This window comes from Schistocerca nitens, chromosome 2, assembly GCF_023898315.1.
Source record: "Schistocerca nitens isolate TAMUIC-IGC-003100 chromosome 2, iqSchNite1.1, whole genome shotgun sequence".
NCBI lineage: Eukaryota > Metazoa > Arthropoda > Insecta > Orthoptera > Acrididae > Schistocerca > Schistocerca nitens.
In genome coordinates, this window is record NC_064615.1 from 638304676 (window position 1) to 638365623 (window position 60948).

General features: G+C 41.4%; 1 protein-coding gene and 1 pseudogene across 1 annotated transcript; one reads left to right on the forward strand and one right to left on the reverse strand.

The window, feature by feature from the left end:
* The first annotated feature begins 3916 nt into the window (after nt 1-3916).
* On the forward strand, nt 3917-45289 carry LOC126234531 (brachyurin-like). The gene is made up of 7 exons (XM_049943227.1): nt 3917-4067; nt 9693-9789; nt 14023-14212; nt 21376-21545; nt 29400-29498; nt 40531-40670; nt 44629-45289. The coding sequence occupies exons 1-7, from the start codon at nt 4011-4013 to the stop codon at nt 44800-44802; spliced, it is 927 nt and encodes a 308-aa protein (XP_049799184.1). The 5' UTR covers nt 3917-4010; the 3' UTR covers nt 44803-45289.
* Nucleotides 45290-49010: 3721 nt separating this feature from the next.
* LOC126237571 (5S ribosomal RNA) lies at nt 49011-49128 on the reverse strand (annotated as a pseudogene).
* Nucleotides 49129-60948: the final 11820 nt, after the last annotated feature.

Genomic DNA, 60948 nt, shown 5'->3' on the forward strand with positions numbered 1-60948 from the left:
TGAAGTTATGGGTTTCGAAAAAAAATCAGATATCACATAGATGTTACCGGTTTAAAATCAGTGAAGGACGTAATTTGCTCACGTAAAAATTGCATTGGATATCGTCTATACTTTGACTCCGTTGCACCTACTGAAGTTAATAAGAGAACTTACAAAAAGGCAGCGGGGTAAATTGGCTATGCAGAACGAAGCGCCCCTATTTAAGTGGACCATTGAGCCCCATGACCACAATGGAAATATTTATTTCTTTTATGAAAACGTTTAATCATTTACGCTGCATACAATGCCAAAAACATCCGTAATATATAGACTTTAATGGTGATACTTACTTGTTTACTATCAAAGTTGTTTTAGAGTACACAACAAAATATCTTGAGCAAGCAAAAATTACTTTTAGTAACATGAAAACATAAAATATCTGCCCTTCCTCGCTTGACAATTGCTGCCATCAATCCCCTTGGTCACTGGCGTATCCTAGCGAAAGTTAAACAAAATAATACCAGTTGACCATAGTGCCCCTATGGCCGCTGTGCCCTTGTCTCCCCTAATGAAAGTTTGGGACACGGTGGTGAATAATTCACGTAATGCGCCACTGTCGAGTACCATTTCTCATATTGTAGTGCTCCCTCACTTTTTTTTAAGAAATTTTTGTTGTTATCTTAAAACTAACACAATTAATTCAACATTATAAATTGGAAAAGATGTGTGACATGACAAAGAAATCATAAAAGACTTACAAGAAGTTTTTTGGTTGTCATATGCATCCGTGATCTTGGGATTGACGGCAGGGTAGCTCAGCGTGTTCGGTCAGAGGGCCGATTGTCCTCTGTAATAAAAAAAACTGAGTGAAAGAATCAACGATCAACTTGAACAGATGTCATGTGACGCCCGCCCAGCTATTCCTTATTGCTGTATGTATAGCCTTAGAGAACTTCAAGCGTATATCGTCATTCCTTAGTACTTCCGTATCCCACTTCTTTGCGTGTTGATTCTTCCAGACTAATGTCTTAAACTTCAGTACACTCTTCATCACTATTATACTGTGATCTGAGTCTATATCTGCTTCTGGGTACGCCTTACAATCCAATATCTGATTTCGGAATGTCTGCCTGACCATGATGTAACCTAACTGAAATCTTCCCGTATCACCCGGCCTTTTCCAATTATACCTACTCCTCTTGTGATTCTTGAACAGGGTATTCGGTGTTACTAGCTGAAAATTGTTACAGAATTCAATCAGTCTTTCTCTCTCATTCCTTGTCCCAAGCCCATAATCCCCTGTACCCTTTTCTTATACGCCCTCCACTACAACTGCCTTCCAGTCCCCCATGACTGTTGGATTTTCATCCACCTTTACATACTGTATTACCCTTTCAATATCTTCATACACTTTCTCTCTGTCTTCATCTTCAGCTTGCGACGTATGCATGTATACCTGAACTATCGTTGTCCGTGTTGGTTTACTGTCGATTCTGATAACAACAACCTTGTCACCGAACTGTTTACAATAACACACTCTCTGCCCTACCTTCCTATTCATAACGAATCCTACTTCTGTTATACCATTTTCTGCTGCTGTTGATGTTACCCTATACTCATCTGACCAGAAAGCGTTGTCTTCTTTCCACTTCACTTCATTGACCACTACTATATCGCCGGCCGAAGTGGCCGTGCGGTTAAAGGCGCTGCAGTCTGGAACCGCAAGACCGCTACGGTCGCAGGTTCGAATCCTGCCTCGGGCATGGATGTTTGTGATGTCCTTAGGTTAGTTAGGTTTAACTAGTTCTAAGTTCTAGGGGACTAATGACCTCAGCAGTTGAGTCCCATAGTGCTCAGAGCCATTTGAACCACTACTATATCTAGAATGAGCCTTTCCCTTCTCAGATTTTCTAGTTTCCCTACCACGTTCAAGTTTCTGACATTCCACGCTTCGACCTGTAGAACACCCTTCCGTTGATTATTCAATCTTTTTCTCATGGTAACCTCGTCCTTGGTAGTGCCCTCCCGGAGATCCGAATGAGAGACTATTCTGTAATCTTTTTCCAAAGGAGAGATCATCATGATACTTCTTCAATTACAGACCACATGTCCAGTGGGTACACGTTACGTGTCTTTAAAGCAATGGTTTCCATTGCCTTCAGCATTCTCATGCCGTTGATCATTGTTGATTCTTCCGCATTTAGGGGCAGTTTTCCACCCCTAGGACAGGAAAGTGCCTTGAAACTCTGTTCACTCCTCCGCCCTCTTTGACAAGGCAGTTGGCAGAATGAGGGTGACTTCTTATGCCAGAAGGCTTCGGCCGCCAGCGATGATTATTAATCAAAATGTCTGGTTGACCTCTGCTTAAGATAGTATTACTACTCAAAATGGCTGAAATGGCTCTGAGCACTATGGGACTTAACTTCTGAATTTATGTCTCCTAGAACTTAGAACTACTTGAACCTAACTAACCTAAGGACATCACACACATCCATGCCCGAGGCAGGATTCGAACCTGCAACCGTAGCGGTCGCGCGGTTCCAGACTGTAGCGCCTAGTATATTACGACTCAGGGCACATATTGGATGAAAGCACCGATGATGGCTGTTAATCAGTTGAAATCGATTTGCAAAAGTGAATAAATAAAACATGATTTTGCGACTGGTAGCTGTATATTTGGTTATTTTATGGTTTACGGTCGCTGCACGGCTTGGAAACCACATGGAGCCCGCCATTCACGCACAGTTTTACCAGGGCTTCTTGTGAGTGCGCCCTTTCCCCTCCCCGGTATACATTAATTAATTACAGTAACACTTGCTGTTGGTGGAACAGGAGCACGAGACCGAGCGTGTCGCGGTTGGCTATGTATGTGGACACTACAGGCACCAGTCAACAGCAGTTATCATAGTGATTGTACTCTTATAGGGTGTTTCGTCTTATTTCTGCCACGCCGCTTGCGGAGCATAGCTGGCAGAGCACGTATACAGAACACCCCCGTTTACAGTCGTGTCGTTCGGCCTGGAATCTAGTTTACTGGAGTAGAATTGTTACAGTCTTGAGTCCGGCTTCGAACTGAGCCCCTATAGCTAGTGAAGTCGTGTCTGGTGACGTCTCGGACAGACGTGGGATACCAGCCTGACTTTCGCTGTCATGCGGCCCAACAACCAAGAGTGATCGCTTGGAGTGCCATTTCTTTTTGTAGTAGGACCCCTGTGATTTCTATGTGCATCATCCTTACAGCACAGCGCTACATCGACAATATTCTAAGTCCCGTTTTGTTGCCCTTCATGGCAAGCCACCTTGGGCTTACATTTTACCAAGATAATGCCAGCCTGAAGACGGAGAGAGTTTCTACTGCTTGTCTTCATAGTTGCCAGCTGCTTCTCTAGCAAGTAGGGTCACCGGATCACTCCCCAGCTGAGAAAGTATGGAACATTATGGGCAGGACCCTCCAACTACATGGCAATCCAACGCGTCAATTGGACATAATATCTCTCAGGAGGGCACCAACAACTTTGCCGATCAATTCCAAGTCAAAAAACTAAGTGCTTGAGGTGGAACAACGTGTTACTGAATTGCTCAATTTGTGAAGCTCTTTCTGTAGAATAAATCACCCAGTTTTTCTGAAATTTTTTTTTCTTCTTCTTAGGCTGTATTTCCATTACAGCTTGACAAGTATGCCACGTCAAACCAGTCGCATATTTGGTGTGCTTTGTCTGAGATTGAGAGACAGACTAGATTCCGTATGCGTACTGTGCACTCTGAGTTACATCTACAGGTACATCTACGTCCATTGTTCCGATGCGACGTCCATTGAAGTGGCGCAATCGTATTTTCATTCAGCAAGCGGCGATAACGCTTTCCATGCAATGCACTGGGAGATTGCGAAAGCCTTTATAAGGCCTCGTTGATATCAGCTGCCGACGACTACCGACTGGCGCCATCGGCGGGCAGTTATCTGTCTGATCTAGATCGTCGCCAGAGTTCCCCAGCGGCTGTTGTGGCGGACGCAGCTGTCAGATACCGGCACAATGAGGTTCCACTTCCTGCTGTCGGCGCTGCTCGCTTTGACTGTGACTACAAGCGCGGTGAGTCTGGAAACCATTGGTGTCGAAACAGCTATGTCACATACATCAAGCCTGTTAACAGCCTATGGGGGACACTAGTTTACAGTCAAGCAGACATCAAAATTCAGACACACATATTTATAATGTTTCCTTTAGACATAATGTTACTGGTCCAACAAAATTAGTTGCAATACAGTGGCTTCGGAAATTTGCTGTGCACGAGGCTATGATCGACGAATTTGGAATACGTTGGAATTGGAATTTCAAATAAAATTGGCTGAAAAATAGTTGGCAGAACTCTTTTTTTCACAGATACGCGATTGTGTTCTTGATTAGTCCTATTGTTGCGTAACAGTTGTTTGGTTCAATTGACGAAAGCTACTGAATGCGTTGTGTAGTGTTTAGATCTCCGTAGGAAGAGAGGACCTTGGTACAGTATGAACTCCTTCCAGACGCAGACGAGGTTTACTTTACGAATATTTATTCAAAAGAGCCACTTTCGTATGTCTCCATTGAACAATCTCTCAGAACGCACTGTGTCTCCAGTCTTACAGTTCAAGATTCTCCACTCTCCCATGTAGAAATTGTATCCCCACATGTTTAATCTGCTTTTGAATAACGGTGCTTTCAACAGAGGGACGTATTTTTCTTGTTGAACATGTGTTTCGACAACGCGATAACTACTCAGATTTAGTGCAGGAGCCAAATGCTGAAAAATTCCAGGACACAGCTGTACATCATCGTAAGGTGGTTCGTTGACTTGCTGAGAAATTTCTAGAGGCTCAGTGTTAGAAGCCAAGCGAGCTGGAAGACTCGAAGTTGTTGCCTTGGTACAAGAAAGCCTTGGCACAAGAAAGATACCTGGCTTGCAACGGCGCATAAGGCGATTTGGCAAACATCGAAGTTGATCCCGTGTAAGATGACGGCAGTGCAAGAATTGGAAGAAACGAATCACGAAAAGGGAATCCGTCTTTTATTGAGATAAATACCATCAATATTCTTGCAGTCACCTTCTATACAGACGAGGCGTGGTTCTACCTCTCTGGTCATTTCGGCACACAAAACACACGATTATGGTCAAAGGACAATCCTCGTCCTGTGATGGAAATGCCACTGCATGATCAGAAAATTCGAAGGTGGGCAGCAATACGCAGATGGTGCATAACAGGGCTTTTATCTTTTGAATGCACCTTGATCAGTGAAAGATATTAATGATCCTCGAGTTCATTAAGCCATATAAAGGAAGACAAAACTAACTGTGAGAGGTGTCAACTAGATGACACTACTGCACACATAGCTAATACTACCAAGCGTCTTCTGAAGAAGTTTTTTCGGGGTACGTTTCATCTCAAAAAAACTTGTGTCCCCTCGGTCGACGGACCGTACTCAATCAGCCGTTTTTCTTCAGGGAGCAGTAAAATCTGGTGTAAATCGCAACTGCCCAAGCACGCTTTGTAACTTAAAAGCTGAAGTGTTGCGTACGAGAGAAGCCTACAACAATCAGATTTGCATAGCCGACCGTAGACTTCATTTCCATCATATGCTGTAACTCCACAGCAACTTTCCGAAGACGGTGTATAAAATATTCTGGAATCAACGTAATTTACGCCAGCCATCTGAATATTTGTATTCCCTCAGTGACGCAGACCTTCACATAGATGTGCACAAATACTCAGTACGCAAATATATATCTTCATTTTATTTTTTACCATGTGCACTCGGGACCGGTTCTTTTTTTAGCGCTTTACTGATGTTTTTCAAAGGAGCCGTTCTTTTTAAGGCTGTCGGTAAAAGCAGCTTTAATGGTTGTTTATTGGATCTACCACTGGCTGCTACATCGTTCGTCCTATTCCACATCAACACAGAATATACAAATAAGCTCACCAGACAAAAAATTACTCACCCGAAGAGAAATCATAACAATCATCACTTAATGCCGTGTAATTCCGCCCCTGGACTTGAAAACCACTTGGATTCACCAGTTTGTGAGTCCAAAGGGTTGTGCAGGTAAGTTGCATCCAGATTCAGCCACTCGCTGAGGATTTTATCGCGCAGTTGCACCAAACTGTACGGATCCTGATGTTGGGAGTGTTAAGAAAACGAGTAACATAGTCTTGTAGCCCGATGAACTATGCAATTGTCTTCTTGTGCCTGTGTGGACAATTGCCTCATGCAAAGTGCCCGACTTCAGATGTTTGTTGGATGCAATTTCCGTCGCAATGTTCTCTTCCCAACAGGTTGGGATGGATCATCATTCACCAGTTGCAGAAAGTGCTGTCGCGTTTGGGCAGGATCTTTTACCGATCACAATTGTGACTTCGTGTATAGTGTCCACGTGTGTTACGCCTCTGTTTGTAGATAAACTGAACACTCCTCCGTGAAACACCAACAAATCGAGCAACTTCACTTTCCTTGTGGCTATGGGTGCGGCCAAACACGACGGTCATGTCCATGCATTTACCCATGTTTACGTACAGAGTCCGTTTGGAACATAAATGTCTCACTGATCGCTACTGCCTTATGCACACGTAGAGGCAGTGCGTGCGCAGTTGAAAACGTGACTCGATCGCTGCATCATTTGTAAAGGCTTAACGATTCATCTGTGAGAGCGCACTGGATTGACAAATTTTTCGTCCAGTGAACTTAACCTCTGTCCTAAGGGCAAGTAATGAGGTCACTAGAAATAAACGGAATTTATTAACGCTTCTTGAGTAGATTAAAAAAAAAAATTCTTTATCCATTCAATGTTTATAAGTCCAATATTACTTCCCAAACTGGCTCTTAAATTCTCAAGCTCATATTACACAAGCATCCTAAATATACATACACGGAAAAAAATCGTAACACCAAAAAATCGTTAATGTAGAGTAGTTAAATTTCTGAAATACATGTTTAAGTGCTTAACACTGCAAGATCATAGGTCAAAGTAAGCGCGAGATAAGCTGTTGCAAATATGAAATGGTACATTAATAATGTCTGAGCACTTACTGACGAAATATTTCTAGCGCCACCGGCACGGGTAGCGCGGTACGACCACTCACTGACACGTCACACCAAGAACCCCTCAGGCCCAGTTGCAGGCAAACCCAACTCCATATTGGTGCCAAATTGTAGTCATAATCCTAGGTATAACAGTAGGCGTCAGCCGTTAATGAAATCCCCAGAACCAGAGACAGCGAAATTACCGAAAGAGCAAAGATTCCGAATACGTAGATCATGCGGAACCCAATTCACTATTTACTCACGTGACCTCCTGAAAACCATGGATCAAGGCGTATAGGTGCCGCATTTTCTGTCTTCCAAAAAGCATTTAATACAATACCGCACCCACGTCTATTGACAAAAAGAGATCACATTGGGTTGTTGTGGATTTCATTTCGAAGACTGGTTTGATGTAGCTCTCCATGCTACTCTGTCCTGTGCAAGCCTCTTCATCTTCTAATAACTACTGCAACCATACTTCCCCACAATACTTCCCTCCAATACTAAACTGGTGATCCCTTGATGTCTCGAAATGTGTCCAGCCAACGGATGCCTTCTTCTAGTCAGGTTGCGCCACAAATTTGTTTTCTCCCCAGTTCTGTTGAGCGTCTTCTCATTAGTTACGTGATTTACCCATATAAACTTCAGCATCCTTCTGCAGTACCAAATTTCAAAATCTTTTATTCTCTCCTTGTCTAAACTGTTATCGTCCATGTTTCACTTCCATGCATAGCTATACTCCATACAAATACTTTCAGAAACGACTTCCTGACACTTGAATCCATATTCGATGTGAAGGAATTCCTATTATTCAAAAACGCTGTTCTTGCCATTGCCAGTCTACATTTTATATCCGCTCCAGTTCAGCCATCATCGATTGTTTTGCTGTCCAACTAACAAAGCTCATCTACTTCTTTAAGTTTCTTGTCTCCTAATCTAATTCCGTCAATATCACCTGCTTCAATTCGAGTACATTCTGTTACCCTTGTTTTGATTTTCACGATGTTCATCTCATATCCTCCTTCCATTGCATTCCGATCAACTGCTCTTCTATGTTCTTTGCTACCTCCACAGAATTGCAATCTCAGAGGCAAACCTCGAAGTTTTTATTTCGTCTCCACCACATTGAGTATCAAATGAAGTTTGTAACTGGACTGAGAGTTTCTGGATAGGGTCGATGCAGCATCGATGCAGTATTTTATCTGAGTTGGAGAAGCATCGGCAGATGTAGAACTACGTTCATGTGCTCCCAGGGAAGTGCCCAGGGATGTGACCCTTGCTGTTCATATAGAATATTAGTGACTTGGTGGATAATGTTAATGTCCACAGACTTTTTTGCAGATCTGTAACAGTTGTCTATAATGAAGTAAGTCTGGAACAGTTCCGCAGATATTCAGTAAGAGAGTAATATGCTTACGAAGTGTTGCAACTTGGTTTAAATGTTTAGAAATACAAAATCCCACACTGACAAATTCAAAACCGTACTGTCCTATGCCTATATTCTCACTAAGTCACAACAGGAATCAGTGAACCTACATATAAATATCTGACTGCAGAAAGTTCAATCGATATGAAATGAAATGTTAACATAGGTTCAGTCGGAGGTAGATCACACCCACATACGCCCAGTCGGAAGTAAAGGAGGTGGCAGACTGTTTCATTGGTTGAATACTTGGAAAATGCATTTTGCATACAAAGGAGATTGCTTACAAAGCGCTCCTGCGACTCATCCAGGTAGTCCTGTGGGATGCATACTAAAGGGGATTCTGGGTGTATACAAAGAAGGACAGGCCTTCCTGTGCTGTTTCCAGTGTCTGCTCTGTTTCTTCTAAATTCTAGAATATGAAGCTACCTTATATACGAATTTTCGCCGTAATGCATTGGGCTCCAGGCTTCTTAACTCTGCTCCAGGACTAATGAAGTATCATATGAAGTTACTCTTAGTGGCAGTGTATGCACTACATGAAAGTAAAACTTATATGCACGATGGCCTGACTGTAGACGATCAACGAAAGAGAAACTGGACTCAAGCAAAAAGTAGGAGAAACATGGGGTCCATAGGAATTATAAGAATCATTTCTGTTGTGTACCACCAAAGGTGCCTATGAAAATTATGTGAAACATGATTGTTTAGGAAAAAATTAGTTGCAGAAGACATCAGTTTTCTTACCTTCGCAAATGCAAGACTGAACCAGCAGCTAAAGAAAGGTAACTCCAAATATTAACAACATAGGTACTAATACTGACTTCTAAAATTGTAAAGCTAAAGCTGAAATTGTAGCAATGATCACGAATCTTAACTGTCATCTAAACTCAAAGATTTCAACCTCATTGAATAGTTGCGGCATCCCACGAAACGACGCATCAGACCTCTGGGATAGCAACCATATCACGTGATAACTATTTTCATAAGTTGCACGACCTTACAATTGGCTGGACACAATGATGTCTCCTACAACTATCACATTACTGACTGTCGCAATGATCACTATCATTTTACAGTCGCTTAGTGGGGATAACTACTGCAAGGATGAAATTTGTTCTCGTCAGTAGCTCCTGTGGTAACTGAGAGAGTTATAAGAAGGGACAAGGAAGATATTTTCTGAACGATGAACTGTGTTGAAGTTTAACTTCCATTACTTTGTTTCCCCTTTCCTGTTTCAGGATGACGAGCTACAAGTTAGGCGACTGCGGGCTGCTGTGACTAATCACCACGAGGGCGATGTGGCTGGACGCAGCAGCAACTCCCGTCTCATGCCAGGTAGTATAGCCCTTGGGATAGGGGCCTTTGTATTCCAACAGAAGGATCCCACAGTACAAGATCAAAGTAATAATATACACACTTCTTCTTGCTTAAGCAAATGGAGCAAATCGTTTCGTTCTTTTTGCACTTGAAGTGGTCTACGGTGGGCCTTAAGTGGTTTATGGAGGCACCATTAGTTTAGGGGCGTTTCCTTAGAAAACTGCCAAAAATAGTTTTTGTACCATTTTTTGTGCCAGAAACGGGCCGCGGATTCCGATGCAGCCATGCACAGAAAATGGCTGAAATTTTTAAGATATATTCCTAAGAACCACATCTCGAACAGCTTCGAAAATTTTCTTGATATCTTCATCCATTTACGAACACAAAGATTCAAAGTTATCCTACTTCTACATGTAAAATACGCACATAAATTCCGGTATGAGATGAAATCTGAATGATAAATAACTGCAGAAAATTGCTTAAATTTTAACAGTATATTCTCTAGACATTTATCTAGGGGTTCCATCTTCCCGTTCTTTATTGTTAGATCATGGTCGGTTGCTTAGAAAATCGTACAAAAAGCGTTTTTTCGGCCTTTTCCGTACCAAAACAGAGCCGCGGATTCCTACACGACTATCAGTAAGAAACAGCTGAAATTTTTACGACATATTCCTAAGACCGTGATCTCAAACAACCTTGAAATTCTTTTAGATTTTTATCTGTTTATGCAGTGGTTCAAAGTTATTAGCACGTGGACTGTTCCTTAGAGAACCCTAAAAACAGCGTTAACTTATCATTTTTGGAACCAAATCCATGCCGCTGATTCCAAAACGGCTATGTATAGCAAGTTGCTGTAATTTTTAATGTGTATTCGTAAGATTCCGATGCAGAACAACCTTGAAAAATTTCTTGATATCTTTATCCGTTTCCGAGGTACAGAAGTTTAAAGTTACCTTACATGTAATAGCAAAATATGCGGTTAAATTCAGGTGAGACGAAATTTAAACAATAAAAAACAGCTCTAAATAGCTCAAATTTTAAAATTATATTTTCTATGAACTTCTCTAGACGTTCCATCTTCCCGTTTTCAAAAATCATAATGGGTTATCGATAAACACCCAAGTGCTTCCTTCACTTCTACATCTTCATGATGAGTACTCTGTGGACACTCCCGTCTTCCAAGATGACAACGGCCACATTGACAGGGATATGCCCACACGTTCGTGGTCTGAGTAATACTCAGATATCCTATCGCATCTCGCCCGGTCCACTCACCGTAACAAATTTCTGAGACTATTTGAAACAGTGGGTGAAACGCAGCAGTCAACAAACTGTGGCAACCGTTTGCTACCTCCGTGGAATCTTGTCATCAAGTAGTGGCTTCAGCTGGATATGGAATATCTTAATAAACTTGTGGGCTCTCTCCGTCGCCTATATTAGCCCACCGTCAAGGATAGAGGCGGCTTTACTCCGTATGACGTCATGTCTTTATTGTCCAGTGTGTTTACCTCCGCTGTCTTCTTCTTATTTCGAATGGGCCTACTTTGGATCACGCTCGTTCAAATGTTGGGCTGTGATCTTTGCCCTGTACTGTCGCATCCTCTGCCGATGTAACTCCTTTCTTTCTTCTGTCCTGGAGGTACGTTTACTTCGGGGCTTCTCCTGAAATCCTCGGATTTCCTTGATGGTACGTCTCTCAGACTGTTTGTTCTGTAGATCAGTTATTCCCAGTTCTTTAAAGTACTTTTCAGTTTCTGTCAGCCAAGAGGTGCGAACCTCCTTGCTTTGCCAGAAAGTCAACAGACGGTTGGTCAATCATTTTGGAGGCAATCTTGCAACATTGCTATAGAAAGCTACCCTTCTTTCTCTTGCACAGTCAAAGAGCCCCTCAATATGTTCGTAGAACTCCGAGGTATGTCACCTTCTAAATTCCCCATCTTCTTCTACCGGGTCTAGGCTCTTGGTGAAGGTTCTACTCTCTCTGACTTCCAATTTCTCCATCGGACCTCTCCGGTTCATGAAAAGACATTTCGTGGCATACAGGGCTTCTAGTCATATGACTGATGAGTAGTGCTTAAGTTTTAGGTTGCGTGTCAGACATTTTTTGTTGTAGGTGTTCATAGTCAGTCGATAGGCTAGTTCCAACTTGTTGACTCTAATGGATAATGACGTTTTTTTCTGATAAGTTAGGTTCAATCCATTCGCCGAGATCGTTTAACTTCTCAGTCCTTTTGATGTTTCCCTGGTCTAATAACATCTCTCTGTTAGCTTCTTTGACGTTGGTGTAGAACTCTGTTTTGTCCAGCGACACTTTACCACTTTCAACACTCAAACTGGTCAGTTCATTGCGTCATTCTCTCACAAACTTTTCGAGAACACAGTTGAAGAGAAACGGGGAGAGTCCATCCCCTTGTCTCACTCCAGTTTTTATCTCGAAGCTTTTTGAGATTTCACCTCTAAAGTGGACCTTGAAATTGATGCTGGTCAAGGTTTCTAGAATGAGTATGCAGTTTTTGTTGTCTAGTCCTAGTCCCTGGAGTACTGGCCATTAAAATTGCTACACCACGAAGATAAAGAGCTACAGACGCGAAATTTAACCGACAGGAAGAAGATGCTGTGATATGCAAATGATTAGCTTTTCAGAGCATTCACACAAGGTTGACGCCGGTGGCGACACCTAAACGTGCTGACATGAGGAAAGTTTCCAACCTATTTCTCATACACAAACAGCAGTTGACCGGAGTTGCCTGGTGAAACGTTGTTGTGATGCCTCGTGTAAGGAGGAGAAATGCGTAGCTTCACGTTTCCGACTTTGATAAAGGTCGAGTTGTAGCATATTGCGATTGGGGTTTATCGTATCGCGACATTGCTGCTCGCGTTGGTCGAGATCCAATGACTGTTAGCAGAATATGGAATCGGTGGGTTCCGGAGGGTAATACGGAACGCCGTGCTGGATCCCAACGGCCTCGTTTCACTAGCAGTCGGGATGGCAGGCATCTTATCCGCATGGTTGTAATGGATCGTGCAGCCACGTCTCGATCCCTGAGTCAACAGATGGGGACGTTCGCAAGACAACAACCATCTGCACGAACAGTTCGACGACGTTTGGAGCAGCATGGACTATCAGCTCGGAGACCATGGTTGCGGTTACCCTTGACGCTGCGTCACAGACAGGAGCGCCTGCGATGGTGTAATCAACGACGAACCTGGGTGCACGAATGGCAAAACGTCATTTTTTCGGATGTATCCAGGTTCTGTTTACAGCATCATGATGGTCGCGTCCGTGTTTTGGTTACATTGCGTTGAACGCACATTATATTCGTCATCGCCATACTGGCGTATCACCCGGCGTGATGGTATGGGGTGCCATTGGTTACACGCGTTGGTCACCTCTTGTTCGCATTGACGGCACTTTGAACAGTGGAAGTTACATTTCAGATGTGTTACGACCCGTGGCTCTACCCTTCATTCGATCCCTGCGAAACCCTACATTTCAGCAGGATAATGCACGACCGCATGTTACAGGTCCTGTAGGGGCGTTTCTGGATACAGAAAATGTTCGACTGCTGCCCTGGCCAGCACATTCTCCAGATCTCTCACCAATTGAAAACGTCTGGTCAATAGTGGCTGAGCAACTGGCTCGTTACAGTACGCCGGTCACTACTCTTGATGAACTGTGGTATCGTGTTGAAGCTGCATGGGCAGCTGGACCTGTACACGCCATCCAAGCTCAATGCCCAGGCGTATCAAGGCCGTTATTACGGCTAGAGGTGGTTGTTCTGGGTACTGATTTCTCAGGATCTATGCACCCAAATTGCGTGAAAATAATTCACATCTCAGTTGTAGTATAATATATTTGTCCAATGAATACCCGTTTATTATCTGCATTTCTTCTTTGTGTAATAATTTTAATGGCCAGTAGTGTATTTTGTTAAGTGTTTCTCTATTAGGGGGGTCGTAGACCTTCCTGAGATCAACAAAGGTGACAACCAGATTGCAGTTTCTCATCATGGAATATCCCAGTACAGTTTTAAGATGGAGTACCTGTTCAGCACAGGACCGAGTCTTCCTGAAGCCTTCGTGATATTCTCTCAGTAGTGTTACCTCCGCTGTGTTATATGTCTTGTGATTACCTATAAATGACCGGATATAGTTGGATCGTGTAGGATGTGGTTAGTTATACTGGAGTAGCTATTATAAGGTCTGGAGAGTGTGCAAAGCGTGCAGTGACCGGCTCGTGTCTGACGGCAGGTGGGGCAGGTGCGGCGTGGTCGCTTTCGCGGTCGCGCAGGCGATCCGGCGGTCGCATCATCAGCGGAGCCGACGCCACGGACGGGCAGTTCCCGTGGCAGGCGGCCATCCGGCTGGACCGCTTCGGCTTCTGCGGCGGATCTCTCATCTCGGACAGCGCCGTCCTCACAGCGGCGCACTGCGTCGACGGGTGAGTCTGACACAGGGGTTCCCAACCTCTCTGACGCCACTACCCACGAGTGTCATCAGATATTCGCTACGAACTTCCTCTCAACCCACCATCACCGACAGTAGCAACTAACTGAGCTTTAGAATAATACTGCAATGACGTCTTGAGGCGTGCCGACCTGGTGCAAGTCTTTCGACTGGGCGCCACTTCGTCACCTTGCCTGTCCCTGGCCTAACTCACATAGGAGTTTTTGCACTCTAAAACCGGTCAAAAGTCGAAATCGCCAGGCTACTTTAAAATCCTTTCAAAGGTGTTAATCTTCAAGGTCAATAAACTGTCTTTCGGCAGCCAGAACCTTCCACGAGGCGCACGCTGACTGTTACAATGTCAATCGTAAACCAGATATAGTGGGAAATACAAGTGCTCCTCCGTGAGCTCTTGTTTGTTACCTTTATTTCCCCATTTTTTGTGGTTATTCTTAGATAAAAACACTTTTACTCATTATTGAAATGAAAGGTATGTACTTTATCTTATATCGTACCTTTATTATTTTATTGTTTAAATTTTACGTTCGTAGACAGTATTTCTACAGATATTTTTGTTACCTCCCAATACTTGAGATTGCCGGCTGGAGTGGCCGAGTGGTTCTAGGCGCTACAGTCTGGAACCGCGCGACCGCTACGCTCGCAGGTTCGAATCCTGCCTCGGGTATGGATGTGTGTGATGTTCTTAGGTTAGTTAGGTTTATGTAGTTCTAAGTTCTAAGGGACTGATGACCTCAGAAGTTAAGTCCCATAGTGCTCAGAGCCAATTCTTGAGATTTTAATGTTTCCATTTTCGTGTCGGGTCTTGTCCAGTTATCTTTCTTTTACAGTCATCAAATTTAGACCGATGATAATCGTTTAACACATCTGCCACTTTGTTTTTATTAATTCAAAGTGAGATGTTAAATCAGTTAAACTATTGCAACATAGCACTTTTTCGTTGTATGTGGGAATACAGATGAGGCAACACACGCGGTAGACTTTTTTCTCTTAGCGAATCACTGGCCTCAATGCTGATTTAGTGATGAAACGATTCAAAGTAATCTCGGAAGTGATGTCGAGTGGCAACACAATTGATACTGAGAAATTTGATGCTTTTGCTCGAAAAACTGGAAAAATGTACACAAATTCGTATGGCTGGTATGCTACGCCACCAACTCTTCACAAAGTTTTAATGGATGGTACCGAAGTCGCATCTAAAGTAATTCTACCTATAGGCCAATAATTGTCGCAGGAAGCAACTAAGGCTTGCAATAAGCACATACTGCAATAAATGATAAATTTTCACGTGTGGGTTGTAACAGAGGAGTACTACACAGATTGTTACTAAATTCAGATCCCATCTAAGTTGTATCAGGGCAAGGTATCATTTCAAAAGCGGCCCATTTTCGGAAGAGGCAATCAGTCTAATCGTCGCGAGTATACCATCTTTACCTCCAGACGAAAATGATACCGACGAAAGAACAAAGCAAGGCAAAGATGACGAAGAGGACGATGGCCAACAGTCTGGTACTGAATAAAGGTATACTGCTATCAAATGGTGTGGGTAAGGCGTCTTTCATTAACTGCCTTGCTTCTTCCAATGAACATTTAGATCCTATTTTCTCTACAACATGACAAGTTTGTACATTTTGTAAATAAACAAATAATTAAGGTCAAATAATGTATTTCATTTGATTCCATTGCGAAAAAAACCATAAAATAATTTTGAGCAGTTTTTAAGTGCAAACACTCCTACGTGCAACCGCCTGTCCCAGACAGCCATCCATCCAAATACTAACTAGACCCGACGTTGTTTCACTTCGGTGATCAGCCGAGAACTAGCGCTTTCAATGTGACAAAACCACTGAAAAAGAATTTTATTTGAACACTTTTATTTTAAAATGACCAAAGATGAACGATATTTATGTTTTGTGAGTATTTTATTAAATTACGAACTAACGAGTAACTGAGACAACTGCTACTATTTATATCTAAGAAACCTTTACATAGAATGATAAGCCATTCTCAGTGCATATCGAGTACTACCTACAATTCCTCTTCAGGAAAGAAAGCTAATTTCCACACTGAGCGTAGACATCCGCACCAGTCTTCCCCCTAGCGACACTTCTTTGACCCACACCCTAGACCCCATTTAAACTGAAACAAGTTACAATATCTGCATCATTCTTACTGTTTGTAAATTACTTCATTGTTTTCTTCCGAACTTACAGAAACTGGAAGACTACTGGCTGCCAAAGCTTTGTGTCTATTATCACTAATACTAACAATAATGATAATAATAATAGTACTGTGTAGTCCCTATAGCAACGTAGTAGCCATTACATACTCACTGTTGTGTTGTCAATTAGTTCCCTTACCTCTTGCGAAAAGAATAATGAAGCAATTTCTGATCCATTGTGTGAACCACCTACAATTCAGCTAAAGCGCTTGCATGAGGGATTTAAGCATATGTGAGGTATATGTACCACTTTTCCTGATGTAGATACATGGTTCAAAGTAAGAAGATGCATGTATTGGATGGACTAACTGAGGAAAATGTTGATACATTCGCTTCACAAGCTGTAGCCTCCACCACATTGTGTCATATGTTAACCCTAATATCGAAAGAAATGTGATTATTGGTAACTTATGTAATCTTTTGAATTCTTTACAGACGAATGGAAAAACTGGTGGAAGCTGACCTGGGGAATATCAGTTTGGATAACGTAGAAATATTAGAACACGTGAGGCAATACTGACCCTACGACTTATCTTAGAAGAAAGATTAAGGAAAGGCAAACCTACGTTTCTAGCATTTGTAGACTTAGACAAAGCTTTTGACAATGTTGACTGGAATACCCTCTTTCAAATTCTGAAGGTGGCAGTGGTCAAATACAGGGAGCGAAAGGCTATTTACAATTTGTACAGAAACCAGATGGCAGTTATAAGAGTCGAGGGCCATGAAAAGGAAGCAGTGGTTGGGAAGGGAGTGAGACAGGGTTGTAGCCTCTCCCCGATGCTATTCAATCTGTATATTAAGCAAGCAGTAAAGGAAACAAAAGAAAAATTCGGAGTAAGTATTAAAATTCATGGAGAAGAAGTAAAAACTTTGAGGTTCGTCGATGACATTGTAATTCTGTCAGAGACAGCAAAGGACTTGGAAGAGCAGTTGAACAGAATGGACAGCGTCTTGAAACGAGAATATAAGATGAACATCAACAAAAGCAAAACGAGGATAATGGAATGTAGTCGAATTAAGTCGGGTGATGCTGAGGGAATTAGATTAGGAAATGAAACACTTAAAGTAGAAAAGGAGTTTTGCTATTTGGGGAATAAAATAATTGATGATGGTCGAAGTAGAGAAGATATAAAATGTAGACTGGCAATGGCAAGGAAAGCGTTTCTGAAGAAGAGAAATTTATTGACATCGAGTATAGGTTTAAGTGTCTGCAACTCGTTTCTGAAAGTATTTGTATGGAGTGTAGCCATGAATGGAAGTGAAACATGGACGATAAATAGTTTGGACAAGAAGAGAATAGAAGCTTTTGAAATGTGGTGCTACAGAAGAATGCTGAAGATTAGACGGGTAGATCACATAACTAATGAGGAGGTATTGAATAGAATTGGGGAGAAGAGGAGTTTGTGGCACAACTTGACAAGAAGGGACCGGTTGGTAGGACATGTTCTGAGGCATCAAGGGATCACAAATGTAGCATTGGAGGACAGCATGGGGGGTAAAAATCGTAGAGGGAGACCAAGAGATGAATACAGTTAACAGATACAGAAGGATGTAAGTTGCAGTAGGTACTGGGAGTTGAAGAAGCTAGCACAGGATAGAGTAGCATGAAGAGGTGCTTCAAACCAGTCTCTGGACTGAAGACCACAACAACAACAACAACATGTAATCAGCGTTACAGTCTCATGAAATAGCAATAAACATCTTTTTTAAAATCACACAAGCGAAACCTTTCTTTCATTCCCCTTAGAACTTTTCTTTCCACCACTTAGGAGGTAATTCCTGGATGGGGACCACTGGTCTACCATCATTGCATCCCGTCGCTTAAACCCACAGCCATCGACGCGGACCTCTACATGAACGCTACTGAAAATTAGTTTCAATAGGGAACTACAATGGGTCTGTCTTCGTTGCACTAATAGCTTGCTTTGTTTTAATACAACTTAGTACCTTGTAAAAATAAGAACTCTGAACAAGTGGAACAGACGTGACTTTGCGGAAGTGCATGTTGATGCTCTACCAAGTAGGTAGCCCAAAAATATGATGAATAAGGATTGATCGGAAGAACTAGAAGATAATATAATACAGTCACTGAAGCCAGCAGGAATTCAATAGTTTAATGAAGCGAGAGCCCACAGCATTCAAAAATATTTCGTAAATGATATTTCCGACGAAAAGGAAGCATCATATCTGAAATCTGTGATTATATTGCTTCGTTTAGCAGTTGTAATGTGCCACCTTCAAATGGCATTGGGCCCATTTTATTCACCTCTAATATTTCTAATTTGCGCTACAGCACTCAATGTATATGTTTGATTATGGCAAACAGTGGAAACTGCAATCAGTACTAATAAACATATTAACAGCCATAAGTGCCATTTATCATGTTAAGCATGAATCGATGTGATATCTTCAGGATTCCAAAAAAGTATGGGAAGTCCATCGGCTAAGAGATTAGTGGATCTGGTATCCAAAACCTATGAAACAGAAGACGCATTACATAATTTTCAGAAACGCTTTATCTTTACACTACTAAACACACAACTTACTGACACTAACAATCAGCATAATATGTCGAACCTTTGACTTTTTGAGTGGAAGAATATAGAAGTAATTAAACATTACAAAGGTACTGCGCAAAGATCAGTTTGGTATAAGAAGACATGAAGGTATCAGAATAGCAATTATGAATTTCCACTTAATAATGAAATGAACAAACAGGAGAAACCTAAACGCTTTCATAGCACCTGTAGGCCTAGAGGAAACCTTAAGGCACCTCAAATTAACAACAGCCAAGGAAGGGGAATGTATTGAGGACAGTGTGTTGTGTTTATATGTCTCAGATTTGATATGGAATGGTTTAAGAGTGGCAAGAGAAACGTAAATAAGAGTGGCAGGATTATATAAACAATGCTGCAGGTTCTTTACAGGAAAACTGTATCTCAGTACATGACATACAATCAGATTTGTGTTATACCATGAAGAAGATCTTAAGTACTTATACATGAGCAGCTTTGTCTAATATTACATTGTTTTAGTGTATTACTTTTTCGTAGTGCAGTTAAGTTGACCAAACTTATCATCGCAGGAAACAGCAGTTTTCCAGAAGAGAAAACTTCAACCTGTGCCTGTAAACTTCATGTTTGTCACGAATAATCTTCATCTGTTATGGATGCCTAAGCAGAATATACCAATCAGTGTGCTTCACGTAGTAATTAAAGACACGTTCACAAAATATAAATTTTTCTTTCGTCTTCACTGTATGAACGCCATTGTGTCCTATAAAAAAGTTCTCGTTATCACCACCAAATCTCAAAAGGAATAAATGTACTGCAATGTTAGTGTCAGACTACCCAGCTCGTTAAGTACACGTGTGTACGAAAACTACTACCCTCTACCAAAAATGTGTCCCCCCAAAAATTGTCTTATATACAGAGTGGTCAGAAACAGTCTGTAAATCTTGTAAGGGTATTGCAGACTATGTTGTGCTGAGAAGTATTTGTGAAGAAAAAATTCAATACGTTGCGCCGTTTCTAAGTTAGTTAACACTGAAGCTAGTCAGAACGTTGCACGCGCGAATTCAAGCGGCCCGCTAGAGACGATGTCCCCACACGAGTATTTGTTTAGTTTCATAAAGCCGAACAAGAGGGTGATACAGAAACTGGACATGGGACGCTAGTAAAGATCGACCCCGAGCCACAAGTTGTTGTTTTACCTCGGGCGCTGTTGTCTTCGCAATGAGATGAACTGACACAACTGTATCTGTCAGGCCGGTTGCATTTGTATGAGCTACGGCCTGATTGGCTAACTTCAATACTAATTAACTCGGTAACAGCGCAGGGTATCGAATTTCTTTTCACAGCAATTGTTTCTCAGCACAACATTCTTACAAGCTTTTCGCTCTGTTCCTGACAACCTTTTATAAAGAATCATTTTCTAGGTATGTGACGACTGTGGACAATATTCGTCCTGGAACTATTTGTCCACCACACATTTTTTCCCAAGTGCATTCGTCCAGTAAGGTACGCAGGTGATTTTCTGTGAATTTTGAAAATTAGGAAAGCGATATTTGCAGGACTGGAGCGCTGACCACCAGCAGGTTTTAAAACAACGCACACTCCACTGCAAAATGAAACATTCACTCTGTAGTATTCTAATTGCAAAGAAAACGACATTCGGCTTCTTCAAGTGGTTCTGAGTGTACACCTACCTCAAATATTCGCCATTCTATCTCCATCTCATATTTCGTTAATCTTGGCACATAATAAATTTCATGTTATTGCTCCCAGAATTTTTCGTAATATCCTGGACATAATAGCTTCTATAGAAATTATGAGTTAATCTATTAACCGAGAACCACGAGTTGACTGTGTCCAGAGTACAATTTGTCATGTTATTCAGTAACTGACATGAATTTCTTACATTGTCAATCGATTCATATGGAGAAAATCTATTCATTACACCGATCGTTTTTCTTTGTTTGACACGTCATCAGCATAGGTATGGATCTACTTACCACTTGGTGATGAATTCTGAACATTGTGGAGTGAGTCGTATGCTCAGCCTTCTTCTTTGTGTAGAAAATGGCGCGGAATTTACTGTTTGCTCGTTGGGTTAAAAAAAAAAAACAATATCAGTGAGATTCATGACGTAATTGTCATGGAGTACTAGTTTGGCAGTGGTGCTGAAAAGCTCATTGTCGACCTCGACAGACACACAGTAACATAACCTTTTTTATTGACTATAGCCTTTGAAAATGTATAAGTTAGCCTCTTTGACAGAAATACTACAAACGGCTCACGCAAAGTGATGGTCCCAATCTGAACGACTAAGTTTCATATACTCGATGGACAGCAAATTTGTGAAGGCGCACGAAGTTAGCCATCAGCTTTCAGTTCATATTTGGACGTGTTGTTATACAGGGTGACTACATTCGTGGTGACGCTGGGCACAGTGCTGGTGACGGGAGACGCCAAAGACGTGACGGTGACGACGACGAGCGCCGCGTGGCACCCGGACTATTGGACCGACGAGAAGACGGCCGACAACGACATCGGCGTCGTGCTCCTGGGACAGTCCGTCTCCTTCACAGGTAACAGCTGCAGGCTGGGGAGTCCTTCGTCACTGTGCACTACCTGTACAGCCTCACGTGAACATAACACGGCCGTGCCATTACGTACGGTGTTAAAATCTATTACAGATCTTCCGAGTAATGACGGACTATCGCTAACCACATTTCCGTTATTGCAGCCGCTAAATCGGTGCTCGTCGGCAGTCACAAAGTGATGATGTTGCCAGAAGAGCTGTAGCATGACTGAGGCTTCCAATATTTATGGTCATACAATGTTATACAGGGTGGTTCATTGATAGTGACCGGGCCAAATATCTCACGAAATAAGCATCAAACGAAACAACTACAAAGAACGAAACTCGTCTAGCTTGAAGGGAGAAACCATATGGCGCTATGGTTGGCCCGCTAGATGGCGCTGCCATTTTTTTTAAAGTAGGAAACCCCATTTTTATTATATATTCGTGTAGTACGTAAAGAAATATGTTTTAGTTGGACCATTTTTTTCGCTTTGTGATAGATGACGCTGTAATAGTCACAAACATATGGCTACATCAACATCGACTGCACCCGTACCATATTTCTATGCACCAGGAATTGCATGGCGACGACTTTGAACGTTGTGTACAGTTCTGCCACTGGGCACAAGAGAAATTACCGGACGATGACAGATTTTTTGCACGCCTTCTATTTAGCGACGAAGCGTCATTTATCAACAGCAGTAACGTAAACCGGTATAATATGCACTACTGGGCAACGGAAAATCCACGATGGCTGCGACAAGTGGAACAACAACGACCTTGGTGGGTTAATGTATGGTGCGGCATTATGGGAGGAAGGATAATTGTTTAAATGTGTGTGAAACCTTATGGGACTTAACTGCTAAGGTCATCAGTCCCTAAGCTCACACACTACTTAACCTAAATTATCCTAAGGACAAACACACACACCCATGCCCGAGGGAGGACTGGAACCTCCGCCGGGACTAGCCGCACAGTCTCTGACAGCACCGCCATAGACCGCTCCGCTAATCCCGCGCGGCGGAAGGATAATTGGCCCCCATTTTAAAGATGGCAATCTAAATGGTGCAGTGTATGCTGATTTCCTATGCAATGTTCTACCGATGTTACTACAAGATGTTTCATTGCATGACAGAATGGCGATGCACTTCCAACATGATGGATGTTCGGCACATAGCTCGCGTGGGAAAATGGCTCTGAGCACTATACGACTCAACTTCTGAGGTCATCAGTCACGTAGAATTTAGAACTAATTAAATCTAGCTAACCTAAGGAAATCACACACACATCCATGCCTGAGACAGGATTCGAACCTGCGACCGTAGCGGTCGCTCGGTTCCAGACTGTAGCGCCTAGAACCGCACGGCCACTCCGACCGGCAGCTCGCGTGCGGTTGAAGCGGTATTGAATAGCATATTTAATGACAGGTGGATTGGTCGTCGAAGCACCAAACCATGGCCCGCACGTTCAGCGGATCTGACATCCCCGGATTTCTTTCTGTGAGAAAAGTTGAAGGATATTTGCTATCGTGATCCACCGACAACGCCTCACAACATGCGTCAGCGCATTGTCAATGCATGTGCGAACATTACGAAAGGCGAACTACTCGCTCTTGAGAGGAATGTCGTATTGCTAAATGCACTGAGGTTGACGGACATCATTTTGAGCATTTATTGCATTAATGTGCTATTTACAGGTAATCACGCTGTAACAGCAAGCGTTCTCAGAAATGATATGTTCACAAAGGTACATGTATCACATTGTAACAACCGAAATAAAATGTTCAAACGTACCTACATTCTGTATTTTAATTTTAAAAAACCTACCTGTTACCAACTGTTCGTCTAAAATTGTGAGCCATACGTTTGTGACTATTACAAGCGTCATCTATCACAAAGCGAAAAAGTGGTCCAACTAAAGCATTCATATTTCTTTACGTACTACACTAATATGTAATGAAAAATGGGGGTTCCTGTTTAAAAAAACGCAGTTGATATCAGTTTGACCTATGGCAGCACCATCTAGCGGGCCAACCACAGCGCCATCTGGTTTCCCCCTTGAAGCTAGACAAGTTTCGTTCTTTGTAGTTTTTTCGTCATATCAGTCATATCACTAACAGTCGACCTGAGCAGCTTTAGGATTGAAACGTCACTGATGGATTTGTTAATCAGCTGCATATACAATAATTATCCCACATTCGAAGTCTCTGAGCCCTCCTGGCCGACCCATCCCGCTGACAATCCCTCTACTGACAATATAATAGTTCCTGAATTATTTTATAATCGCGGAGCTGTCTCTCGTGGCATCAAGTAGTCAGTCCGCATTACGATAAAGAAGTATTTGAATACGTTTGATCAGATAGTGTGTCTATGCTTATGCAGTTTTATATAGTGTTTACTGGCAATTTCCTTTTATTTTTCATCCTTGTTACTATCTCAGTCTTTACTATACATATCCCGCAAACAAAAATCGATCTTTATACGGCTGTGGAACTATTAGGTTGGTGCATAAGTTCTTAGTGTTTTTCTATAAGTTTAATAAACTCAACAGTTGCTTATAACACGGTCTTTAGTCATCAATTTGAAGTCATGTGGCTTCGAGGCGATAAAGTCCTCGAGCCTTTTCGGAGTGTATGTTCACCCGGAAAAGAAGTTCCTTGAAGGTTTTTCGATAAATAGCGGGAAAGGTCAAGTGAATAAGGTGAGTATGGAATGATTTACTATCCCAACTCCTGTATAGCACTTTTTGTCGGCCTAACAGAACGCGGGAGGGCGCTATTGAGGAGTAGTGTCACTACAAGCAGGTCCGCAGCTCGTGGTGTCAGGGTCGCGTTCTCGCTTCCCGAGCACGGGGTCCCGGGTTCGATTCTCGGCAGTTAGGGATTTTCACCTCGAGATTACTGGGTCTTTGTGTTGTCCTCATCATTTGCCGGCACGGTAGCTCAGCGTGTTCTGTGAGAGAGCTGGCTGCCCTCTGTAATAAAAAAACTGAGTGGAAGGATCAACAAACGAACTTGACCGGATGTCATGTGACGTCCTCAACGACCAAACACAACGATCAACAACGAACAGAAGGGAAAAAAAGGTGGTCAGCGTGAAGGACTGCCGTCCTACGAGCTTGGGTTCTATTCCCGGCTGCGTCGGAGATTTTCTCCGCTTAGGAACTGGGTGTTGTGTCGTCATCATCATTTCATCCTCATCCGGCGCGCAGGTCGCCCAATGTGGCGTCGCATGTAATAAGACCTGCACCGAGGCGGCCGGACCTGCCCCGCAAGGGGTCTTCCGGCCAATGACGCCAAACGCTTATTTCATTTCATTTTCCTGGTCGTTTTTCTTGGACTGCGTCTGCAAGACGTCTCAATTCTTGACAATAAATAGCAGTGATGGTTAGACCTCGGGGCAGCAATTCGTATTACACCACACCGTCGCTGTTCCAACAGATGCATGACATTATGTTTTGTGGATGCGCGTAGGTCTTTGTACGGGGAGTTGCTACTTTCTTTGGGCTCTTTCATTCCTTTCCTTTCCTTATGTTAGCATATTATATGAAATGATCGCGTGGTATTGTTGACCGAGAGGCCCTATCCGCAGAAGTTCGTCCGCCGGGATACAAGTCTTATTTCAGGTGACGCCACATTGGGTGACTTGCGCATTGGTGATGATGAGATGATGATGAGGACAACACAACACCCAATCCACGAGCCGAGATAATCACCAACCCAGCTGGGAATCGACCGTGCCCACTGCATGGTAGGCAAACACTTTACCACTCAGCTAAGGAGTCGGACGATGTTAGCATAAAGACGCCATTTCTTATTACCAGTAACGATACAGTATAGGAATGGTCAGTGTTGTTCACGAGCCAATTGATACGAGCAAACAGAGATGCACGTACGCCCAACCGCTGACTTTCCGATTTTGACTTGGAACAAGCGGTACCTGTACACTCGATTCTTCAACCACGTCCGTTGCATGCAAATACCGCACGATGGTGGAATGATCACAGTTCATTTGGCAGTTCTCCGCGTTAGTGTTAACACGGATCATTGTAAGTTAATGCGTTTAAACGACATTCATCAAACGTGAAGGTCTACCTGAACTTGGATAGTCAATACTGTGAAAACGACCCTCCTTAAAACGTGGAAACTATTTTCTTTGTGTTCTGTCCACTGCCATTATCCCTATACCGGGCGCAAATTTTTCTGCTATCACTCCTCTATTGAACTCAAACAGAAGAATACGTCTGAAATGTTCCGATCCCGATTTCTCCACTTGACTTGCCACTTTCTAGCGTCCGCAACTCCACTCACTATCCCCAAGTGACAAAATGACATTATGTAAACTGGAACACCAACAGTGAACTACAAATAAAAAATAGCAATCGGTAAATAAACCCATAGAAACCGGAATGTCAATATACAAATCAAAAACGTTATTAACTTATGCACCAACGTAATACATCTGTCATAAAATTGGAACTTACGTTTCTTTTTGACAGTCCGTTATTTAAACCAGTCATGAACAGCGTATTCATCGGCCATTTGACACTCGCCACCTTTGGCATGTTCCATTATGTGAAATTTTTCAATCCCATTGACGGCTCTATTAAATGAAAAAGTTTCTCTTCCGACGGCAGGAAGCTGAAAGCGAGCGTGTTGATTACAAGTATGATTTATGGCACCCTGCAGATACACTTAACTTTTCTGTTACCACCACATGACTTTCTTTTACTTACATGTTGCAATACGCGTTTGGAGAAATGATTCCCATTTTTAAGTGCGTTTTCTTCTGTGTAGTATTCCATTTTTGTAATGTTTTTGGTGTGTGAAGTTCTGCAGTGTTCTGTTGACTTCTCTGCAATGTATAAAAACACTCAATTTTTAGTTGATTGTCGATCTTTATGAATAGTTAGTGGAGAAATTTGGAAGAATTTGTACTTGTAGTTTTCTTATGGCGTATTTTTGGAGAGATCGATATACATTAAACATTTCACACATTTTTCTGTGCATGACATACATAGACAATAAAATTTTTTTATAATTAAACAATTACATAAATTTTTTTAGATTTAGTCAACAGAGATGTTTTTATATCTCTTCTGAAGAGTACAATATCTTCTAGTACAGATGGTATTTGTATTAACAGTCTGGATCATAATTTGCTTATTCCTATGCCTTACTATTTTATTTAAGTATATTGTCTAAACAGGTGAAGAAACTCGCGGATTCACTTCAAAGTTTTTCGTTTAATATTTCACCATCATATTTTCTATAATGTGAATATATCTCCAGTTCTAACAGATCCATTTTATGCCCTTTATTTCGTCGGTGGAGTACTCTGACATTTCGTTCTACTTTTCCCAATGGCTATCCTGTATTACGTATGTTTATGGCTGTTGTTGATGTGTTTTTGTTGTGTGTGTAAGCTTTAATATGCTCTGTATGCTTGGCGTAAAAATCTCGGTCTATTTGTCCTAGGTAGAACATGGAGCATTCTTGGCATGTTACTTTGTATATTCCAGAATCTTAGTACAGGCCATTATTGTACTGTACGTTATGTATTAGTTTATGTTGCAGTTTTTTAGATATAGAAAATCCAATTTTTACTTTGCGATTTTTGATCATATTTGCTGTCTTCTTTGATATATTACCAATAATATTATTTTAAGTATATATATTTGTTTTTGTCTTTTTTCTGTGGTGTGGTTTGCCTTTGGGCCTTCCATCAGTTTGTCTAGGACTGTGTCAAGCACAGAAGCAGTATAATCATTGGCATCTGCAGTTTGTTTCATTATGTTAATTTTCTGCTGCGTGTTTTCTTGGTTTCAAGATATTTTAGTTGTCCTATGTAATGCTGACCTGTATGCAGCCTGTTTATGGGAATTTTGAAAAGACTGTAAGTACAAGCAAGTTCTTACGAATTTCACCTTTAACTGTGTATAGAGATCGATAATGAAATAAGAAATTCGACTTTGGCACACATTGCGTTAAAGTCAACAGAACACTGCAGAGCCTCATACTTCAGAAAACAGCACGAAAAAGGAAAAAAAAAACGCATTTCAAAATGGGAATTATTCCCGAAATGCGTCGTATATATATAACTAAAAGAAAATCGTGACTTGTAGCAGAAAAGATTGTTTACACACTAAGTTCTTTTCCACTTTCCTAGTGGACTGCTGCATTTTACTGAGCGAGAAGCGCCCGATAGGAAAACACATCTTAGATCAAAGCAGGGGCGATTTCCTAGCGGGAGGTAAAGTTCACTGATCGAAGCGGATTTGCTGAGGTTTAGTGGAAGGAAATAAATTTCATTTTTTCCGTGAAAGTTTAAAAATTGTGCTTTTCTGTGTGTTTTGACTTACTGATGTTGAATGGTAGTCCAGTTTTGTTGTTCCGGAGATTATCGTCGGAAATTGTTAGGAAGGAGACGGAGGAGGCCTTTTACCTGTTAGCAGTGCACGTATTCCAGTCCAGCGGTAGGAATTCAGAGTCTTCCTGGAAGTGGTAAAGTAGAAAATATTACCTCAGCTGCTGTTGAGGAATACTTTAATTTCCACTAATTGGTACGTTCACTGAACATTCTCAGGTGGCAATAGCATGAGACTTTTCCGAGCGCTTTGGAACAAATTAAAGCACTTGAGTAACATGAGTTTTTATGGCAAACCTCGGCTTTGTCGATTGTTGTGAATTCATAGCATTGCACAAGACACAGTAAAAATTCAGCTTCTTGTATATGGCGAAGGGTCGAAAATCCGCCATACATTGTTTGGAAAGATCGTACTAAAAATCTCTAAGTCATTTTGGACCTGCTCTGCCTTCTGACGTGGTAGAAAATCTTAAGGCATTTTTCACTTTCTTATGCTTGCAGGCGTGTCTATGTGCTTTCAAAGTCTTCTGTTACCAAAGTAAACCGTAGTTTTCAGTGCTCGTACGATATTAATGACAGAGCAACGCCGGCCGAAGTGGCCGTGCGGTTACAGGCGCTGCAGTCTGGAACCGCAAGACCGCTATGGTCGCAGGTTCGAATCCTGCCTCGGGCATGGATGTTTGTGATGTCCTTAGGTTAGTTAGGTTTAACTAGTTCTAAGTTCTAGGGGACTAATGACCTCAGCAGTTGAGTCCCATAGTGCTCAGAGCCATTTGAACCATTTTTTGACAGAGCAACATTACACTTCTTTAAGGCCTGTACTCGCATTTAACACACACGAACGAAAACAGGACGAACTATAATATTTCCTATCTGAATTTACCCAAAGCCGATATCTAAATGATTCCAGGGTTCTTTCCCTGATTTGTTGGATATTATTTATAGGCATAAATAATTGTTGATTCTGTGATTATGTAAAAACAATATTGCTGTTTTTGTTTAGAATTTAAATCTCATAAGTATACAGAATGCATATCACAATGTTGCTAGTGCTGAAGTAGACTCCTCATGTTAATCAGCGCCAATGACTTTGTATTTGTGCAGATGTATCTATTAGCAATACTTCAAGCAAACAAATAATAAATAAATTGTACCAAGGAATAACAAATTAATCATCATAATTTTCAGAGGAGACTAACGTAGTATTTTATTTTGTCGTCTGTTTGAAGCAGATAAGCACAGAGCTCAAAAGCATTGTCATTTCTGATCTTCCCTGTCCATCAATTACCAGTCTCATATTAAAGTCTGCGCATATCAGGTCACAGTGAACATTGATCCAGTTAACTGCGTTAACATAAATAATACCCCCAAAAAAATCTAGAGTGAATATAAATGTTCAGGGAATTATTTAAAAAATGTTAAACACAAGACAGCTACTGCAATTAAGATTATCGTTAACTTATTTGCTCAAACAAGCACTGTTTTTGTTGCAGACTACATACAGGCTCTTCGGCTGCCTTCCTCCTCGCAAGCTGACCTCACTTATGAAGGAGAAGTCGTCACCGTCAGCGGATGGGGAATCACAAGCGATGGTAACTGCAGCTGAATCGCATTTATTGATAACTACTAGAATAATTTTCTTTGCATTGTTAATAAGTTTGACTAATTGTACGCGAACCTCCGTTCCTTTCTATACTCCACCTTACTCTAAAGTCTGAATCTCTGAGTATTTCCCTTGGCTAACAAAATTAATCTTTTCAAATGATACTTCCTTTCCGTTTAAGTCTCTGTTGTGAAATTAACGGATTGTGTATGTCATAGATTATATCACAAACCAAATCCTTCGGTTAGTAAGCTTTCCTCAGTTACTTCGTCCTGTATTCCACACACCATCTTCGTATTAGTCTGTCGATCTAACATTTTTTAATACTCGGATACACTCTTTTCCACATTTTTAAATTGGCGACGTTGCTTTCCAGACATCACTATTCTCTCAACTACTAATTTAGAATGTGCTATCTTAGGTACATACAACGATTCATATTAACATAAAATTTTCTTCCGCTGAAAAAAGCTTTCTTCTTGTTGTTAGTTGTTTGCCATGTATCTCTAATTTTACGGTCCTACTTCTTAAATTTTTCCTACAAATTATTACCAAATATTTATGTGCTTTCCTTGTTTGATACAAAAATGTCCTATCATTTTTAATTCGACTTTAAGTTTTTGTGATAATCAGTCCTCGACTGGTTTTGATAAGACCCGCTATGACTCCCCACATATGTCAACCTCTTCGTCTCACAGTACCACTTCCACCCAATGTCCTCAGTTACTCGTAGCTGTTGGATATATTCCACCCTCTGTCTTCCCCTACAGTGTCTACCCTCTACAGCTCCCTCTAGCACAATGGAAGCTATTCCTTAATGTCTTAACACGTGGCCAACCGTTCTATCCCGCCAGTGTTTTCCACGTGTTTCTTTCTTCGCCGATTCTGCTGAGAACTTCCTCATTTCTTATTTCGTCAGTCCACCTAACGTTCAGAAACTTTTATAGCATCATATCTCGGATGCTTCGTCCCTTCCCTTCCGGTTTCCTCACAGCCCATAATCCTCTTCCACTCATACATTCTCAGAAATTTCTTCCTCAAATTATATGAAGGTCGCTAGTATTTGCACTTCTTCTTTTCATAAATTCAGACGTTAACTTTTCTAGTTATTTGCACCACGTTAATGGCTTCTTTTTTAATTTCTTGGTAAACAGTTTATTACTTAAGACTCAAAAGCAAACAAATTCGATTTTGTTCCGCTGTTCTTGTCGGAGCTGAAAGGTGTGAAATGCATGCTCAAGTAACCAAGTGTGGTAGTATTTTATGTGCTAGCTATGAAGGTAAATCAAAATGTTTCTACAAATATGCTGTTATATCTGAATTAGACTGTGACCAGCACACTAACTTAATAATTTTGACAATTGACATTATTCAGTGGCCAAAATCTCCTTGCTTCAAAACAATGTTTCCATACCTCTGTCTAAAATCTGACTGAAAGACTGCTATTTCGTCACTATTCACTCTTTTTACCTTACTTTTCATGTATCGACTTATTTTTCTCCAATTTCTCCAAAATTATATTTCGTACTTTTTTCTGCCAACCTACTTCTGTCCTAGACAATTTTTCCTTCGTTACCTTCACATTTTTTCCCCAGGTTTACTTTTAAGGTTGATATGCATTTTGCATTGTTTTCTTTTCCACACTGCCTGGAGCTATGACTGGTTACAGACGTTTGTGGATCTCTGCTTTCTTTTTTCCATCAATAAGGTCATAGCTCAGTGTTTAATCTTTAAAGTTATTGTTATACTGCTTAACATCTGCGAGAGTTTCGAATTCAGTCTTCCAATTTCCACATGCTGAACTGCTTTCTGCCATGCAGTTGTACTCTCCTATCATTCATGCGCTCTTATCTTGTTCAGTGTGTTTATCATCATTAGTAGGCCCTGTTTGTCTTAGTCACAAGCAAGAAGTGTTTTTGCAGCCCGTAATCCTTTCCAAATAGGCGTTGATAAAATAATAGCGAATTGATTGTTTTATTTAAATATCAGTTTTGCATGTGCCGGTTAAAAGGCCTACTTTCTAATCATGGTCTATACGAATATATCATTCTCTATGTAGTTTTGTATCAGTGAGCAGTCTTCCCGGTTTTCTTTGATTGTATTCATTCGTTCACTAGCTTTCTACTTTATCAGTATTTGTTTCCTGTTCCCATTCATTGCAGTCCATTGCTTTCTTTTTCAATTTACTATACTTTTAACATTCCTTCTGCAGCCGGCCGAAGTGGCCGTGCGGTTAAAGGCGCTGCAGTCTGGAACCGCAAGACCGCTACGGTCGCAGGTTCGAATCCTGCCTCGGGCATGGATGTTTGTGATGTCCTTAGGTTAGTTAGGTTTAACTAGTTCTAAGTTCTAGGGGACTAATGACCTCAGCAGTTGAGTCCCATAGTGCTCAGAGCCATTTTTGAACCTTCTGCTCATTCAATATGTGATGATGGATATAGCTAAGACCATACATTATGACGTTAATTAATCCAACTTAGCTTCCTTTACTTTGCTACTTTGCTGGCGTACAATGTATGGTCTGCACAGACTTTTTTTTATTTCGCTTTTATCGAATTCGTGTGTGTTACGCCCACCGGTCATATGTAAATGCACACACTATAAAAGAGCTAGTGACCATTTACTTGGCTGCCAGTCTTTGCATAATTAAAATGTTTCAACGGGTTTACTTTAATTTCACACAGCCACTTAAAAAAAGAAAGAAACAAATCGGATACGTGGTTCTATAGTTATTAGCGCCAGTCTTATATCCGATACTGAAATCTCTCCTCTCAAACAGATATTCCTGTACATGAAATTGCATTTGAATATGGTATCAATTGGGTCATCAGTAATTACGACAACAATAAATTTATAAACATATGTTAGACCTTACTTTTTCTATGCAATTCTGACGAAAACGATTTGTCGTGGTGACTGTTAAATAGCTTTCTTTGATTTAGTTCACAAACTGCAAAACCTACATATTTCAAGCTAATTAATGCCATAGAAGCACGGACCTTTCCGCATTTACTTCTGGCGACAAAACGCGTCTGTTTTCACAATAAAAATTTTCAATACACTTCTCATCCTCTTTAACCCCCTTAGGGGTTGAATTTGCCAAAATACAGAAACACGTATTTTTTATATCCAGCCGAGAAGCAAAACACAAATTTTCGTAGATTTAGCTTCAAAAATGCTCTCCTAATGAAATATTCTCACAAAACTACTCATCCCCTATTTCACCCCTTTAGGGATAGAATGTCGATAAATCAGTTCTTAAACGATGCCCACGTTATAAGGTCAACACCCTCCTCAAAATTCAAGTTTCTAACCTTAGCCGTTTGGGCTGAGCGATGATGTGTCAGTGAATCAGTGGGGATATCTTCTTTTATATTTAGAGATAGAGTACATTTATTTATCGCACGATGAAATCATTTGGTAGTTGCTGTTATTTTAATAAATGAAGGGATTAGTTGTGCCAATTGCAGGAATGTAAATAGAGTACATTATAATCTTTTTATTTACATAAACTGCTCTGCTTTGATACACTGACAGTTAATTTCTTCTTATCTTTCCACAACTCCATTTACAAAACAGTTAATATACAGGGTGTCCGTAACTAAATTTCCAGTGTCAAAAAGCTATAGAAGTAAAACCATTGCTCAGAATCACGACAAACTTGAGCAGCATATTATTGACGCAGGGAAAAACATCATGGAACGAAAAAAATTGGCACTGTTTATTAGCTAATCCCATCCACCACTGGAAGGTCGTGCCACATCGGACGGAAAAAAATGATTTTTTAGTGTCATGAGGCCAGAAACCGCATAAAAAACAAAATGATATCGGCTTTCAATTGCCCTTAGGACAAAAACCTCATAAGAAGTAAAATTACATCAGTGTCTGTCGTGAGACTGGTGCGGGAGATGTTCAATACGTTGCCACAAGTTGAAATCGAAAACTAGCATGCTCCACAACAGCTCGGAGTATCTGGGGGTATTAACATGTTCTCGGAGAGGGAAATGGGCTTCTTCCGCCCACAGCATGTTCGATGGCCAATTATTGTCAACTTCCATGCGAGCAAGAGATTCCAGTGCGAACGTTTATCTTGCTGGCAGGGCAGCTGGAAGCAACTCCTGAACATGGGTGATTTTGCGTGCTTAGCAACTATCGCTCAGAATCACGTCAAATTTGAGCAGCATTTTATTCACGCAAGGGAAAACATCATGGAACAAAACAAAAAGACGCAGTACGACGGGTATGACTTTAGTTGCACATTGCACCATCTGTACTGTTCAGTGTGCACGACCGCACAATTTTTCGTAGTATTTTACGCACCGTGCTCACGGGTATGTCTAACGTTCGGGAAATTTCCCCCTACACTGCATTTTGGCATGCCACCGCACAGCGCGCCGTCACCGTTTACCCGCACTGCACTTCAAAAGTACCTGTATTTTCGAATTTGGTAATCATTTTCGCCAGACCGCTAGCAGACATCCGACTAATGCCTTTTCTCATACCCTTGATTCGTCAATAACATGATGTTCAAATTGACTTTATTCTGAGGAGTGATTCTCTTTCTACAACGTTTTGAAACTGGAACTGTAATTATGGACACCGTGCGTTTTCATCAGTGTGATCGAAATTAAAAATAATAATATGTCCATTGTATTAATGAAAACTTTCACGGTCGTATTTGCCAGACTTTCAGTTACTGTTACTAGATTACAAATGGAACATTGGCAGGTGAGCTATAGCAGGAAAGCTCAATTGCGCATCGTTACTAGGCGACGATGCTGATATTGCACTCAGGAAACAGTAGGTTAGACTGTCGGGGTGGCAGTAGATCAGGGTGTCTTGTGGCTGCTCCCAGACGTCTCAAGAGCAGACGGCTACCGTCTATGATTCAATGAACATCATTGCACTAGGAACCGAAGTACTGAGTAATCTATGAGGTGCAGCTGATGAGATTCACATCAGGCTCCGCGCTGATGTGTTTCTCATGAAGGCTACTGTCAGTCTTCCACAATGAAAGAATTTATTCCGTAGCGTTCTCAATATTTTCCGTGCTGTTTCATGTCGCCCGTCGAATTATTTAGCAACAACTATCGTACATGCCCCGTAAGACCTACATTTCACTCACAATGAATGTTGGTCTTAGCTTTCCACCCGTATTTTTAGATGGTTTTGTTTTTGCCGTACCAACACACTCTGTGTCTAGTCGACGTGTCGACTTGTCCATTGTTTCCGGTAATCGCTTTTGTTCTGGAAACGTCTGCATCACTGTAACGGGAGAAAAGAGGGGCTGTGGGTGCATCCACCCCATCCAGTGAGACAATGATGTTTGGGAGGCCTCATATAGAAATTTCGTCTCTTGTTCCAGACTTCAGGAAACTGGAGACAACTCCTGCGTGTCAAGGCAGTTGGATGTCCAATCTGGGCCTTTCGTGTCCTGTCTCCTCAAACCGTTACAAGTAATAGAATTCTTCGTCTTCTTTCTTCGCTCTTCTCTCTACAAAATCCTCAACATCGTTTTTATGATCTCACTTCTTCCCAGAACGCTTTTACGCTATCATTTCTCATTGGAATATGCATAATCCCATTGTTTCTTTTTCTTTTTAATGTTACCAGTAATTGCCTGTCTTATCTTACTCTTCATAGAACTTTTCCAATTCGCAGCGCATCATCCATTTTACCTTTTCCTTTCTTCGCTATATCATTTTTTGAATAACCTTGTCCTCTCCTCTTTCCGTAGTGGTCAGATTTCTATACTCCTTAACCAAATTTTTCATACAAAATACCTTATTAGACGGAGATCGACATGTTCTACTCGGTAGATAATGGAATCATTATAATATTCTAGTTTTTCTGCATTCAGCAGTATTTTTAGATTTCGTTCCATGCGCTAAGCTTCCCCAGTAGACTGAACTGTTTCTACAATTTACTGCAACTCTTTTTCATTTTTTGATAAGAGAACTATATCGCCTTCAAATATCAAATACCATAACGTCTCACTCTTTGTCATGTCCTTTGTTCATACGGTCAAGAGAAAGTGAAATGGGAAGCATGACTTTTTTCCTCTCCCCTTCCCCAGGATTCTTGTGGCGTTCATGCACTAATACGTTTATGTATCCCATTATCAACATTGAATTTTCTATGCCAAGTAAATAAACAAATTTTTCTCTTAAGATTTATTAAAATAGCTATACAGCTTTAACTCACTGTTCCATGTGCATTGCGCTGTAAACAGCCTTATTTGTTTCTGTGAAATGTTTACTGCTTACATTGCATGCCATAACTCTAAACCTATAAACAGTGCCAAACCATTTGCACCTATTTATGCTGTATCTCATCAAACTTCATCCATTCGACTAATCAGATTTTCTATTTGCATTTTCCTTCAAATCGAGGCATGGACATCGTGAGTGGGAATCTCACCTTGGCGGAAAAATCCATTTCTATGTTTAGAGGCTATGAAGACCCAACGGTACCGACCGGACGCCGTGCTGCGGCGCGGCTGGGCTTTTGAGTATTGCTGTGTGCAGGCTGCAAATTACAATTCACCTACCTCAGAACGACGTCTGCTCGATGTCCCTCCAATTGGCAACGTAGATACTTACAAGATGATGTAAAAGCACCGTTGATAAAAAATACACCATCTAATACCTACAATTACTGAGGCCGCGCAACTCTCTAGTAATGAAGTAAAGTCCTGTAGAAAAACTGACATTAAAAAATTTATCGGGCGGTAAGGAAATGGATCGGCTTCTGGAAAATAATGTCCGAAATTTCCACACAAGAAGGTTTGTTTTGCCATCTAGGCAAAGAAACGGTACTATTCAGTCCACATTTAAACTATTGGCTATTTTCTTCACATTCACAATTCGTACACTCATTTCACATGCACAGCAGCCAGAGATATGTACAAACCCCACCCGAAGTAAACAACGTTCTCACAGTCATTAATTTCACTACTAACACGAGTTATTACATTCGGTCCTTCTTGTGGATTTCTCAGAAAAGAAACCGCTCGCCAAAAAATGCTCATTGGTTTAATACTGCAACATTGCCACGTGGATACTATGAAGGCCAAAATTTCACACGCGAATATCATTCCAACAAAATAGTTCCAAAACTTCCAAACTTCACAAAACTGTCCATAAATACATCAGCATTAGTCGCGCCACGTATCAAACGCGAGGGACTCAATATTCCTTCATTTCACACATTATGAAAGTAACATGACCGACCGCATTCAAAGCTAGCGAGCGAATCCCTTCTTGTGTACTCACTCCCAGTATAGCTATCAGGTAACGAGCAGGAACCATCTCAATTCTGATTGGCTAACCATATTCGCTGCCAATCAGAATTCTCGCTCATGATCATACTCGCGCCAGAAATGGCCTGTACCAAACCTTACATGCAGACGCATCTACGTCATTCTGATATACAAATATTAAAGTAATGTTTAATAAACGAAAACGAAAAAGCAATAAATGTGGAAATATCCTTTAGATACAGATAATACTCCAGCTGACTTTCTGGCTGCTCTGTTATAATAGCAATCACACCTAGACGTACGTCTTAATCAGTAAAGTGGGTAAATTCCCTATGAACATTTTCCCACAACAGGTTTGCGTAACTCTTGCAGATTACTTAAGATGATATGTAAAGCACCATTTAAATTTGATGACTGTCCTACGTACACACCCTCATTCACTCACATTTACTCCCACAACAGTATTACACACAAATAATAATTTTGTCTGATGTCTGATTTTTGTATTATGACAACATAAATAATTAAAGTTTTAATATTAAAATCTCATTTAATTAATTCTGCACACTGAGAGCTCTGGTTATGTTTTTAGATAATACCAAAGGACAACCTTTTATATTTCCTAACTGAATTTAGTTTCCTAAGTGTCGGTTGTTGACTTTTTTAGCAATTTTTTTTCTATCTCTGAAACTATGACATTTATAAAGCTGTAATTTGGATACAATCTTCTCCTGAATGTCAAAAGGTAGAGTACCGCTTTTGAAAATGATTGAATAATATTTAATACCATTTATTTAGGTTCTTATAGGTGGTGAATGTACGGTCGCTAATAAGTGATACAGGAGCCATTCTCACGCAACCGTAGTAGCAGGCGTACATGACTCATTGGCTAATACACAAATGGCGATTTCTTTCACAGCCTCCGGCTCCAATACTGCGGGCTGTATAGCAACGAATGTTGTCGCGCATTAACTCGCGACGTTACAGTGTCATCCTCAGCTCATAGGCGTCACTGGATGCGGATATGGAGGGGGATGTGGTCAGCACTCCGCCCTCCCGGCCGTTCTCAATCAAGTAGCTCCTACGTGTGCCTCACAAGGGCGGAGCGCACCCCGCTAGCCAACAGCGCTCGGCAGACTGGATGGTCACCCATCCAAGTGCTTAGCCCAGCACGACAGCGCTTAACTTCGGTGATGTGAGGGGAACCGGTGTTACCGCTGCGGCAAGACCGTTGCCCTCTGTCTGCTACTGCACTTAAATATAATCCATTTTGGATGGGATAAGTGGACAAGAATTTACTGAGCAGAATCTACTGGTAAAGCTGCTTCGACATGGAAGAGACATTACAAACTCATTTTCTGTCCTGATGTGATGGGCATTTAAGACCTTACTATCGGACGTCAGTCTCAAAATGTCTGTACTATCTATACTAAATTTCGAATGCATGTGCTAGACGTCAGCTGTCTTGTAAATATGATTACAAATATTTATGATGTTGCAGTACTACTCCGAATCTATTCCTGACTGCACATAGGTCACAACTGGTCCTACTCTAAATTTTTGAATTTAGTATTCCATTCTCTAGCACTTGCAGTTGAGGCTTAACTACACATAAAACAGTTCGCATGGGTAGTTGCCCAGAACTGTTGTTCGCATCTCTTTTTACCTTCCACTGTTACAGTAGGACATAAATCAAATATGGAAACAGCTTTTAGTCATGGAAGATGAGCCCTACTGCACAAATACCGGCAACACTGGAGAATACAATGCAGCCCAGATGATAGTCTTGGAAAGTATTAAAGGGGGCCAGCAACAGGAAGGCTGCAGTTATAGATGGAATAAATCTGGAACTTATAAAATATGCCACTATTGTGCAGTTGCTGTGTGATATTTAATGCTTGAAGAAAATTCCGGAGGCATGGAAGTTAGCAGGAACCATACATATACGCTAGAAATGAGATAAAATTCTACTCAAATTATAAGGGTATATCCATTTTAAATGCTGCTTATAAAATCTATTAGTCTATCATTAGTAAGAAACTCCAGCCAACGACAAAAACGTTTTTAAGATTGAAGCAATACGCTTTTGGTAAAGGTAGCTCCTCTGCAGAAGCAACATTTATTCCAAAACAAGTAACAGAAAAAGAGGAGAGTTCAATAAGGCACTCAAAAAGAGATTTGTGCAGTTGCTATATGATATTTAGTGCTTGCGCTTCCTTGACTATGGTAAGGCCTGAGATAAGGTCGAAAGGATGAAATTTTGGGAAATACTTACTGGCTAGTACTTACCTGCAAATTTGGAGAACAGGAAAAAATTTATTGTCACAATTTTATTTGCAGACAACAAGTTCTCCAACTTGACAGTGAAATCGCTTCATAAAACAATGTAACTGAACTGTATAACATTTTACAAACTTATCGAACGAGTAGATAGGTAAACAAAACGAAAGGAATGGCAGTGGAAGATATACTCCTAACAAAAGCAAAAATAGTGATAAACACGAAGATAATAGAGCAGGTAAATTCGTTTAAATGGCTCGAGATAGTTATATCAATAAACAAAACTAATTGACATGTTGTTCAAAACATACACAAATACAGAGTGTACCATAATTAACGGCGAAAACACATACAGTTGAAAGTACACGATATTAGAAGCAAATTAGTATGGTAAACATGGGCTCTAAAATTCATATCTGAAGAGATATGGGCACTACGTCATTTTCGATACTGTGAAACAAACCTCTTCTACTGCAAACTCTTTTTCCTTCCGTATTTCGGGAGATGTTATTATGGGCCAAAACAAGAAAAAATTGTCTAGTAAACTGAGACTCTAAAATGCACACCTTGAGAGCTATGTGCGCTTGTTCAGCAGAAGAGATTTGCTTGACAGTATGAAGAATTGTCCATAGCTCTACAGGTATGCGTCTTAGAGTCCATGTTTAGTAGAGCTATTTGATTCTAATACCGTGTATGTTCAACTCTGTGCATTTACTCCATTAGGTGTGATAACCCCTGTGTAATGCTATAAATGGTTGTATAAGGAGCCACCTTCGCAGAGCTATACGGAGAGAGGAAACGCTAAGACATCACAACGTGATGACTAAGCCTGTTCTTATATACTGAATTGTAGTAAAAATTGCACTCTAAAAGAAGGGAAGGAATAAAGAATTGAAGTGTCCGAGATCACTTTTTGGATTAATATAGAGAGACCGATTGCGAAGTGAAGATACGGGACAGACTAAACGTGTAAACAACAATGACCGAAGACATTAGACACTACCAAAAAAATGGGACGACGGTATTAAAAGGATGCCGCTTGAGCGACTGGTATGCCAAGTATTACATTATAACTAAACCGGAAGACGAAGTATACAATGGCCAATGAAGAGATTCAGACAGCAGTTCTGTTATTTTCCTTTGGTTTAAAAACGAACTAACACCCACACGTTGAAAAGGGCAAAGAAGGAAGGAAGAAAGGGAGGAAGGAAATTATGGGTTTCTTAAGTATAGCGTCGATACTTTAGGAAAATACTTATTTACAGAACACAAAATAAAAGTTTAGTGTCATCTCGAGGAGCTTCGAATTCAACTTAGAGCATTTCTATTCAGTACTTCTCGTGTGTTAATGTAAGAATTCTTTTCATTCAACATAGTGTCCTTAACACAGTTCAAATATTTTTTAAAGACGGTAACGAGGCGTTTCGCAACAAGAAGACTTCCTTTCAGTGAATGAGCAAAATACACATTTCTGTTTCAGATTCATCGACAGTAAGTACAACACTGAAATATGTCGACATGGTCGTCATATCCAACAGCGAGTGCTCTGAATTATATCCTGGCGCTATCGACGATGACGTCATTTGTGCTCTCGGTAATCCTGATGGCAGTCCCTGCAGTGTAAGTAACAAAGTTGGGTTTCTACTGGTCTGAACAGCTATTTCTGTATCATAAAAATATTGTCACAGATACCGTTTACAGTCAGTGGACGTATATTTGCAGTTGCAACAAAGGCAATACACAAAAAAATCATATCTATTTTATTGTACTTGCATTCCAGTTAAAAATCACGTAACGAAAAACTGAGTATTCATAATTTTTTCCACAAATGTTTCTATAATTGAAGCGAACAGTTTTTAATCATATATGTTGCTAATAATTAATATAATATTCTGGGCTATTATGTGGAGGTCAAATGGATTTCACCTTAAATACCAGTGTTTCCTCCCCATCTGTGGAGGACATCTTCAAGAGGGATCGTGGCTATAGCGAAAAATATAAACGAAGCAGGACACAGTGTTTCAATAGACAATGACCTCAAAGTACTTCATAACTTAGAAAAGAGCTGGAAAATGGAAATATTCATCCACAGCCACATTGGGAATAACGGGATCCTGAATGAAATGACAGACTTCAAAATTCACATTTCTTTTCCAATTTCACTACAGCACTCCTAGAATAAAAGATACGTAACATGACAGTCGTTTGAATCTAGGCCCAGCAATAGCTTAGAAATATGTAAATTAAATTAGTTTATATCATGATGTTTTCAATAATATTGTAACAGGTGCTCAATTTGTACTGTATTTCGTCAACCTACATCTGTAATACGATAACAAGACGTGCAGAAGGCAGGTAAACATCTGACACCACGTAGATCAACAAATCGATAGCCAAATCGAAAGAAGCAGCATTTCGACCGCCATATTGTCCACTGCACTACAGATATGTTTATGATCCTGTTTCCAAGTGACTGCTGCGTTAGTGACATAGTCGTTTGGCTTTAGCCCCAGCAATAGCTTGGAAATACGTGAAATAAATAGTTTATATTATAATGTGTTCAATAATATTGTAACAGGTGCTCAATTTGTAGTGTATTTCGTCAACCTACATCTGTAATACGATAACAAGACGTGTAGAAGACAGGTAAAACATCTGACACCACATAGATCGACAATTCGATAGTCAAATTGAAACCAGCTGTATTTCGACCGCCATCTTGTCCATTGCACTACACAACTGTTTGTGATCGTGTTTCCAAGTTACTGTTATGTTAGTGACAATTTGTGAACAGTGACTAGGAGAGGCACGGAAATGGAGGCACCCGAGCGCATCACTACGACTCTGCCACACCAGAAGAAAAAAGTGAGTGACCGTTACAAATGTTCAAATGTGTGTGAAATCTTATGGGACTTAACTGCTGAGGTCATCAGTCCCTAAGCTTACACACTACTTAATCTAAATCATCCTAAGGACAAACACACACACCCATACCGGAGGGAGGACTCGAACCTCCGCCGGAACCAGCCGCACAGTCCATAACTGCAGCGCTTTAGACCGCTCGGCTAATCCCACGCGGTTGAGTGACCGTTACAAAACATTTTCGTGCAAATATCAGTCCAGCTTCCAAAATGACATCACCTCTTGCTAAGTTTTCTCTTCTTCCACAGGATGACCACAGCATTCACCAAAAGACTATGTAACATCTGTATGGCCATATTTTAAAGTTGTTTTTGTAATGCCATTTAGCCTGAAGATGACGTTTACCTCGCAACATGTCACTAAATAATTAAGTAATGCAATAGTTGACGAAGTTTGTGACTGGTAGCGGTAATTCAAAAAAACGTTTACATATGAAACTACTTACCATGTAGCTGTGATGCTTAAGCTGTGCCTACAAAAACGACATTCAAGTGTAAAATATTAAGAAAAGATCAACTGTGAGCATAGGCCACTAAAATGGCGGAAGAACAAGGATTTCACCTAGTTTCCGCATCTGAAGCACTGTTCAGGGAGCAAATATCCACTTATCCGGAACTAGCCTCCCATCCGAAAATAGCGCACCTTCCCCTACCATATAACATTTTTGGAGAACAGCGATCGGTCTAGGTGCGGTAAAACACGTCAGTGTCATAGCAACACGAGACAATACAACGGATGACTGCCTGGGTAAAGAAAAATGGGATGAACACCAGGACACTTACATTTTGTGCTGCGACTCCGAGCGCGGCAATGCAGAGTACAAGACACAGTGTACCAACAGCCAGCGCAAAGCACTGAGCAACGTACACGAAGGAGCAAATAAACTGGTAAGCCAGATTACCAATAGTACTACCATCTGTTGACCGGAAGAATAATGCGAGACGAATTAGCCCCGTCCACACCTTGAATTAGAGATTCACGTCCAAAAGGGGAAAAAACGTTACAAAGAAGTTGCATGGAAAGCATTAAGAGAACATTATGAGTGGTAAAAGATCATATTGAAACACGGGCATTATAGATTGTAGTAAAACTTCTAACTGAGAGTCGGCGACTTAAAGCTTATGCACAAAACGGTTTTACGGTTTTATGCAAAAAGCACGTCTTAGGAAGCGACGTAATTTCCATTCGTCGTCGACCAGACGAAGATATCCTGTTTGAGTGTACCACTGCCACTGTGAAGCGACTCACCATTGTCATGGTGTGGGGATGCATGGCAAGATACGGCACCGGGATTCTGCAAGCGGTACAGGGCAACATTAACGACAAACAGTACCAAGAATCATTGCTGAAATTTTTTGCCCTCTGTTTGTGATTTGTCTGAAAATAACAAGGAACAGTGCATCTTTCAGCAAGACAGTGCGCCTTATCACAATGCTGGAATCAATAAAAAATGGTTCGCTGACCATCGCATTATTATGCCGACTTGAACTGCAACAGTCCCAGCCTCAACCCGATTGAGAACTTGTGGTCAATGCTGAAAACTGGACTTGTGGTCAAAAAAATGGTTCAAATGGCTCTGAGCACTATGGGACTTAACTTCTGAGGTTATCAGTCCCCTAGATCTTAGAACTACTTAAACCTAACTAACCTAAGGACATCACACACATCCATGCCCTAGGCAGGATTCGAACCTGCGACCGTAGCGGTCGCGCGGTTCCATACTGCAGCGCCTAGAACCGCTCGGCCACCCCAGCCGGCGCTTGTGGTCAAGGCTGAAACTTATGGTTTCACGTTGGTCATTTTTCCCTTTAGTATTGTAGATGTATACATCACTGTTCTCCTCAAACTATGATGGATTGTTTATGGCGAATTTCATCAGCCAAAATATCTACTTTGACGGTGCAGTGAAAATGCCTAGCTCCTTGAAGAGGTACCCATTTGACGTCCTTGGGTAAACAGCACATACTATCCTAACTGCTCGCTTTTGAGCAATCAATACTTTCTTTCTAAGTGGTGAGTAACCCCAGGAAATTAATCCGTGCGACATTATTAAGTGAAAATATGCAAAATTTTTGAGAAGTCTGCTACGTTTGTTTCCAAGATTATCAATTATACAAAGAGCAAAGTAGCTGAACTTAATTGTTTGAGAAGCTCAATAATGTGCTTCTTCCTGTTCAATTTCTCATTAATATGTATCTAAAAATTTGGAGCATTCTAACCTACTTGCTGACTCCTGATCATGTGCGACGTCAATTGTTGGTATGACTGTTCTACAGAACTGAATCTACCGTGTTCTTTCAACATTTAGGAGGAGTCCATTTTCAGAGAACCACTTACTAATTCTTTGTAAAATATAATTTGCGAACTTTCGGTTGTTTTCTCCCTAATGGTATTTATTAGAATACTAATATCATCTGCAAAAAGTATCAGTTTTGCTTCTTGAATGTTAATTGAAAGGTCATTCCCATATAAAACGAATATGAATGGACCCAAAATTGAATCCTATGCGACTCTCTTTGCGATTTTACTCCCTTTACTAAAATGTTCTACCTTTCCGGCAGTGTCTGCTCTATTCACTGTCTTTGGTTCATTACAAGTAATGTCGTTAGGTCTGCAGCTCCACATCTGAATCACAACTTGCTGTTAATGGTTGCAGGGCGACAGTGGTGGCGCGCTGGTGTACAAGGCGTCCGACGGCGTCTGGACGCAAGTGGGTATCGTGTCCTTCGGCTCGGACACGGGCTGCGAGAACAGCTACCCGGAGGTCTTCACCAAGGTCTCCCACTACCTCGACTGGATCTCCGAGAACGCCGGCGTCACCGTCTCCTAGGATGTAGCCGCTGTCGAGGCGCTGCTTAGCGTAACTAACTTCATCAATCCAACCACGTCTTTCCGTTGTCCCTTTATTCGAATTTCAGGCGACTAGAAACAAAGTTAATGGTAATCTGTCTTTACAGTTAACCACACAACGTATCAGTCGTCAGACAGTATTCACATATATTGTAAGCAATAGCAACAAAACGGTCACTGTTTAAAAGTACGTCTTATTCAGTACACTCCATGCAGACATTGATACTCCTCTGTTTATCTGCTACCATCTTTTAAATTCACAGACGTAGGTAATCATACGCCTCCAACGTTTAAATGATTTACGTTTGCTTGCTTGAGCAGTAACACAAGTGTGATGATCGTCACCTCTCAGAGTAAGTTAAAAGATTATGAATCAAGCAAATAATTTCCTTAACTAATCCCTGATCATTATGTATGTTACAATGTCCTTTCTATCTAGATCACGAAATAAATTTTTTACTGCTGATTAATTAGATGATCACTCCCGTTATCTTCTGTTGTAAACATTTCAACTCGAAACCTTCGATTTGATGTAAATTGTGTTTTAATAAGAAAGGTAAGTGTCCCCTGAAATGAAGATAATTGTGTATCGAACATTTGTTTCTCAAACTAATTATGTTCAATAACAGTAATATCCGGTTATAAATGCAATTATTCAAATATTTTTACACTCACATATTCTTTATTTACGAGTTGCGTCTCGACAGCTTCAGATTAGAAACATTCTTCACATGACAGCTTTCATCGTGTCAGATATTATTTAAGAAACTGCCACCGCTTTTTTAACGATTATCTTCATAAAACCTTTTAAAGTTACTTAACAAGTTTGCATCTAGCACATTCACATGAAGATTGTCAGAAAAATTTAGGCCTTCTGTTTACATCGTGATTTCTTATAATTATTAATTAGTATCACGCTTACTTCTGGTGATCCACATCTTGATAATTTTGTAATAATAAGTCCGTTTGGCGAAACAATTATTTTAACGCTCCAATTTAACTTCAGTCAGAGTTGCGAGGGCTGTTTAGTAAATAATGCAATACCTTTTTTCTGAAAGTGGGTTGGTTTCATTCATGATTCCAGTACACCATATTACTTCACACTTTTTTGGTTTCAAAACCATATTTTTCAAGACAATCTCCGTTCGGTGCAACGGCCTTATGATTCCTTACTGGGAGGGCCTGTGTGCGAGCGTGGTAACCATTCCACTGGTCGACGATGGAGTCATCGTCTTGCTGCATCGACAACCTCCCCATCATCCAAGTACTTACTACCTTCTGCGGAGTGTATACTTCATTGGTCCAAAAACATGTAAGTCGGAACGTGCGAGATCCGGACTGTTGGGTGGACGAGGAATGGTTCAATGAAGTTTTGTGAGCTCCTCTCGGATGAGCAGACTTATGTGAGGCCTTGCGTTATCGTGGAGAAGTTCGTTTGCAATTTTGAGGTGCGAACGAAGCTGTTTCTTCAATTTTCTGAGGGTAGCACAATACATTTCAGAGTTGATCGCTACACCATGAAGGAGGCAGTCAGACAGAATAACCCCTTCACAATCCTAGAAGACCGTCGCCATCACTTTACCGGCTGAGAGTGCGTCTTTGAACTTTTTCCTTGGAGGACAGATAGTGTGTCATAACGTGGATTGAACCCATGTTTCAGCCCTTGTGCCGATTTTCGACAAAAAATAGTCGCGACCAGCCTCGTTACAAGTAAGCAATTCCTCTCACATTGTCCTTCGCTGCTCTTTACGGTCTTCTGTTAGGATGCGTTGGACCCAGACGGCAAACACCTTTCAGTACCCCAACTAGCGGACGAGTGTGTCCGCACTACCAACAGAGACGTCCAGTCGTGCAGCGAGGCGTTTCACTGTGATTCGTCGATCACCTCAAATGAGTGTGTCCGCACGTTCCGGCACTGAAGAAGTCACAGGTATGTATGCCGGCTGACACGTGGGTGGTAGGACAGATCTGCGCTATCTGGTTGCGATGATGACAGATGCTTCGCCCAAAGACTCACCGTGCGTTTGCTCACTGCCAAGTCTCCGTAGACACTCTACAAGCACCTATGAATATCTGCGATACTTTGTTTTTCCGCCAAAGGAAACTCAATGACAGCTCTCTGCTTGAAACTCAGACGCCATATTGAAGGCTACGTGTAGCGCCGTCGCATATAGGAACTTCATGAAACCATATAGGCTGAAACGAGAATATTCCACGATGTCCCACAACAAATTCTGCATTTTTTCAACCGAAATTCGCCCCTCATATAAACGAACTGTTCAAATTTGAATAGTAGACACTGTTAATACTGCATACAACCTTGTAGGTGCAGCAACGATAGTCATGAGTGCTCATCTTGGGCATTAATAACAGCTTCAGCTGTATGCAGGCCTTTATTACTTTATCAGTTGCGGTTTCGTGGCACTAGTAGCCACATCTTCACGTGAACGAATGACTAAATCATTAGAGCGGAAAAGCTTGGAATATTTTTACCCAACATTCGTTGTCCGTCAAAACAAAACACCGCTAAACTATGGTATGTCATAGAATAAAAATAGCCACATTCCAATATAGCGTATGGGTCCGCCATTCTGAGTATCTCAGAGCACGCGGCCACGCCCCCTGTACGCGGTTCCGTAGCGGACCTATCCGCTATATTAGAATGTGGCTACTTTTATTCTATGACATACCGTCTTTTAGCGGTGTTTTGTTTTGACGGACAACGAATGCTAGGTAAAAAGATTCCAAGCTAAAACGGTCTAATGTTTCAGTTACATGTTCACCTGAAGGACTACATATAGCTGAAGCGGTTATTATTATCCAAGATGAACACAGTTAATGTGTGTTAATAGGTCTCTTGAAAAGTGCTCTTCAACGCACTCGTCATCCCAACACATTAATTTTCACCCTTTTTCTGCCCATAGGAATAACTTACAGAAATTTTAGGTTACAAATGTAATATCGTAAACTATGAATCACAAAGACGATGCTGGAAACATTCGGTTCACTGTGATCTCTTGAGTCCTGAGCAACTGACATGAACGTTTACGTAGAACACAATTGTAAAATACCTACATTTTACATAAAATTGAAGACTTATTGGAAGATTTTAGGGACAAATAGAACTGTATAACTGGGCAAGAAGAACAATTATGTTTATCGTAGCGCAACTTCTACAAGACGTTGGCATGCCACACGAGCGAGTCGGTACCTCCTGCAAACGCAGAAGTTATATGGTCCCGTAGATATCAGGCAAATTATTTCTGAACTCTAGCACGAAGCTTAATATCGCAGACGTATTCAGTATTGCAGATATGTGGACAACGTAATGTGCTGAAATTGGCCGGCCGGAGTGGCCGAGCGGTTCTACGCGCTTCAGTCTGGAACCGCGCGACCGCTACGGTCGCAGGTTCGAATCCTGCCTCCCGCATGGTTGTGTGTGATGTCCTTACGTTAGTTAGGTTTAAGTAGTTCTAAGTTCTAGGGCACTGATGACCTCAGATGTTAAGTCCCATAGTGCTCAGAGTCATTTGAATCATTTTTTGTGCTGAAGTTAATAACGTGGCTCTAAAATAACAGCAGTGCGATTGCCGGCACGTGGTGTGGACGAGTATCAATCGGAAAATATGACAGTTTTAGTTCACTTATTGTTTTGGTTTAGTTTTATTCCGTCTGATCTTCCTATCAATGACATATACCTCTTTCTGGCAGTCAATGGGGTGACGAAATCGGAATCAGACAGTAAAATAACAATCTGAAATGGATATAAATACTGGAATGAAAACACACAATAAGTAAATATGAAATCTGCGTAGGCGCACAATAATAATCTGCTGATATATTATGCATTGGATATAAGTGGCATATTTATTGGGGTTACAATAAATTTGCAGTACTAAATTTACTAACTAACTAACTCCTCCCGAACAGGCCATGAAGACTCAATGGTACCGACCGGCCGCCGTGTCATCCTCAGCTCATAGGCGTCACTGGATGCGGATATGGAGGAGCATGTGGTCAGCACACCGCTCTCCCGGCCGTATGTCAGTTTCCGAGACCGGAGCCGAACGTAAAGTGCCCTCCGCCACACACCGTTGGGTGGCTTGCGGAGTATAAATGTAGATGTAGATGTACTTCTCAATCAAGTAGCTCCTCAGTTTGCCTCACAAGGGCTAAATGCACTCCGCTTGCCAATAGCGCTGGGCAGACCGGATGGTCTCCCATCCAAGTGCTAGCCCAGCCCGGCAGCGCTTAACTTCAGTGATCTGACGGGAACCGGTGTTGCCACTGCGGCAAGGCCGTTGGCACTAAATTTACTAGCTTCTGAAATAATGATTTTGAATACCGATACTAGGCGTTATCCAGGATTATTTAACATAAATATGCCACAGCCACACTGAGTCATCAGTCTTCTCAGTCTTGTGAGTGGTTTGGTGCGGCCCGCCACAATCCCTCTCCTGTACCTACCTCTTCATCACAGAGTAGCAAGCTACGTCCTCAGTTATCTGCTGGGCAGGACGAGTGGCCGAGCGGTTCTAGGCGCTACAGTCTGGAACCGCGCGACCGCTACAGTAGCAGCTTCGAATCTTGCCCCGGGCATGGATGTGTGGCTGGAGCGCTGCGAAGATGACGTAGCGCCGCCTTATCGGCGGGGTCAAAGGTCAAGCGCTCCGAGAGCTGACGTAACATGCTGTTGCAAACTCTATGCCGACAGATTCTAGATGTACCCTTGTCCGGTTTTAAGCTACGCTACAGATCAATTTATTTATGAAAATACAATGTACAATCTCCAACCAATTTCACATACTCACATACACCTTTTCCCTTACACCAAACAAATACAGTTTCATTTACGGATATCTTACGTCTATTACGTGTAAAAAGGAAGAAGGGGGAGGGTGACATGTATGTTGATTTTCCAAGTTCTAGGGAATCGATGACCACAGCAGTTAAGTCCCATAGTGCTCAGAGCCATTTGAACCATTAGTTATCGGCTGGATGTATTTCAATCTCTGTCTTCCTCTACCGTTTTTATCCTCTGCAACTCCCTCTAACACCATGAAACTTATACTGTGATGCCTTAACAGTCCTATCTCTTCCTCTTGTCAGTATTTTCCATATATTCCTTTCCTCGCCGATTCTGCGGAGAATCTCCTCATCCCTAACCTTACCAGTCCACCTAATTTTCAACATTCTTCTGTAGAACAACATCTCAAATGCTTCGAGTCTCTTCTGTTCCGGTTTTCCCACAGTCGATGTTGCAATACCATATAATACTGTGTTGCAAACCTACATTCTCAGAGAGTTTTTCCTTAAATTAAGGCTTGTGTTTGATACTAGTATCTCTTAGCCAGGAATTCCCCTTTTGTCTGTGCTAGTCTGCTTTTTACGTCCACCTTGCTCCGTCTGTCACGGTTTATTTTGCTGCCTAGCTAGTAGAGTTCTCTAACTTCATCTACTTCGCGACCAATCCTGGTGTTAAGTTTCCCTCTGTTCTCATTTCTGTTACTTCTCATTACTTTCATCTTTCTTCGATCTACCCTCAATCAATTTTCTGTATCCGTTCGACGGTTCACTCCATACAACACATCCTGTAATTCTTCTTCACTTTCACTCAGTATAGCAGTGTCATTAGAGTCTTATCATTGACATCGTTTCATCTTGAATTTTCACTCCAACCTTGATCCTCTCATTTACTTCCGTCATTTCTTCATCAACATATAGATTGAACAGTAGGAGCGAAAGACTACATCCCTGTCTTAAACTCTTTTTCATCCGAATACTTCGTTCTTGCCGGCCGAAGCGGCCGTGCGGTTCTAGGTGCTACAGTCTGGAGCCGAGCGACCGCTACGATCGCAGGTTCGAATCCTGCCTCGGGCATGGATGTGTGTGATGTGCTTAGGTTAGTTAGGTTTAATTAGTTCTAAGTTCTAGGCGACAGATGACCTCAGAAGTTAAGTCGCATAGTGCTCAGAGCCATTTGAACCATTTTTGAACTTCGTTCTTGGTCATCCACTCTTATTGTTTCCTCTTGGTTTCTGTACACGGTGTGTATTACCTGTCTTTCCCTATACATTATCAATATTAATCTGTGAATTTCGAACTTCTTGCACCATTTGACATAGTCGAACTTTTTTCTAAGTCGACAGATCCTGTGGACGTGTCTTGATGTTTCTTTAATCTTCCTTCCGTTATCAACCGCAACTTCCGAACAGCTTCTCTGGTGCCTTTTCCTCTCCTGTAGCCAAACTGGTCGTCATCTAAGTTACACTCAATTTTCTTCTCCATTCTTCTTTATATTATGCTTGTCGGCAAACTGAATGCATGAGCTGTTAAGCCGATTATCCGATAATTCTCGTACTTGTCACCTCTTGCAATCTTTGGAATAATGTGGATGACGTTTTACCGAAAGTTAGGTGGCGTATCACAAGACTGATATATTTAGCACACCTGTGTGAATAGTTGTTTTGTTGGCATTTCCCCGAATGATTTTAAAAATTTTGATGGAGTGTTATCTATCCCTTCAGCTTTATTCAATATTAAGTCCTTCAAAGCTCTTTTAAATTATAATACTAATGCTACATGCCGTGTCTCTTCTATATACTCTCCTGTTTCTTCTTCTATCACATCATCATACAAGTCTTCCCCATCATAGAGGCCTTTAGTGTACTCTTTCCATCTATCAGCTCTCTTCTCTGCATCTAAGACTGAAATTCCCATTTCACTCTTAATGTTACCACTCTTGCTTTTAATTCCACCGAAAGTTGTTTTGACTTTTCTATATGCTGAGCAATAATATCTTCTTCACATTTTTATGCAGCCATTTTACCTTAGCTTCCCTGCACTTCCTGTTTATTTCATTCCTCAGTGACTTGTATTTCGGTGGTCCTGAACTTCCCTGAAAATTTTTGTACCTCCTTTTTTTGTCGAGCAGCTGAAGTTTTTCTTCTGTTACCATGTTTCCTTCGGATTTAACTTCTTTGTACCTATGTTTTTCTTTCCAACTTGCGGTCTTTAGAGACGCCAATTTCTCTTCAGCTGAATTGCCTACTGAACTATTCCTTATCGCAGCATCTATACGCATGGACAACTTCAAACGTATCTCTTCATTTCTTAGTACTTCCGTTTCGCACTTTGTTGCGCATTGATTCTGTCTGACTAGTCTCTTAAACTTCAGCTTGCTCTTCATCATCACCAAATTTGATCTGAGTCTATATCTGTTCCTGGGTGCGCCTTACAATCGGATGTCTGATTTCGGAAACTCTGACTGACCATGTTGTAATCTAAAAGAAATATTCCAGTATTGTCCAGCCTTTTCCTCCACCTCTTCTGATTCTTGAGCAGAGTATTAGCTGTTACTATGTGAAATTTATGGCAGAGCTCAAATAGTCTTTCTCCTCTTTCATTCCTTGTCCCAAGACCATATTCTCCTGCTCCTTCCTCATACAACAACATTCCAGTCCCCGATGACTATTAGATTTTCATCTTCTTTTATGTAATGAATTACCCGCTCAGTATCCCGATATACTTCCTCTATCTCTTCATCTTCTGTTTGCGATGTCGGCGTGTGTATCCGAACTATCGTTATCGGATTGGTTTGCTGTTGTTTCTGACGAGAAAAAAACCTATCAGTGAACTATACACAGTAACACACTCTTTGTCCTACCTTCCTATTCATAACGAACCGTACTCCCGTTACACCATTTTCTGCTGCTGTTAATATCACTTTATACTGACCTGACCAGACATCTTTGTTTTCTTTCCATTTTTATTAACTGACTTCACTGATCCCCACTATATCTAGACTGAGCCTTAGCATTTCCTTTTTAGGGTTTCTAACTTTCCTACCACATTCAAACTTATAACATTCCACGCCCCGACTCGTTGGAGGTTATCTTTTCCTCATGGTCACCTCCACCTTGGCAGTCCCGTCGAGGAGAGGTCATCATGACACTTTTCCAATTACAGAACACCTGTCCTGTGGATACATGTTATATGGCTTTAATGCAATGGTTTCCATAGCCTTTTGCATTCTCATGCCGTTGGTCATTGCTGATTCTCCTGCCTTTAGCCCTCGCAGAAGTGATATGTAAGTTGCTTACCTTACTGTGTGCGTTAAGTTTTGCATGTAACGGGTGTCGTGTAACACAAAGCCATGACGGAACACGTTTATCTATTATATATCGTAGATGTGCACACAGGAAAATTAAAATGTCAGCTGCTGTGAGTACATTCAAAATGACTGGAATGATTGCTAATATATTCTTAACCTGTAACACAAATGGAACAATGAAAAAAATAAATTGAAAAGCTGTGTGAACACGGAACACAGTGGATGGGATTCAGGGGGCTATTAAACTATATTTATATACATCCACGTCCTTTGTGAGCTGCACAGGCATTATATTGTATTGGTTCTCTTATTAACTAAAATCATATAAGAAGTGAAAATGACTTTGCCTTTGATTGGAAAAGATGATATTCTATTTCTTCAGTTATTGTGTTCTTTACATCGATAAAACAAAACAAAAAAGTCATAGCAAACGACAAAATGTACGACGATGAACTAATGAACACTACACAAATTATAACAATGTATGACACATCGAAATCATGTGCCCTTATTAGCATGGATGAATTATTGTTTTTACCTCAGAGATTATCAGCATAAGCAGTAATGTCCTTACTCCTGGCCATTTGCAGAGTGCCAGGAGTAAGAGTATTACTGCTTATCTGTTTTGTGCACTTAGTAAAATAAAAATTATTTATAAAAACACGCTCTAGTATTTAAAGAAAACAAACATTAACGCTCAAATGTGGGCGCAGTACTGACATCATTAACACTAACAGTGGGTGCAGCTCTTCCACACTAAACAAGAAATAGCATATCAGTACTTTATATTGTAGAAATTTTAAACAAATACAAAAAGGGAACAACTAAAAACTGCATTAACCAGTACGTTATGAAGCAACTATTACTCTGGATGTCTACTAAAATGTCAATTTCTTGGGTATCCCACGACAGAAAGCACATCCTCTAACTAAGGGTCTTGAACATCCTGATCGACGTGGTGCAGCATTCGCCGATACTGTCCTTTTGATCGGACACTGTACGGTTGAGAAAATTTCGGAATTGCTTTCGCTCGGCGCCGGATGGTCTGCAACTCCTCGCGGAGACTGCCACAGTGAAGTCTTTTCTCGTTTGCCCTCCTCTATTCCAACCCCTTATCTTCCGTTGCTTCAGTGATGTTCTATTGGTAGATCTCCAGCTCCGTTCTGGTTGGAGGTTTGCAGTTTTCCTTGTCAGCGACCTCACTGACTTCGCACACCGCAAATCTATCGGTCGGTCCACCCTGCTGCAGCGTTCCGTCTCATTAAAAGTTTGTTTCTACTTCCGAGAGACTGCTGACACCCACAGCTGGTGCATACATCTTACGAGGATTCAATACAAAGTACAGCTTGAATAGAAGTTAACTGAGTTGCATTTAGTCTCCAAACCCACCTCCTACAGCCACGTTTTGCTGTGTGTAAGTTTTACAAGAAGACCACAAATTTAGACAAAATTTTCTTTTTGTCGTTAATTTGCTTTGGATCCATTCTGAAAGGATGACCAGCAATGACTGGGCGTACAACAGGAGCATAGGGTGTTGGGATGTGAGTATTTTTTTTATCCTTCATAATTTCAGCCTACTATCTGAAGAGCTAAAATAGGCCATACAGATTACACTTGCCTGGATAGTAATAAATAATGTATTAATTATGTATTTCTGATACTTTATTTAAAAAGATCAAAAAACACAACTACTTCTACTACTACGAAACGAATAGAGGTACTCGTGGCTATAAGTGATTGTCCAGCTTTTGACTTGTCCGAGCTCGTCTGGCCACTATGCTACAGACGATATTTGTCGCCAGACGTGGCCAAACTGCCAGGGTGACCCTGAAATCAAAGCAATCGGCTCCTCTAGTCATGATACCAAACGACAAATAAGGTATTTTATTCTACCTCGGGTTACTCGCTCCTACTATAACTCTACCGATTCCGTTCCTAATCACCGCGCCACCTCTTTGGTCATTTGATATTCTAGACCTGATGTCCGGTTTTTATCGAAGTTCAGAGGAAATGCTCAACAGTGTAGCTCGGAATCTTAGACCTGTAATAAAATTTTGAGTTGCAATAAAGGTACTGAAATCGAGGCTTGGAAAACTGAGGAGTTCCAGTTACGTATGCAAATGATGGTCACGTAAATACGTTAGAGTACAAGAAGAGAGCAGGAGTGACACTAAGAGAACAGGAATATAAGGGAAGAAGGGAAAAAGAAGAAAATGAGCGGAATAAGGACGGGCAAATAATATAGTATTTAAGACACGAAACGGAAAGTTGCGTGGCCAGACACGTCTATGTTAGAAGCGAACAGGGAGCACATAAGAAGTTAGACCACCTTCTGCAAGCGCTTTATTTTAACTTTCTTAGCGACAGTCGAATAATGATACTGATTTATCATTTGTGTGAATCAAGAACGTTGGGTGCTGTTTTCGGTGGGCCATAGGTATCTTTGTTTTTGCGTATAAAAGGTTTATCGTTACCAACAGCTGTGACAAAAATGAAATTTAAAGGCCTGAAGCACTCATATTTGTTCGCCATATGTACAGATAGTGACAGCGCTCATGAAAACAGTCGTGGAACTGCACACGTATCGTTTCAGATTAACAGACTCAAAGGAACGAAACTGGGCACATGTTTGCCCTCTACATGGCCAAAACTTGACCTGCACAAGAAATAGACCACTGCCTTTGACCAGCACACAGAACATGGACAATGTTTAGCAGAATACTCTCCAGTCATGGCAGAAGCATACTCTCTCTTCGTAGGTTCGATAAGGCTCCATCTCCAAATTGCGAGTGTGGAGCAGCCAGGTAAACCGTTCATCACATAGTTACAAAATGACTCAACAGGTCCTGTCGTGGTACTTTCGACAATTTCCTGACAGCAACAAATGACGCAATTGATTATGTATTGATGGAAATAAAAATCACAATACCAAAGATAGGTAATGTATAATAATGAAATTTCGGGAAAACATTTGTCTAGGTAACATATTTAAGTGATTACCATTGCAAGATCACAGGTTAACTTCATCACGAGGTGACCTATTGCGTGAAATAGGCGGTATTACCGCCAGAATGCTGAATGCATGCATACAAACGTGCATACATTGTATTGTACAGGATCCGATTGCCAGTTTGTTGGATGGACGTCCATGCCTGTTACATTTCCTCGCTCAGTACAGTATAATGCTGTTACATTTGGTCGGTCAGTACAGTTTCATGCTGTTCGTGTCTGATGGTAGAGTTGTCGTCCGATGATGTCACATTATGTGCTCAAATGGAGACAGATTTGGCGATCAAGGGGGCCAAGACAACATGACGACACTCTGTAGAGCATGTTAGGTTACAATAGCACATTGTGAGCGAGCGTTATCGTGTTGGAAAACACACCTTGGAAGGCTGTTCATGGAGGGCACCACAACAGCTCGAATCACCAGACTGACGTACAGAATTTTCAGCCAGGATGCTTGGGATAACCACGAGAGTGTTCCTGCTGTCATACGAAATCGATTGCACCTCAGACGATAACTTCAGGTGTAGGTCCAGTGTGTTTAGCACGCAGACATGTTGGTTGCAAGCCCTCAAATTGACTCCTTCTAACCAGCGCACGGCCATCTCTGATACCAAAACGAAACCAGCTTTCCTCAGAAAAACAACAGGTCTCCACCCTACCCTCCAATGAGCTCTCTTGCCACCACTGAAGTCGCAAATACTTTTAGGTCACTGGAATGCACGCTACAGGGCTTCTAGCTCGAAACTGTCCTTGAAGTTACCGATTTGAAACAGTACGTTATGTCACAGTGATGCCAACTCCTGCTCAGATTGCTGTTGCAGATGCAGTACGATGCACCAAAGCCATACACTGAACATGATGGTCTTCCCTGTCTTGGTAGTGCCACTTGGTCGTCTGGAGCCTTGCCTTCTCGCAATCGTACATTTTCGTGACTACTGCTGCCAGCAAACATATGCAGTGGCTACATTCCTGCCAAGTCTTTCTACAGAATCGCAGAAGTAACATCTAGCTTCTCGCAGTCTTATTACACGACGTCGTCCAAACTAAGTGAGGCATTGATAATGGCGTCTTCGCCGCCTTAAATGCATTCTTGATTAACATCGACTCACTACGTCCAACCTCAAAGGTAAATAACGCTCACGACCGTTACAGCATGTACTGGAAACAAAACTGATTTGCATCTTCATAGTGACGCTACTATTGGCGCGAATCTGGAATGGACATCACATTTCAGATGTAGAAATAAGCTTACCAACATTCGTTTTTGTCGCACAAATCCTTCTTGTTGTTGCGAGTTTTTTTCCGCCGCTGTATTAAAGATTTAGATGTCTGTTTGTAAATTACAGTGCTATTGTTTTAACTATATTAAATATTGTGCTTAAAAACTATACGACAAATAAATATAAATATATCATGGGGCCTGTTTCCAGCAGCGTCTGCAACTGAAAAAAAATGAAGTGATGTAACTGTTCTATCACACAGCAAGGTTATTTATCTGTGATACTCTGTATTTATGTGCACGCGATGTTTGAAGGTTGACGAAACTGAAAGTGACATTAGCACAAGCTGCTGAAGAAGCAATACCGTGTAATAGACAATTATGACCAGCAGATTCACAAGACACATAAATCGTGTATTAACTGGCAAAGAGCTAAGCATACGCATGAATCAATGTAAGTTAACATATGCAACAACAAAGTTAGGAAACTACTGCGAAAGTAAAGAGAGCATCGCTGCAAGTTTAAACGCAGCCAAAACCTCTCAGACAAACAGAAGCTAAACGGTGTCAAAGTTAGCGTAAGGAGGGCTATGCATGAAGCGTTCAGTGAATTCGAAAGTAAAATTCTATGTACCGACTTGACAGAAAACCCTAGGAAGTTCTGGTCTTACGTTAAATCAGTAAGTGGATCGAAACAGCATATCCAGACACTCTAAATCCTTGCACAAACGAAAAAATGGCTGACATCGAAATAAGTGTCCAAGGAATAGAAAAGCAACTGAAATCACTCAACAGAGGAAAGTCCACTGGACCTGACGGGATACCAATTCGATTCTACACAGAGTACGTGAAAGAACTTGCCCTCCTTCTAACAGTCGTGCACCGCAAGTCTCTAGAGGAACGGAAGGTTCCAAATGATTGGAAAAGAGCACAGGTAGTCCCAGTCTTCAAGAAGGGCCGTCCATCTGTTGTAGAATTTTAGAACATGTTTTTGCTCGCGTATCATGTCGTTTCTGGAAACCCTGAATCTACTCTGTAGGAATCAACATGTATTCCGGAAACAGCGATCGTGTGAGACCCAACTCGCTTTATTTGTTCATGAGACCCAGAAAATATTAGATACAGGCTCCCAGGTAGATGCCATTTTCCTTGACTTCCGGAAAGCGTTCCATACGTTTCCGCACTGTCGCCTGACAAACAAAGTAAGAGCCTACGGAATATCAGACCGGCTGTGTGGCTGGATTGAAGATTTAGCAAACAGAACACAGCATGTTGTTCTCAATGTCTACAGACGTTAAAGTAACCTCTGGCGTACCACAGGGGAGTGTTATGGGACCATTGCCTTTCACAATATACAGGGTGATTCAAAAAGAATACCACAACTTTAGGAATTTAAAACTCTGCAACGACAAAAGGCAGAGCTAAGCACTATCTGTCGGCGAATTAAGGGAGCTATAAAGTTTCATTTAGTTGTACATTTGTTCGCTTGAGGCGCTGTTGACTAGGCGTCAGCGTCAGTTGATGCTACGATGGCGACCGCTCAACAGAAAGCTTTTTGTGTTATTGAGTACGGCAGAAGTGAATCGACGACAGTTGTTCAGCGTGCATTCCGAACGAAGTATGGTGTTAAACCTCCTGATAGGTGGTGTATTAAACGTTGGTATAAACAGTTTACAGAGGATGGGTGTTTGTGCAAAGGGAAAAGTTCTGGACGGCCGAGAACGAGTGATGAAAATGTAGCACGCATCCAGCAAGCATTTGTTCGCAGCCCAGGAAAATCGACTCGCAGAGCTAGCAGAGAGCTGCAAATTCCACAATCAAGTGTATGGAGAGTCCTACGAAAAAGGTTAGTTATGAAACCTTATCGTCTGAAATTGGTTCAAGCACTGTCTGCAGCTGATAAGATTAAAAGAATCGATTTCTGTGATTTTATCCTTGCTCAAATGGAAACAGACGAATCTTTCGTTTCAAAGATTGTGTTTAGTGATGAAGCAACTTTCCACACTAACGGGAAAGTCAACCTCACAATGTCTGTATATCGGGCACTGAGAATCCGCGGGAAACAACTCAGTATGAACGTGACTCGCCTAAGGTGAACGTTTTCTGTGCCATTTCAGCCAATAAAGTTTTTGGTCCCTTTTTCTTCGAAGGTGCTACTGTAACTGGACTACAGTATCTGGAGATGTTAGAGAATTGGCTGTTCCCTCAGCTCGAACAAGAAGCACAACAATTCATATTTCAGCAGGATGGAGCGCCACCACATTGGCACTTATCTGTCCGTAACTACCTGAACGTCAACTACCCGAGACGATGGATCGGCCGCCAGGCAGCCCGTGACAGAGCACTTCATCACTGGCCTCCAAGAAGCCCTGATCTTACCCCCTGCGATTTTTTCTTATGGGGGTATGTTAAGGATATGGTGCTTCGGCCACCTCTCCCAGCCACCATTGATGATTTGAAACGAGAAATAACAGCAGCTATCCAAACCGTTACGCCTGATATGCTACAGAGAGTGTGGAACGAGTTGGAGTATCGGGTTGATATTGCTCGAGTGTCTGGAGGGGGCCATATTGAACATCTCTGAACTTGTTTTTGAGTGAAAAAAAAACCTTTTTAAATACTCTTTGTAATGATGTATAACAGAAGGTTATATTATGTTTCTTTCATTAAATAAACATTTTTAAAGTTGTGGTATTCTTTTTGAATCACCCTGTATATAAATGACCTAGTAGATAGTGTTGGAAGTTCCATGCGGCTTTTCGCGGATGATGCTGTAGTATATAGAGAAGTTGCAGCATTAGAAAATTGCAGCGAAATGCAGGAAGATCTGCAGCGGATAGGCACTTGGTGCAGGGAGTGGCAACTGACCCTTAACATAGACAAATGTAATGTATTGCGAATACATAGAAAGAAGGATCCTTTATTGAATGATTATATGATAGCGGAACAAACACTGGTAGCAGTTACTTCTGTAAAATATTTGGGCGTATGCGTGCGGAACGATTTGAAGTGGAATGATCATATAAAATTAATTGTTGATAAGGCGGGTGCCAGGTTGAGATTCATTGGGAGCGTCCTTAGAAAATGTAGTCCATCAACAAAGGAGGTGACTTACAAAGCACTCGTTCGACCTATACTTGAATATTGCTCATCAGTGTGGGATCCGTACCAGGTCGGGGTGACAAAGGAGATAGAGAAGATCCAAAGAAGAGCGGCGCGTTTCGTCACGGGGTTATTTGGTAACCGTGATAGCGTTACGGAGATGTTTAGCAAACTCAAGTGGTAGACTCTGCAAGAGAGGCGCTCTGCATCGCGGTATAGCTTGCTGTCCAGGTTTCGAGAGGGTGCGTTTCTGGATGAGGTATCGAATATATTGCTTTCCCCTACTTATACCTCCCGAGGAGATCACGAATGTAAAATTAGAGAGATTCGAACGCGCACGGAGGCTTTCCGGCAGTCGTTTTCCCGCGAACCATACGCGACTGGAACAGGAAAGGGAGGTAATGACAGTGGCACGTAAAGTGCCCTCCGCCACTCACCGTTGGGTGGCTTGCGGGGTATAAATGTAGATATAGATGTAGATGTACTTATGAAGTCATATTTAAAAAGATGCAACTTGCTGTGCTGCCATCTTCAAAACACAAATGAGGATTTCCGTGAAGTAAATATGTTATAGTGGACTGTGTGAAATGTCGGTTGACCATTTGACCTTCCCCTAAGGTACCATAAATCCAAAGCCCGCTGACTGACCTACAGGTCAGGGAAACTGCCAGCAAAATCCTGCA

Excerpts from the sequence above, each read along its gene's own strand:
- LOC126234531 (XM_049943227.1), top strand. The coding sequence starts at position 4,011 with ATGAGGTTCCACTTCCTGCTGTCGGCGCTGCTCGCTTTGACTGTGACT. Across the intron at positions 9,790-14,022 it reads CAACTCCCGTCTCATGCCAG|GTGGGGCAGGTGCGGCGTGG; the intron begins GTAGTATAGCCC and ends GTCTGACGGCAG. Across the intron at positions 14,213-21,375 it reads GCGGCGCACTGCGTCGACGG|GGTGACTACATTCGTGGTGA; the intron begins GTGAGTCTGACA and ends GTTGTTATACAG.